Genomic DNA, 72,089 nt, shown 5'->3' on the forward strand with positions numbered 1-72,089 from the left:
TGTCAGGAACAGAGGGGTCATCTGTGATATGCAAAACATCTTTTATTGCCATAATCATATAATGAACACTTTTGGTCACCTTAGGGTGTAACCTTGCCTCATCATAGTCGACACTGGAGTCAGAATCCGTGTCAGTATCAGTGTCTACTATTTGTGATAAGGGACGCTTTTGAGACCCTGACGGGCCCTGTGACTCAGTCAAATCCGCGGATTGACTCCCTGTTGTTTCTTTGGACTCAGCTTTGTCCATTCTCTTATGCAATAAGGTCACATTAGCATTTAAAATATTCCACATATCATACCAATCATGAGTCGGCGTTGCCGACGGAGACACCACAATCATCTGCTCCACCTCCTCCTTGGATGAGCCTTCCGCTTCAGACATGCCGACACACGCGTACCGACACCCGTACACACACACCGGGATATATCTACAAGGGGACAGTTCCCCAACAACACCCTTTGGAGAGACAGAGAGAGAGTATGCCAGCACACACCCAGCGCCAACTGACACTGGAAACAATTCCCAGATATAGCGCTTTTATATATATTCAATCGTCAGTAGCGGATCTTGCCACGGGCAAGCAGGACTTTTGCCCGGGGCGCCGCCTTCCGGAGGGCGCTGGCGCCATCCGGAGGGCGCCGCATCGTGGCAAGATCCGCCACTGCTGCCCGCTGTGTCCCCCGTCCGCCTCCGCTGCCCGCTGCCATCCTCGTCCGCCTCCTGTGAAGGGAACTAGACGCTATGCGTCTAGTTTCCCTTCGTGGAGAGTAACTTTGCTGAGCGGTGCGCGATGACGTCATCGCGCACCGCACAGCATTCAAGCGGCGCTAGCAATGTACAGGGGGCGTAACTGACCACGCCCCCTGTATTAGGCCACACCCCTTTTCCTGCCCGGGGCGCAGAGTGCCCTTGAACCGGCCCTGTCAATCGTGTAATACACTCACTGTGCCAAAATGTGCCCCCCCCCCCCTCTTTTTCAGCCCTGTATCACCGTTCTGCAGGGGAGAGTCCGGGGAGACAGCTTCTCTTCAGTACACTGTGGAGAAAATGGCGCTGGTTAGTGCTGTGCGACCAAGCTCCGCCCCCTCTAATGGCGGGCTTCGGTCCCGCTCAAAGTCACAGTTAATGGCGGGGAATTAACACATCCACTGACTCCGCAGCCCCTATGTGTCACAATATGCCAAAATAGAAGTATATATTGCTGCCCAGGGCGCCCTGCACCCATCAGTGCCTGACATGTGTGTAACGTGTGGGAGCAATGGCGCGCAGCGTTACCGCTGCGCGCTTACCTCAGTGAAGATCTGAAGTCTTCTGCCGCCTTAGAAGTCTTCTTTCTTCTTCTACTCACCCGGCTTCTATCTTCCTGCTCTTTGAGAAGGACGGCGGCGCGGCTCCGGGACGAACAGCGAGGATGAGGCCTGTGGTCCGACCCTCTGGAGCTAATGGTGTCCAGTAGCCTAAGAAGCAGAGCCTATCACCTAAGTAGGTCTGCTTCTCTCCCCTCAGTCCCACGATGCAGGGAGCCTGTTGCCAGCAGTGCTCCCTGAAAATAAAAAACCTAACAAAATTCTTTTATCAGAGGAACTCAGGAGAGCTCCCCTGCAGTGCATCCAGTCTCCTCTGGGCACAGAATCTAACTGAGGTCTGGAGGAGGGGCATAGAGGGAGGAGCCAGTGCACACCCATTCTAAAAGTTCTTTAGAGTGCCCATATCTCCTGCGGAGCCCGTCTTTACCCCATGGTCCTTACGGAGTCCCCAGCATCCTCTAGGACGAAAGAGAAAACAATTATAATCGGTCAGAGAGAATGTTTTTATAGACCAAGTCTGTCTGATTAGTACAGTCTATCCTGATGTGACCTTCACTAGGTCTGGTCATTTCCAATGTTTTCTGTCTAGTACAATACAGCGACTTCAATAGAACCCACTGACATTAATACGTATCATTGTAGCTGCAGAATAGACTGCAATCCGCTGTATACTGAATGTGCTTGCATTTTTTTTTCCTTTTGAAGGATTTTCTATAGAGATGTTCAACTGGGATTTTATTGGCCAATCAAACAATTACTAAGTAAAAATGCTGACTCAAGCACATTTAGAGTATAGAGAGCAACACAACAAACCCAGAAAATATATATATATATAGATGCTGTATGTTCTCTTCCAAATAATAAACTATTCAAGATTGCTAATATATGCAAATCCTGGCTTTGTGCTTGTACGTTTATATAGAAGCAGACCGCCCCTCAGATACACTGTGGTCAGTCTATGAAATCAATCCAAAATGGGGAAGGTAGGTGTAAGAACTCAATTTTTCAGTACCACAACTAAGTTTTAATAAGCAAGATGATGTAATCATATCAGACACAGTACACTATACACATGAAATATTCTGTCAGCCATTGGAGGACAATTTATTCTTATACAACGCTATACAATTTACGTCACATTTTATTTTCTTTAGCAAGAGGGAAAAAGTATTTATTTTAAGAAGTATGCAAATTTAAATTCATTTAATTTAGCTTTAAACAATCAAGTAGTACTTAAAGGTGTAGGATTTGGTGCACATCAAACTTTCTCTCTACGTAATTGTGTTTCTAAAAATACATTTCATTCACCATACCATATTTAGCACCGCTTTGTGGGAAACACTTCTGAGATCAGAGATCAGCAATTTCTTCTACATTCTTTTTAATTACTGTGAGATATTTTGGAAAAAGATCATAGATAATTCTGTCTGTAAACATAGCACTAATCTGTAGTTCTAGATCATTAAATTCATATTTGTTTTGATGCTGTAACTAAATGATGTTGTTAGGTAATATTCTACACCATAAAGTAGCCAGTCATAGCATTCATTAAAAAAATAAAAATTGCATTATTTGTGTAAATTAAAATATGCTTTTCCTGATAATATTTTTTTGTAGTGGAAGCAGAAGTTTTAGCCATAGGTCAATTTCTTAGTTTGTATAGACATGCCTTAGAGCAGCAAAGTCAGGCTAGAAGTGTAAATTGCTGGAAACTTATCTGCAGAGCGAAACACTCAGATAAGGAAAAATGATAAATACTGCAGTTATGCTACATATATTATTCATTCAGATTTCAGTGCAAAGACTTTGAGATTGACATTGAATAAAAAAATGAATACTATCTAGAAAAATTAAGGAAGGATAAATCTCCCCGTGCAGTACTAAATAATAAAATACTGTAGTAAGAATTAATTAACAGAGTTCTGACAAGTGATGCCTTACAGCAGTGATATAAACCCTCTGCCCACTCCCATTTAGCAATATGGGGGTCCACTATTGAGCCGGTTGACCACTGCCATTCATTGGACAAACTCTGTTGTGGACATAAGAAATGTGTAATGTAGGAACCAACGCGTTTCTGTGGTTTACCACCTATCAGGTGCAACATTCCCACTGTGGTTGATTGGAATGTTGTCAAATGGCATAGTGCCTATGGTGTTCCCAATGTGCTACTATATATGAGATATGAGAAGGAAAAGGTGGTTAGACAACCCCTGGTACTTTTATTCTACTATGTAGTCCACTGTTTTTTACAGTGTTATGTGTAGTATCGTTGTTATTATTATTAGTTATAGTAGTAGTAGTAGTAGTAGTAGTAGTAGTAGTAGTAGTATATAGAATATATAGAATATAAGAGTTATTACAATTATAAATAACTTCTCTTAACAGATCATCTTTTACGAGGACAAAAACTTTCAGGGCCGCTCATACGAGTGCAACTGTGACTCTGCCGACTTGCACTCCTTCTTCAGCCGCTGCAATTCCATCCGCGTGGAGAACGGAAATTGGATGATCTATGAGCACCCCAACTACAAGGGGCACCAGTACTTCCTGAAGAAAGGGGAATACCCTGACTTCCAGCAGTGGCTGGGTTTCAATGACTCCATCAGGTCTTGCCGTTTGACCCCACAAGTAGGATCTCTTTCTGCTATATCAGTCATAACAAAGCATGTGAATCCGAGTATTGCATAGCTTAAAACATGGAGCTTAAAACATAGACCGTACACTAAATAGGTGGCGATGGCTAAGCATATACTTACAGTATGTATCACACAACAAATAAAAGTAAAGAAAAAAGAAACAAAACTATATATGTTGGTCTGGACATAATTGTATCCACATTTGCAGTGTAGCCTATGCAGCCTAACAGCAGTAACTGAAACAGTATATTTAATATATAATCATGAACATACATGAATAATGCACAAGTTATTCTGTCTTCTAGCACCGTGGCACCTTCAGAATCAGGGTTTATGAGAAGGAAAATTTTGGAGGCCATATGATGGAATTCACAGAGGATTGTCCACACGTCTACGAGCAGTTCCGTTATAATGACATTCATTCCTGCAGCATCCCTGAAGGCCAATGGATATTTTATGAAGAGCTCAACTACAGAGGGCGCCAATACTACCTGAAACCTGGCGAGTACAGGAGATATTCCGATTGGGGTGCAAGCAGCCCCAGAGTGGGCTCCTTCAGAAGAGTTTTGGATTTATTTTGATGCCTTCAACTTAAAGCTGAAAAAGTATTACAGCTGCAATGAATAAAATCATCAGTGTCATTGAAATGGTGTTTGCTTAGTTTTCCTTTAATCAGTAAGCTCCAGAATAAAGAGAGATTGTTAGTTAACGTAATTAACAACAGTATTTAAAGTTTTATAAAACCAAATGACTACTTGTGAAGATATCTGTTATCTCTCTCAGGGGCAGATGTACTAAACCTTTGAGAGTAATTACGTGGAGAGAGAAAAAAAGGGATCTATTTACTAAGTCATGTATGGAGATAATATAGAGGTCGGAGATACAGTAAAGTACCAGCTAGTCAGCTAGTCAGCTCCTAACTGTTATTTTTCAAACCCAGCCTGTGACATGGCAGTTAGGAGCTGATTGGCTGCTACTTTGTCTCCATCCACTTAATCTTCATCCAAAGCTTAGTAAATAGACCCCAAAGTACCAACTAATCAGCTCCTAACTGTCATTTTTCAAACACAGCCTGCAACATGACAGGAGCTGGTTGGCTAGTACTATCTCTATCTACTTTATCACTCTCCTTAGTACATCTCCCCCTATAATCTGCTAAGTGAAATTTCGGTGATGATCGTCACTGACCCTCACTGCTCTTTTTCAACAATTGTTCTTCATGTTTTGTAAAATATGTACAAAATCAGACAATATGCCATGGGACAAATTACTACCAAGCTTGTTCCTCCAGTTTCAAAGCATGAGGGTGTGTGTGTAGGGGGGGGGGGGGGGGGGGAGAGGGGAGATATAATAGCCAAGTTGATTTTGCCATGCCAAAAACAGGAGAACACTCACAAAATCTCTAACTTTCTGATTCTCACACCCTATAACATTCCCCCCATTATATTTCTAAATAAGGTAAGTTTCATTAACATATCCTTTAACTCATATTTATAATCATGTCTATTTCGCAAAGTCTAAAAAGGTTAACTGTAGATTAACTTGAATTTTGCTATAGTGCAACTCGTCAGTCTGATGTGCATGTGGAGAGATCTGATGTCATTTGTGGGAGATCTGATGGCATGTGGGGGAGATCTGATGGCATGTGGGGGAGATCTGATGTGCATGTGGGAAGGTCTGATGGCATGTGTGGGAGATCTGATGGCATATGTGGGAGATCTGATGGCATGTGTGGGAGTTCTGATGGCATGTATGTATGATCTGATGGCATGTGTGGAAGATTTGATGGCATATGTGTGAGACATGATGGAATGTGTGAGAGATCTGATGTCATTTGTGGGAATTTTGCTATAGTCAACTCATCAGTCTGATGTGCATGTGGGGAGATCTGATGTCATTTGTGGGAGATCTGATGGCATGTGTGGGAGTTCTGATGGCATGTATGTACGATCTGATGGCATGTGTGGAAGATTTGATGGCATATGTGAGAATTTTGCTATAGTGCAACTCATCAGTCTGATGTGCATGTGGGGAGATCTGATGTCATTTGTGGGAGATCTGATGGCATGTGGGGGAGATCTGATGTGCATGTGGGAAGGTCTGATGTCATTTGTAGGAGATCTAATGGCATGCGTTGGGGAGATCTCATGTGCATGTGGGAAGGTCTGATGGCATGTGTGGGAGATCTGATGGCATATGTGGGAGATCTGATGGCATGTGTGGGAGTTCTGATGGCATGTATGTACGATCTGATGGCATGTGTGGAAGATTTGATGGCATATGTGTGAGATATGATGTAATGTGTGAGAGATCTGATGGCATGTGTGGGAGATCTGATGGCATTTGTGGGAGATCTGATGGCATGTGTGGGGGATCTCATGTGCATGTGGGAAGGTCTGATGGCATATGGGGGAGATCTGATGACATGTGGGTGAGATCTGATGGCATATGTGGGAGATCTGATGGCATGTGTGGCAGTTCTGATGGCATGTATGTACGATCTGATGGCATGTATGTACGATCTGATGGCAAGTGTGGAAGATTTGATGGCATATGAGTGAGACATGATGGCATGTGTGAGAGATCTGATGGCATGTGAGGGAGATCTGATGACATGTGTGGGAGATCTGATGGCATGCATGGGGGATCTGATGTGCATGTGGGAAGGTCTGATGGCATATGAGGGAGATCTGATGACATGTGGGTGAGATCTGATGGCATATGTGGGAGATCTGATGGCATATAGGGGAGATCTAATGACTTGTGGGAGAGTTCAGATGTGCCTGTTTGGAGCTCTGATGTGCATGTACTGTATGTGGGAGAGGTCTGATGTACATGTATGGAGATCTTATGACATGTGTGGAAGGCCTGATGTGCATTTGAGGAGATCTTCTGAGCAGAGAGACTGTTTATTACCAAAGTAAAAACTTTAGTTTTATTAGATTATTTCAAATACTGATAAGCAAAATAAAATACACATATTGGTGCAGAAAGGAAATGAAACTTGAATGAAAGAGTTGGGTACTGTACTTTCATTTCTGTACAATCCATCCATGTTCTCTAAATAATGACACACACATAACTAATCCTCCTCGTTCTATCACCCTGGTGACCACTGTATAAAAATGAGAGCATATACATGGTGTGCATTATAGAAAGCTTCAAGTGACTGCCATACAATATAAAGAGCATTCTGAGGACTGCCATATATTACAGACAGTATTCAAGTGAGAGTGTTCCACTGGCCAACAAACTATACAAACAGCCTACTAGTGACTGCCATACAATACAGAGAATACAAGTGACTACCATACAACACAGAGAGCATCTTAGTGATTGCCATACAATAGAAAGAGCATTCTAGGGCCCACTATACAGTAAAGTGAGTGGAATGTGCAACCTTAGTTTCATACATAACATTGGTGCCCCTCATTTTTATAATTAATATTTGTGCCCCTTGTTTATATAATTAATATATGTGGCCATTTTGATAATTATTATATCTTTTTTTCATTTTCTATAAATATAAGTGCCATCTTTATTTTTCAAGATGTATATGTGTCCTCTAATTTGTATAAATAAAATCTGTTTCCCCTTATTTAAAAAAAATTATGTATGTGCCCCCTATTATTTCTAGTAATGAAATATAACATTATTGCCTTTTTTATTATTTTTTAAAATCTATGCACAGTCATAATATCAATATAGTGGTTATCATTTGTGCGCTTACAACTGGGGAGATCAGGGGACACGTGAGGCAGTTTGCTAGGCATGTGAAGGGAATGTGAGAAGTCTGATGGCCACGTGAAGGGCTCTGATTGTCATTTAAAGGGCATGTGAGGAGTTCCGGAGGCATTCAGGAAATTCTAATAGAATGTGAAGTATGTCTAATATGTATGGGTTGGGTGCACTTATAAGCTCATTTGGCCTTAAATACCGCCTCTATACTGATGATACACAACTATACTTCTCCTCTCCTGACCTCTATCCCTCTATCCTCTCTCGGGTATCCAGCTGCCTCTCTACCGTCTCCTCCTGGATGTCTGAATGCTCCCTAAAGCTCAACATGGACAAACTCATCATCTTTCAACCATACAGAGTCTCCCCCTACACCCAATATCTCTATCACTGTTGACAACACCATAATCTTCCTCGTTCCCCAACTCTGCTGCTTGGCCGTCACTCTTGACTCCTCCCTCTCCTATGCCCCCCCACATAAAATCTCTGGCTCAATCCCATTGGTTCCAGCTATGCAACGTCGCTTGCATCAGGCACATCACTCGCATCAGGTTGTTCCTCTCCCAGAGTGCGACTCAACATATTATCCACTCACTGGTCATCTCACAGCTCAACTATTGCAACTTTCTCCTCACTGGCCACCCACACTCCTATATTGCTCCACTTTGATCTGTTCTCAACTTCTCAGCTAGATTTTTGTTCCTCCCCCACCGCTCCATATCTGCCACTCCCCTTTGACAAAACCTGCACTGACTCCCATTCCCTACAGCAGTCGTTCTCAAACTTGGTCCTCATGACCCCACACAGTTCAAGTTTTCCCGTACACCCGGCAGGTGCACTGTGAGTCACCAACTATCACATTTTAAAAATCAACAGGTGTCCTGGAAAACATGAACTGTGGCAGGTCCTGAGAACTGGATTTGAGAAACTCTGCAATACAAAATCCTTTTCAAACTCATCCCCTTCACATACAAGGCCCTCTCTAACTCCACTTTCTACATCTCCAGTCAGCCAATGACCGTCACTTCGTCTCCTTTACCCTGGTCACTGCGTCCCATGTGTGAATCCAAAAATATTGCCGCACTGCCCCCCTTCACTGGAACAAGCTCCCTTGCTCTATTAGTCTCTCCCTGACCTTGCAAAGCTTCAAACGGGCTCTGAAAACCCACCTGTTCATCAAAGTGTACCCTTCCACATAACCTAGTCTCAAGGCCACTCTCCCAACCTCCTTCCTTGGCCATCTCTGCCTCACTTACTTCTTGCCATCAGGCCACCTTCTGCTTGCTTGTGCCTCGTGTCACCTGTCCCCTAGATTGTAAGTTCCTTGGAGCAGGGCCCTCTTTCCTCTTGTTCTCACAGCCTTCTTCTCTTGCATTCAGTTACAGCTCTCTCCTACTTAGTGACCGTCTATGCCCACATATCCTCTCGCTTGTAACCGTTCATCTCTTCCAACAGCTATTTGCCCCCAGTAGTATGCCGATTACTCCTTTGCTTCCTTACATATCAGCTGTATTGTGTACCAAGAATTGTGGTGCTAATTGTTACCTGTGCTCTGTTTTAGTTTTTTAGTTACTGTGATGTTAAGTTCTGTGTACCCTGTATTGATCTAATGTGTGCCATATGTACAGCATTGTGAGACACTTGTGGCACCTTATAAATAAAAAATAATAATAATAATAATAATAATAATAATATGGTGAGGTCTGATGAGCATATAAGAGGCACAGGAGTGGGTCTGATGGCAGATGTCTGATTTGCCTCTGGGGTAGATCTGATGTGTCTGTGGGTAGGTCTGATGACATGTGTGGAAGGTCTCTCGGCATGTGATGGAGTACTGACGTGCATGTATGCAGGTCTATTGCACATGTGGAGAGGTCTGCTGGGCATTTGTCAATGTTTGATGGCATGTGGGAAAGTCCTAATGGCATATGGGGGCATTCTCACATGCTTGTAAGGAGGGTCTAATGGCATGTGGTGAAGGTCTGATGGTATGTGGCGAGGGTCTGAAGTCATCTGTAGATGTCTGATGGCACGTGGGGAAGGTCTGATGGTATGTGGGGAACGTCTGATATGCATGTGGGGAGGATCTGATGACATGTGGGGGGGTCTGATATGCATGTGGGGAAGGTCTGATCGCATGTAGGGAAAGTCTGATGGCATGTGGGGAAGGTCTGATGGCATGTGGGGTAGGTCTGATGGCATGTGGGGAAGGTCTGATATGCATGTTCAGAAGTCTGGTATACATGGGGAGAAGTCTAATGGAAATGTATGAGGTTTTATATGCAAGTAAAGAGCTTTGATGGGCATGTAAATGGACCAAAGTAGGCCTTGGAGCATGGGAGGTCTAATAGGCATGTGAAGGACATACAGGATGTCTGATGGCATGAAAGGAAGTCTGATAGACTGTGGGGTAGGTCTAATATGTGCAGTATGGTGAGGTCTGATGAGCATATATGATGTGCCTGTGGGCTTGGGTGTAGAAAGGACTGTTCCAGTGGAGCGCAAGCTCCAGGTGCCAAATCCTTCAGAGGGCACTGGAGGGTTCTGGAGCTGCTGGGAGGGTTAGTAGAGGAGCAGCGAGTACCAGAGCTGCTAGGAATGTGAGTAGCAGAGCGGCGGGTGACGGGTCCCGGAGCTGCTAGGAGGGTTAGTAGAGGAGCAGCGAGTACCGGAGCTGCTAGGAATGTGAGTAGCGGAGCGGCGGGTGACGGGTCCCGGAGCTGCTAGGAGGGTTAGTAGAGGAGCAGCGAGTACCGGAGCTGCTAGGAATGTGAGTAGCAGAGCGGCGGGTGACGGGTCCCAGAGCTGCTAGGAGTGTGAGACACACACACTGTCACTCTCTCCTGGCTACCTAGCATAATGTGTATATGGGGCCACCTGGCATAATGTGTACATAAGGGCTACCTGGCATTATCTGTATTTGGGGCTACCTGATATAATATGTATATGGGACTAACTGGCATAATGTGTAAATGGGGCTACTTTGTGTAATGTGTATATGGGGCTACCTGGCGTAATGTGTATTAAGGGCTATGTGGCGTAATGTGTATAAGGGGCTACCTGGCATACTGTGTATAATAGGCTACCTGGTGTATTATGTATAATGGGCTACCTAGCATAATGTGTATATGGGGCCACCTGGCATAATGTGTACATAAGGGCTACCTGGCATCATCTGTATATGGGGCTACCTGATATAATGTGTATATGGGACTAACTGGCATAATGTGTAAATGGGGCTACTTTGTGTAATGTATATATGGGGCTACCTGGCGTAATGTGTATTAAGGGCTATGTAGCGTAATGTGTATAATGGGCTACCTGGCATACTGTGTATAATAGGCTACCTGGTGTATTATGTATAATGGGCTACCTGGCCTAATGTGTAAAAAGGGTTACCGAGCCTAATGTGTATAAGGGTGTAATGTTTGTAAGGGGCTCTGCCATGCCATACTACAGGTTGCAGCTCCAAGGAAGGTTATGAAGCTGGGGTTTGAGAAAGGTGAGGACTGAGGAAGGTAATGGGGCTGAGGATAGTGAGGGGGCTTTGGCTGAGGAAGATGAGGGGCTAGGAGCTGAAGATGGTGATGGATCTGGGGGCAGAGGAAGGTTATGGGGCTGTGGTTGAGGATAGTGATGGGGATGTGTCTGTTTATATATGGGGGGGCGTGACATGAGGTTGCTCCAGGTACCATGGATCCACGCTACGCCTCTGCCTGTGGGGAGATCTGATAGCATGTGTGGGAGTATTGTTGGCATGTGGGGGAGTTCTGATGTGCATGTGTGGAAGTCTAATGCACATGTGAAGAGTTCTGACGGACATGTGTCTGATGACATGTAGGGAGGACTTATGGCATGTGGAGAAGGTCTGATGGCATGTGAGGAAGTTCTGATATGCCTGTGGGGAAGGTCTGATGTTCATGTGCAGAAGTCTGGCACACAAGTGGTGAGGTCTGTTGGGCACGTTAGAGGCATGAGTAAACGTAGAAACATAGAATGTGACGGCAGATAAGAACCACTTGGCCCATCTAGTCTGCCCCTTTTTTTATCCTTTAGGCAATCTCAACCCTTTTTGAATCTTAATTCTTTGTAAGGATATTCATATGCCTGTCCCAAGCATGTTTAAATTGCTCTACAGTCTTAGCCTCTACCACCTCTGATGGGAGGCTATTCCACTTATCCACTACCTTTTCTGTGAAGTAATTTTTCCTTAAATTTTCCATAGTATCACCACAGAGGTTTGGCTAACCATTACAGAATACATGTTCTGTGTCCCTTGGTAAATATATAATAAACAAAATTCTTTTGAAGAACTGTATATTGTATCATATGTATAATGCATAATTCAAGTGCAATAGGGGCCTAATTCAGATCTGATCGCAGCAGCAAATTTGTTAGCAAATGGCAAAACCATGGGGGTCATTCCGAGTTGATCGCTAGCTGCATTCGTTCGCTGTGCAGCGATCAGGCAAAAAAATCGGCACTTCTGCGCATGCGTATGTGGCGCAATGCCCACGCGCGTCATACTATTACAATAAATTATGTAGTTTCACACAAGGTCTAGCAAAGCATTTCAGTCGCACTGCTGGCCGCAGAGTGATTGACATGAAGTGGGCGTTTCTGGGTGTCAACTGACCGTTTTCAGGGAGTGTTTGAAAAAACGCAGGCGTGCCAGGAAAAACGCAGGCGTGGCTGGGCGAACGCAGGGCGTGTTTGTGATGTCAGAACAGGAACTGAACAGTCTGAAGTGATCACAAGCGCTGAGTAGGTCTAGAGCTACTCTGAAACTGCACAAACCAGCGAAGCTGGACTGCACTAACCAGCGAAACGCATTGAGCTTATTGCCTATTTTGACATCCAATTCCCACTTGTGACATCCGATTGACACTCCAGCACCACCATTTTGGACATTCATACTGCAGTACTTACCCATCTGGACCTTCCTCTGGCATGCTAAGGAGGAAATTGGTTCCAGTTATTTAATTGGTGGACATTATCTGCACCGAGGACCACTGGTAAATACTTCATACCTGCAATTATCGGTTATATGCAAGACAGCCGATTAGTGATGGACATACCCAGTGACATTAACTTTCCAAGAGTGTCTTAAGTCACTTATGTGGTTTTTTCAGTCAATATCCAGCATTCAGGCATATTGTGGCATATTCCAATTTTTATTTCTTTTTTAATATGTTTTAAAATGCTAAATAAATGTGTTATATCTTTTTATGAAGTCTTTCGGATTAGTGATTAATATATTTGTGCATGATCAGCCAGCGCTAGTACACCCACTTGTTCTATTGAACAACTCGGAATGACCACCCATGTGCACTACAGAGGGGGGTTAGATGTAACATGTGCAGAGAGAGCTAGATTTGGGTGGGTTATATTGTTTCTGTGCAGGGTAAATACTGGTTGCTTTATTTTTACACTGCAACTTAGATTTCAGTTTAAACACACACCACCCAAATCTAACTCTCTCTGCACATATTACATCTGCCCCACCTGCAGTGCACATGGTTTTGCTAATTAGCTAACAAATTTGCTGATGCAATCAGATCTGAATTAGACCCTAGGATAGTTAAATGAAACCTGTTCCCTAGAGGAGGCGGAGGGCTCACAGGTAGTGGGGCCCACCGGGGGTTTCCCCTGGTCCAATGTGAGGCAGTTCGACCTTGCAGAAGGGTATACCCCACTTTTTATCACTTATTTTCAAATTATAAGTCCAAAAAACATAATTGTGTATCAAACATGACTTGAATAGGTAGAAACTATTGTTCACACTTTCCCTGCCCACATTTGGGGGCAAGAGGGGGCGTTCCAACAGCATTAGAACATAGTTGGTGGGGCACGGTCCCGACAATGCCTGCCCAGACCATTGCGGGAAAGGCTGCGGGCCCGCGGCAGCTGTGTGATGTCACATGCAGCCGCTGCGACCCGGGACACGGTGAGAAGCAGCGTGCCAGCGTGCAGTAGCTGCGCTGGCAGGGAGCTACTCAGCGGGTGCAAAAGTATTGCTGCTGTTCAATGCTTTTGCACCCTTGTGGGAGGGTAGAGCCAGACATGCGGGGCGGACTAGCCCTGTGCTGGGCGTCCCCCCACATGTCTGAGAAACTGATCGTAGATGTGCTAAATTTAGCACATCTACGATCAGATATGAATTAGGCCCATAGACTGCTCACCTGTGTGGCCTGGATGAGCAGTCTTGTGTCTCAGAACGAGGGGTGGAGGAGGTAGTCTGATAGCCGGCGATAAGAAGAAACCTCATTAAACCTCCAAGTTTACGTCCTCCAGTCGCCTATAGACCTTGGGTCCTGCTGCCAGTCCACTCACAGATCCTGACAATTGCTTTGTGAACCAGACTTTACATGAAACAACTGTAATTCTCTTTACTTTGAATAATCTTTTTTATTATTGAGATAAGAAAAGAAATAGATAACAGGTGATATGTATCAAGCCTTGCGGGAATGTCCTCAGGCATCCAAAGCATAATCTGTGATAAGTGGCGTGGCGGAGCAACAATAACACATGGGATCAGGGACTTACGGCAAGATCGCAGGTCCAATTTCGGGCAATCAAAAATGGCCTCTAATTGGATGCCTAGGGTCCCGATCTTTGGGATTTATGAATTGGGAGGTATGCTATATGTACTTCTCTCTCTATTTGGGTACGCACAAGTTTGCCAAGCTCCACTGGTTAAAAGAAGAGGAGGAAAGAGTGATCTGTAATTTGCATCTAAACTGAACACATACCGAGGAGAGAACAGCTTCAGCACTCTGCGATAGGAGTAACCCTGTTTGATCCTATTGCATACCCTCCAACTGTACCTTTTTAATAGGTACAGTACCTTTTTTTCATGGTCTGTACCGATTTTTGGCTCTTCAAACTTCCATTGAAAGTATAGGAAAATGGGCGTGGCCACGCCCCCTTTACCCGCGGCCACACCCCTTTTTGGGTTTGTACCGATTTTTCAGTGTAAAATGTTGGAGGGTATGCTATTGACTGTCATACTGGTTTGGGACCATGCCAGTGGGAAGGTCATTTTCTCTATATTTTGTTGTCTTTGTAAATTCTAAGGATCACCTTTTGATTTATTTTCCAGTTGGCTGCTCCTCAGAATCAGAATCAGCTTTATTGGCCAGGTATACTTGCGTATACTGGGAATTTGTCTTCGGTTTGCAATACAACAGCCAAGTAGGTAACAGATAAGCAGTTGGGGGGGCAAGTAAAGTCATACAGATAGGTATACCGTAGTGACACAAGTGAGTTACATGTACGTCTAGTCAGTCAATGTTCAGGAGTTCAGCTGGCGGACCACTTGGAGAAAGAAACTTTTGAGGCTTCTGGTGGACCTGGCGGGGACGCCCCTGTAACGCCTGCCTGAAGGAAGCAAGTTACACATGCTGTGGCCGGGGTGTAGCTGGTCCTTTACTATCTTCGTTGCCCGCTTTTTATCTCTGGATAGATACAGGTCCTGGACTGAGGGAAGGTCGGCCCCGATGATCTTCTCTGCGGTTCTGACAACCATGTCGACGCCCATAACGTTGACACCTCAATGTCGACATCAGAATGTTGACGTGGTTCAAACTGTTAACAGACACCAGGCTGACAGCCTCAAATTGTTGACAGGTTCACAATTTTGATGTTTGAAGTGTCACCATGCGAAATATCGACATCCTGAAGTTGCAGACGGTTAAGGTTATGCGCCACCAGGAAGGTAAGGCTACAGGGCAAGGCAACAGTCAAACTACAGGGGGAGGTTACGATTAAGCTGCCGGTGGTGGGGGGGGGGGGGGGGGGGCTGTGTTAGGTACTAGGCGGAATGTTAGGTATATAAGGAGAAATACTCACCGGAACACAGGAGCATCACAGCTCCACACCAGAGGTTATTGTCACAGCACTGTCAGGATACGGAAGAAGATGCCGGAGTCGCAGCTGCCCCCCCTTCCCCCTCCCGGGAGAGGGTAAGAAGCCACTAGACCACCAGGTATAGTTTGTCTACAGTTCATCATGTCGACAAATCATCCGGATAGACGTGATGAACATTATCATGGTCACTGTCAACATACTGCGCGTGCCGACATAATGCATGTTGACATTTCGACCCTGTGACCATTCTCATGTTGACCTGACTATCAACATGATAACTGTCGACAAGTAATTTGACACCCCTATAAACAAAATCATTTTATCACAAGTTACATTTAGTTGTTTGTTACGTAGTTGTTGTTTTATATTGCGCTTCAGATTAGCTGCAACGATTGCTCTCACAGCGTAGTTTCATCTATCATTTAACGCAACAAAGATTCTGTCTCTCACACAGTATTTTTCCTATGAATAGTCACTATATAAATGCATGGAGGGTAAATTGGTGCGTACTGTACATTGTATACACGATGTGCTGAGCGTTAGATGGGCAATGGAAAAAACATGCTATGTACACAAAAAACACAACAATGGCCGTTTTACTGAAATAACAATGTGCAGCACAAGTGAATGTTTTGTCTTTTGTCAGCGAAAATACTTTATTACAGTTTACATTTGCCGAACCCAGCAGCGGAGAAGCTATATATATCCAGCTGCAGAGTATATGGGCAGAACACAGACTCTACAGCTCTGATCTACCCGTCCTGAGCCAAAATGGGAAAGGTAAAGGAGAAGAGTGTTATGCTTATACTAGGGGGGAAATGTATCAAGCCGTGGTGTGAGATAGCTTGGAGAGGTTGCACAGTGCAGTCAGCTAGCTTCTAACTATCATTTATTTAGCATAGTTTATAAAATGACAGGAGCCGATTGGTTTCTAATTAAGTTTAGGACATATTTGTACATAATTACTTTATTTCTTAATAAGTCTTTTTCTGCTACAGTACTTTTCTCCTCCATTGTATTACTTCTCCTGCTATGGTACTTTTCTCCTCCATTGTATTACTTCACCTGCTACAGTACTTTTCTCCTTCATTGTGTTACTTCTCCTGCTTCAGTACTTCTCCTTCATTGTGTTACTCTTCCTGCTACAATAGTTTTCCCTTTATTGTATTACTTCTACTGCTACAGTACTTTTCTCCTTCATTGTATTACTTCTCCTGCTACAATAGTTTTCCCTTCATTGTATTACTTCTCCTGCTACAGTACTTTTCTCCTTCATTGTATTACTTCTCCTGCTACAATAGTTTTCCCTTCATTGTATTACTTCTCCTGCTACAGTACTTTTCTCCTTCATTGTATTACTTCTCCTGCTACAGTGCTTTTCTCCTTCATTGTGTTACTTCACCTGCTACAGTACTTTTCTCCTTCATTGTATTACTTCTCCTGCTACAGTACTTTTCTCCTTCATTGTGTTTCTTTTCCTGCTACAATAGTTTTCCCTTCATTGTATTAATTCTCCTTCTACAATAATTTTCTCCATGATTTTGTTACTTCTCCTGCTACAGTACTTTTCTCCTTCATTGTATTACTTCACCCGCTAGAGTACTTTTCTCCTTCATTGTATTACATCACCTGCTACAGTACTTTTCTCCTTCATTGTGTTACTTGACCTGTTACAGTACTTTTCTCCTTTATTGTATTACTTCTCCTGCTACAGTACTTTTCTCCATTGTGTTACTTCACCTGCTACAGTACTTTTCTCCTTCATTGTGTTACTTCTCCTGCTACAGTACCTTTCTCCTTCATTGTGTTACTTCACCTACTGCAGTACTTTTCTCCTTCATTGTGTTACTTCACCTGCTACAGTACTTTTCTCCTTCATTGTGTGACTTCTCCTGCTACAGTACTTTTCTCCTTCATTGTGTTACTTTACCTGCTACAGTACTTTTTGCCTTCATTGTGTTACTTCTCCTTCTACAGTACTTTTCTTTCATTATGTTACTTTTCCTGCTACAGTACTTTTCCCCTTCATTGTGTTACTTTTCCTGCTACAGAACTTTTCTCCTTCATTGTGTGACTTCTCCTGCTACAGTACTTTTCTCCTTCATTGTGTTACTTTACCTGCTACAGTACTTTTTGCCTTCATTGTGTTACTTCTCCTTCTACAGTACTTTTCTTTCATTGTGTTACTTTTCCTGCTACAGTACTTTTCCCCTTCATTGTGTTACTTTTCCTGCTACAGAACTTTTCTCCTTCATTGTGTTACTTCTCCTGCTATAGTACTTTTTTCCTTCAGTGTTACTTCTCCTGCTACAGTACTTTTCTCCTTCATTGTGTTACTTCTCCTGCTACAGTACTTTTCCCCTTCATTGTGTTACTTTTCCTGCTACAGAACTGTTCCTCTTCATTGTGTTACTTCTCCTGCTACAGAACTTTTCTCCTTCATTGTAATACTTCACCTGCTACAGTACTTTTCTCCTTCATTGTGTTACTTCTCCTGCTACAGTACTTTTCCCTTTCTTTGTGTTAGTTCACAATGAAGGGGAAAAGTACTGTAGCAGGAGAATAGAAGTACAGTACTTTTCCCCTTCATTGTGTTACTTCACCTGCTACAGTACTTTTCTTCTTCATTGTTTTACTTCTCCTGCTACAGTACTATTCGCCTTCATTGTGTTACTTTACCTGCTACAGTACTTTTCTCCTTCATTGTGTTACTTCTACTGCTACAGTACTTTTCTCTACATTGTATTACTTCTCCTGCTATAGTACTTTTCTCCATCATTGTATTACTTCACCTGCTACAGTACTTTTCTCCTCCATTGTGTTAGGTCTCCTGCTACAGTACTTTTCCCCTTCATTGTGTTACTTCACCTGCTACAGTACTTTTCTCCTTCATTGTGTTACTTATCCTGCTACAATAATTTTCTCCTTTATTGTGTTACGTCTCCTGCTACAGTACTTTTTTCCTTCATTGTGTTACTTCTCCTGCTATAGTACTTTTCCCCTTCATTGTGTTACTTCACAATCAAGGGAAAAAGTACGGTAGCAGGAGAAGTAATAGAAGTACAATACTTTTCTCCTTCATTGTGTTACTTCTCCTGCTACAGTACTATTCTCCTTCCTTGTTACTTTACCTGCTTCAGTACTTTTCTCCTTCATTATGTCACTTCTCCTGCTTCAGTACTTTTCTCCTTCATTGTTCTACTTCTCCTGCTACAGTACTTTTCTCCTTCATTGTGTTACTTCTCCTGCTACAGTACTTTCTCCTTTATTGTGTTACTTCTCCTGCTACAGTACTATTCACCTTCATTGTGTTACTTTACCTGACACAGTACTTTTCCCCTTCATTGTGTTACTTCTACTGCTACAGTACTTTTCTCTTCATTGTGTTACTTCTGCTATAGTACTTTTCTCCATCTCTGATCTACCCGTCCTGAGCCAAAATGGGAAAGGTAAAGGAGAAGAGTGTTATGCTTATACTAGGGGGGAAATGTATCAAGCCGTGGAGTGAGATAGCTTGGAGAGGTTGCACAGTGCAGTCAGCTAGCTTCTAACTATCATTTATTTAGCATAGTTTATAAAATGACAGGAGCCGATTGGTTTCTAATTAAGTTTAGGACATATTTGTACATAATTACTTTATTTCTTAATAAGTCTTTTCCTGCTACAGTACTTTTCTCCTCCATTGTATTACTTCTCCTGCTATGGTACTTTTCTCCTCCATTGTATTACTTCACCTGCTACAGTACTTTTCTCCTTCATTGTGTTACTTCTCCTGCTTCAGTACTTCTCCTTCATTGTGTTACTCTTCCTGCTACAATAGTTTTCCCTTTATTGTATTACTTCTACTGCTACAGTACTTTTCTCCTTCATTGTATTACTTCTCCTGCTACAATAGTTTTCCCTTCATTGTATTACTTCTCCTGCTACAGTACTTTTCTCCTTCATTGTATTACTTCTCCTGCTACAATAGTTTTCCCTTCATTGTATTATTTCTCCTGCTACAGTACTATTCTCCTTCATTGTATTACTTCTCCTGCTACAGTACTTTTCTCCTTCATTATGTCATTTCTCCTACTTCAGTACTTTTCTCCTTCATTGTTCTACTTCTCCTGCTACAGTACTTTTCTCCTTCATTGTGTTACTTCTCCTGCTACAGTACTTTCTCCTTTATTATGTTACTTCTCCTGCTACAGTACTATTCGCCTTCATTGTGTTACTTTACCTGCTACAGTACTTTCCCCTTCATTGTGTTACTTCTACTGCTACAGTACTTTTCTCTTCATTGTGTTACTTCTGCTATAGTACTTTTCTCCATCATTGTATTACTTCACCTGCTACAGTACTTTTCTCCTTCATTGTGTTACGTCTCCTGCTACAGTACTTTTCCCCTTCATTGTGTTACTTCACCTGCTACAGTACTTTTCTCCTTCATTGTGTTACTTCACCTGCTACAGTACTTTTCTCCTTCATTGTGTTACTTCTCCTGCTACAATAATTTTCTCCTTTATTGTGTTACATCTCCGGCTACAGTACTTTTCTCCTTCATTGTGTTACTTCTCCTGCTACAGTACTTTTCCCCTTCATTGTGTTACTTCACAATCAAGGGGAAAAGTACGGTAGCAGGAGAAGTAATAGAAGTACAATACTTTTCTCCTTCATTGTGTTACTTCTCCTGCTACAGTACTATTCTCCTTCATTGTTACTTTACCTGCTTCAGTACTTTTCTCCTTCATTATGTCACTTCTCCTGCTTCAGTACTTTTCTCCTTCATTGTTCTACTTCTCCTGCTACAGTACTTTTCTCCTTCATTGTGTTACTTCTCCTGCTACAGTACTTTCTCCTTTATTGTGTTACTTCTCCTGCTACAGTACTATTTGCCTTCATTGTGTTACTTTACCTGCTACAGTACTTTTCCCCTTCATTGTGTTACTTCTACTGCTACAGTACTTTTCTCTTCATTGTATTACTTCTCCTGCTATAGTACTTTTCTCCATCATTGTATTACTTCACCTGCTACAGTACTTTTCTCCTTCATTGTGTTACGTCTCCTGCTACAGTACTTTTCCCCTTCATTGTGTTACTTCACCTGCTACAGTGCTTTTCTCCTTCATTGTGTTACTTCACCTGCTACAGTACTTTTCTCCTTCATTGTGTTACTTCTCCTGCTACAATAATTTTCTCCTTTATTGTGTTACATCTCCTGCTACAGTACTTTTCTCCTTCATTGTGTTACTTCTCCTGCTACAGTACTTTTCCCCTTCATTGTGTTACTTCACAATCAAGGGAAAAAGTACGGTAGCAGGAGAAGTAATAGAAGTACAATACTTTTCTCCTTCATTGTGTTACTTCTCCTGCTACAGTACTATTCTCCTTCATTGTTACTTTACCTGCTTCAGTACTTTTCTCCTTCATTATGTCACTTCTCCTGCTTCAGTACTTTTCTCCTTCATTGTTCTACTTCTCCTGCTACAGTACTTTTCTCCTTCATTGTGTTACTTCTCCTGCTACAGTACTTTCTCCTTTATTGTGTTACTTCTCCTGCTACAATACTTTCTCCTTCATTGTGTTACTTTCTCTGCTATGGTACTTTTCTCCTTCATTTGGGCTTTTCTCCTTACGTTTGCCTCTTACTTCACTCTTACTAGGTACTCAGGATTACTTTTTTTGTTGAAACGGAATTGGTATAAAATTGCAGATTAAGCATGATGATGCATGTCGACGGTCACTGGTATCGGACCTGCCTTGGATTGTCTACATCTTCGTCAACTTGAATCCCTTTCCCCCAACTTCTTTATTTTTAAATTCATGGCGCTGCTTTTCTGTCGATTTTGCATCTTAGCTTACAGTGAACTGCAGTATTAGTGCTTTGTAGTTATCAATTGTAAGTACAGATGGAGCCATCTTTATCTTGGCCTTTAATAGGATTACCTGAGCCGGGGCAGTCAGACTTAATCCCCTGCTGTAATGACTTTATCTCCTGATGTATTGTTCTCTCTGTATTGTATTGCAGCTGAGAACAATAGATGACAGGCTTATGCTAATAAACCTTGGTGCACCATGGCACCGCATGTAAGCCAAGATAAACATGGCTCCATCTGTATGATAACTTTATCTTCAGAATATAATGAACCAACTCTTTATTCAACCTTGTTATATTTCAGATCATCTTCTACGAGGACAAAAACTTCCAGGGCCGCTCCTACGAGTGCAGCTCTGACTGTTCCGACCTGCACTCGTACTTCAGCCGCTGCAACTCCATCCGTGTGGAGAATGGAAACTGGATGCTGTACGAATTCCCCAATTACAAGGGGCACCAGTACTTCCTGAGGAGGGGGGAGTACCCCGACTTCCAGCAATGGATGGGTTTTAATGACTCCATCCGATCTTGTCGTTTAACCCCTCAAGTGAGTTATCGTACTTGGAGTATATAACGTATTACTATTATAATTAATATTATTAAAATGATCATTTGAATGTGATGAACAGAAATAAGAGCTGCAGGTATCTATAAAATAAGGTTTTTTTATAATGGAGCTATTTGGAATTCTGTAGATATTCTGCAAAATACTTCTATATATTTCTGACACAGGATACGTACAGAGTTCTAGAGCTGTTAATAAACTTATCATTGTAAGTAATCACAACAAAATATAGTAGATGTGCTGAAAGGGAAAATATGAAATACAGACGGGACGGCGCAAAGTTTACAGTTTGATCTTTTTACTCATAGTTGCAATTTGTCTTCTAAATATTATCTGCAACTAAATTCATGTAATAAATTGTTATTGTTGACACTAAATCTGTCTGTAACACAGTGATATCATATACAGTATACAGCGTTTCTGTAATACAACACAACTGCACTAACTTATTTTATCTGTGACCATATGCGCAGCTAATAATCAGGGGTGCCGATAGCTTCGCCACGCCCCGGTAATGAGAGCGGACATGGCCAATGAGGGGAGGCGTGGTCAGATCACTCCAGTCAAGATATTAAAAAATATAATTTACATGCAGCCATGAAGGGGGTGGGGGTGGAGATGTCACCGGCGGGGGCGAGATTGCTTCCTTTCATCATCAGTGAGAGAGGACTGGCCATCGCTGCAGCTGCCTCTCTCCCCAGCACATGCCAGCGGGTATAGTAGGGTATGCCGGCGGCCAGCATACCAGCACCAGAATCCCAACCGCTGGCATACCGACAGCTGGACAAGTGCAAATGAGCCCCTTGCGGGCTCACTGCATTTGTCACGCTGCCAGCACGGTGGCGCGCTACGCGCAACCCTGCTATCTATTCTCCATCCAGGGGGGTCGTGGACCCCCAAGAGGGAGAAAAGGTGTCGGTATACCGGCTGTCAGGATTCCGGGGCCGGTATACTGTGCAGCGGGATCCCAACAGCCGGCAAACTGAGACCACACAATGCCAGCATGTGTTGTGTGCTGGGCTGGGAGATAGAATTTTGCAGCAGCAGTCAGTCCTCTCTCTTCACCCAATGTGCGTCTGTCAGCAACAGGGAAGGGGGAGGGCAGCGGAACCCGGGACCCCTCCAGGCCCCTCCATTGGACCCGGGGCCCATGTAAGGAGTACCCCCCCCTCCTAACAACCAAGTCATCCTGTGAAATGATTGATTCCTATTTCCATGTAGCTATGGTTTGTACAGTAGACATGACTTTTCCATCTCCTGACTTGTATACCTATAATCCTGGTCATCAGGCTTTTTTAATGGTTTCTTGTTGTGTACTTCTCAGCACCGAGGGTCCTATAAGCTGAGAATCTACGAGAGAGAGGATTTCAGAGGGCAGATGATGGAGTTCACTGAGGATTGCCCAATTGTGCATCAGCAATTCCATTACCATGACATCCACTCCTGCAATGTCCTTGAGGGATTCTGGATCTTCTATGAAGAGCCCAACTTCAGGGGACGTCAGTACTACCTGAGGCCAGGAGAGTACCGGCGATACGCCGACTGGGGAGCCATGAATAGCCGCGTTGGCTCTTTTAGGAGAGCCACAGATTTATACTGATAATGACCACGCTGCAAAACTTCGCTTCTGTTTATGGAACATATTAAAATATTTTATTTTTGCCTTACACATTCGGAGATCAAATAAAAAGAAAATAATTATAAAACATTTACAGTGTTTGATGTTTATTGGATTAAGAATTTATGGGGTTTCTACTCTGCAATGAGTTTAACTGATTGGCTAGCGGATATCATTTTGCAACCTACAGTAAATTGATGACTTTGCTTGTTGGGCATCTTCTTTACTTTTCAGTAATCCAACTGGTCCAGTAGAGTTTCCCATTACAATTGGACCTAAATATCTGCAATTCTGTATGCATTGGATGCAAATGTTTATTTAGAACAGATCTATGTAGTACCCAAGGGTGAAATAACTGACCAGCTAGGACTGACAACCTAGAGAGGAGTTTGTTGCTCACCAAGCAATCACTGGCTGGAGCAGTGAAGTAGGAGGATGGAGACCTGGAATCATTATGTGGATGCAATATCTGGGTCAATATTTAAAAATGTCTGATACTGGAGATGTTAATTCAGGTTTATCATTACTGCAGTAGAATTCATCCACTAGCAACAACATTAATGATTACCCAATAGAAAATAAGGGAGAGAAGGAGAAGGTTAGACAGGTGCTGTAGTATGTCAGTTGCTCCCAAGCTGGGTCTACAAGGTACCCAAACAATTCATGATTCAAGGATATCATGCCCGCTGCATGAGGTGTATAAACATGGAGACGACTGACAACAGAGAGAGCTGGATGGGAAGGTCAGGACAGGTCAGGATCAGGTGCGGCATCAGTGGCAAGAAACAGGAATGGAGCACAGGGACGGCAGGAACCAGGAACAGGACACACAGGTAGAACACTGGGAAGCACTAAAGGGGTAATTCAGACCTGATCGTTAGCAAGCGATATTTGTACTGCTGCGATCAGATAGTCGCCACCTATAGGGGAGTGTATTTTAGCTGTGTAAGTGTGCGATCGCATGCGTAGCAGAGCGGTACAAACAGATCTTGTGCAGTCTCTGCACAGCCCAGGACTTACTCAGCCGCTGCGATCACTTCAGCCTGTCTGGGACCGGAATTGACGTCAGACACCCGCCCTGCAAACGCTTGGGCACGCCTGCGTTTTCCAACCACCACTCCCAGAAAACGGTCAGTTGCCACCCACAAACGCCCTCTTACTGTCAAGTTCCTTGCGATCGCCCGTGCAAATGGATCCTTCGCACAAACCCATCGCTGAGCGGCGATCCGCTTTGTACCCGTGCAACGCGCCTGCGCATTGCGACGCATACGCATGCGCAGTTTGGACCTGATCACCCACTGTGCAAAAATGCACAGCAGCGATCTGGTCTGAATTACCCCCTAAGTCTGAATGATGGAGTAAGGAAATAGAGGCTACATTCTGGCCTGTTCAGTGCTCAGAGGCGACCTTTCATATGGGTGAGATTTAAAACTCGCACCAATTGTGACGTCACTTTAAATCTTGCACAGAAGCCTGCGTACATTCCTATGGGAGCCAACGCTGCCTGGGCTATCTGCTAGGGGGAAGAGCTGCAGGAGGAGATCTTCAGTAGCGGCAAATAGGGATTATACGCCCACTGCCCCGTAGCGTGAGTCGGAGACCAGTGCTGCCAGTACTGGCACGTGAGCACCAGTGTCTGGCGAGCTGTTTCCTAAGCCGCACTCTACCTGTAGTAGTGCAGAACTATGCCTACCTCTCACAGAACAGACAGGATCGGTATGAAATACCTCCAATCAAAATCCCGACGGTCGAAATCCCGACAGCAATTGACCGATGGTCAAAATCCCGACAAGGTCAAAATCCCGAAATGGATAAAATACCGACATTTAAAATACCGACAAGGTCAAAATACCGACATGTAAAATGCAGACATGTCAAAATACCAAGATGCATTTTTCGTTGTTTTTTTGTGTGGATGTTGACATAGGTCGACATGGACACCATATAAGTGTACCACGCCCCCTCGCTGCGCTCAACATGGTTCGGGCACGGTGCCTCGCTGCGCTCGGCACACTATTATATTCCCCCTCCAGGTCCACTGGGATGGTAAAGTATGAACAAGTCGGTTTCAATGAAAAAAATCATGAAAAACTCATGTCGGTATTTTGACCTGTCGGCATTTCCCATGTATTTTGACCTTGTCGGTATTTAAAAAATCGGCATTTTGTCCATGTCGGGATTTTGACCGTCGGTCAATTGCTGTCGGGATTTCGACCGTCGGGATTTTGATTGGAGGTAAATTGACTGCATCCCGATCAGACATTATAGCTATAATAAATCTGAGCTGTCAAACCAGTAGGTAGTTTTAAACAGTTTGGTAAAATAGCAGCGTCAGTATGCATAAACTCTTCAGCGACCTAGTTACCTACCTGTAGGTGGTAACTCCTCTGCAGTTTTTTGCCTGCAGGATTCAGGCAAAGTTCCGCTGTTCCTGGGGAGAAAGAGCCGCTCCTCTTCAGCGATCTCCTCTCCTATGAGAGTTCTCCGCCTGTGTCTGTGAAGTTGCCACGCATGCGCGCCATTTCCGATCATGGCTCGGCAGCCACTGTATAGACGGAGACAGAGCTATCTTCATCTCCTTTCTGGGTACTCAGAAACCCCCCCTGCAGGCGCTACTGCATCTGATGTGGACATAAATAATTAATCAAGTTAATCAAGTGAATATATAAATATACAGGACTATACACAATTCTGGCGTTCTGCAAACGGCCACTGTAAGTAGAAAGGCATTAGCGCTTGTCTCTGGTTCTCTGCTTACGGTCATTTACTTGTTACATTCTCCACAAAGATTAAAATGAATAATGTAGATAATCATTACACTGCTCAGTATTCAGAAATCTAAAACCATAACACAATATATCCGTCAATGTCAATAGCTCAGCACAATGGTTAAATCAAAATGACTGAGGTGCTAATTATATCACCTGTGGCCAAGCATGGATACAGTGCATCCGGAAAGTATTCACAGCGCTTCACTTTTTCAGCATTTAGTTATGTTACAGCCTTTTTCCAAAATGGAGTAAATTCATTTTTTCCTCGAAATTCTACACACAATGGGGGTCATTCCGAGTTGATCGCATATAGCAACTTTTTGCTGCTCGTGCGATCAACTAGATGCCGCCTATGGGGGAGTGTATTTTAGCATAGCAGGGCTGTGATCGCTTGTGCAGCCCTGCTATGCAATAAAGGTTTTGTGCAGAACAAGACAAGCCCTGCACCTACTTACCCAGTGCGACGGATCCAGCGATGAAGGTCCCGGCTGTGACAGCAGACATCTGCCCTCCAAACGCCTGTGTTCGCCTTACCACGCCTAGCAAACGGTGAGTAGACGCCCCGATCCTCCTTCCCGCTGTCAATCTTCTTGCGATCGGGCCTTCGATCGATTCCTTCGGTCCTGGCGTGTGCAATGCAGGCAGCACGCAGCCGCAGTTCTGACCCGTTTGCATCACAGCGAAGAACTGCTGCGTGCGAACGGGTCGGAATGACCCCCAGTACCCCATAATGACAATGTGAAAAAAGTTTTTTTGAGATTTTTGCTAATTTATTAAAAATAAAAAACTAAGGTACCTCAGTAACATTCATTTCCATTCAGTTTTGACTACCTCACCGGAGTTTTCACCAATACTGGCCAAAGGCTGCAGCGACCAGTTGGTTACTAAGCGACAGAGCAGCGGCACAAACACACGGCAGTTTATAGCACATCTACAGCACATCTTTTTTTTAAAGTGACAACTTCTCACTGCTACTCTCACAGCACTTAACCACGTAACTGGCGATTTTCCCCCCCCGAAAACCGTCCCAAAAATGTTGGCTGGTTCTATGACATAATTTGGTGAAAAAACTTTTTTAAACTTGTCCACAAAGTTTTTATTAGAATAAAAGAAAAGAAAAAACATTTTTAAAATTATTTAAAAAAAAAAAAGCTTTTCAAACATCGGAACATCGGTCACCATCAAAACATTGTGACCTTTGTGACCATCAATCCCGATGACGGTAATTGGGGAGGAGAGATGTAAGAGGGGAGATCACGCTGGGCTGCCCTGTCACTGCTGGCCACAGTGATCGGGACAAGGGGGTTCCAGAGCCGCAACTGTGGGTTTTTTTTTAATGCTGGCAAGCGGAGTGACGCTGGACCGCCTGCCCGATCTCTGCTAGCTGCAGTGATCGGAACAGGAGGAAGAGGCAGGAGGAAGGGTAGAGCTGCGTATGGACCAATCACTGCACACAGTGATCAGGACAGAGGGGGGGAGGGTTTCCGCCGGGTGGGGGAAATACTGCAGGGCTGCCCGATCACTGTATTCAGCAGTGATCAGGATACACTGGGGGCAGAGCCGCGGCAGTCGCAGGAGGGGACCCTTCTGATTGGTCGCATCAGATGCGACCATGCCAGGCAAGTGGTTAAATATTATTTAGAAGTTAAATATTATTAACGCGGTGACACTCCTTGGCCCAAATCACACATGATTTATTTTTTTTTATATTTTTTTTTTAAATGTAACTTCACACTGCAATTCACAGCACTTATATTAGTGATGCAGTGGTACGGCACAGCTAGAGAGGAGGAGGTCTGTGTGCAGGGGTGTCTGGTCCCCTCCTCTCTAGCCGGCAGTGCTGTGGACTTTGTACACCAGGGTCACTGTGGGATCCTAGCGCTGTCCCATAGTGTAGTGCCCATGTGCAGGTCTCCAGGAAAATGGCATGGTGGCCATTTTCCCAGTGATTTCCTTACTACACATGTGCGAAATGCAAGGAAAATGGCGCCTGGTGATTTTTGCAGTGCCGCTGCTGCCGACGCGGGACTCCAGAGGGAAAGTATTGAAAAAAAATGGGGGCCCACATGCACCGCACATACTGCATCCATTACAAATATGCCAGTGCAGCCTGGCCCTAAAGTTAAACACACACAAGTTTTACAAATAAATAAAAATTCTGTTTGTAAACAATTGACAACAACCTAACACAGCGCTTGTAACGTGGTGGCTTGGCCTGGCTCTAAAAACACACAATTATTATTATTTTTTTTATATCCTTTAACAGATTTTCTTGGGAAAAGGACTTGAGATTTTATTTGTTTTACTCACTGCTGCAAATCACTGCGGTTATATGTGTGCACCAATAATGGCTTAATGCTGCGCTGCAGAGAGTGACAAAAAAAACCCACCAGTGTGCCCCAAGGGTTAATGCTTGGCTGCACTGTTGGCAGTTACAGCACCAGTAAAGGGTTAACACTGCCCTGTATTAGGATCTCTGGGCTGCACTGCGGTCAGTGACAAAATAAAGAACACCAATGTGCGACAAGGGTTAACACTGCCTTGTATTAGGAGCTCTGGGCTGCACTGCGGGCAGTCACAAAATAAAGAACCCCAATGTGGGACAAGGGTTAATGCTGCACCTGTATTAGGAGCTCTGGGCTGCACTGTAGGTAGTGACAAAAAAAGGTTAAGTTATGGCACCAGTGTGACACACTTAGCCAAAAATACTTGTCCAGTATTAATAACACTAGGGACATGGGTGCTCATCAAACAGTGTCCTCGTTTAAGTCCTCAATAAAGCTTCCTTCCCTCTGGCGGCCCTGTGTGAAATGGTGCCTGAATCCAAAGCACGTGAGATCCGATGTCGGGAAGATGACGTTTTGCTTTGTTTTTTAATCCGAGCCTGGCGGGATAATTCAAGGACTCGGATTCCTTGGAATTCCTCAGATCCTGGAAGTTCGGTAGGCACGATCACATCTACTAGGTATTGTTCAATATGTAACTAAAAATATAAAAAATCTATACTGTGGGGCTGATTCAATTGTTTTGGGGGTTACCACATGTATTGGGTGCCCACAGGGGCTATTCAATTGTTGCCCCTGCTGGGCACACATGCCCACTATGCATGCCCATTAGTACCGGGTTTAGCCATGCAAAGTGACAAAACCCAACAAAAGTACAGGTTAGGGTGCACAAACCACGAAGATTGCGTACATTTCAGCTTGGCCACCGCACCATTTTCCCTGTGATTTTACAGCACTCCCAACAAGGGGATCCAGAAGAGGTAAGTATAGAAGAAATGGGTAGAGCATGTGCAGTTTGGGCCCTTCTGGACTCCAGGGGCCCATATGTATCGCACACACTGCACCCTTTAAATATATGCCATTGCACAGTGGAATGTGTCGATAGATAAGTCCTACTGTGACACTAATCCCCCCCCACCCCACTCCCAGATCCCCTCTTTGCACTTTTGATACTGGTGCACGCTGTACAGTATTCTGTAGTGATACCAGTGGTCATAGACCACTGCATGACTGCTGGGTAGGCCTGGCGACAGGGGGTACAAAGGGTACCCCCTTCCCCCCAGGCCCTGAGGTACAGAGAGGCTCCCAGGTACAGAAAAAAAATAATTTTAGAATGAATTTGGCACACCGTGATGACCCCTTAGAGCTTACTTGCTCCCATGCCCTGCTTAGAAGAACGGTGTCTCCATAACAGAATACAGACAAAGTCAATGTTTTGGGAAAATGAATTTTTGTCTCTAGGAAGGGGAGCACATCCCTGAAATATCAACTTAATTAAATCCACTTTTACATAGGGATGAGCGGGTTCGGTTCTCAGAGAACCGAACCGTACCGAACTTCACCATACGAGTCCGGATACGAGCCAGGCTCGGGTTTTCCCGCCTGACTCGGAAACCCGAACGAGGCAAAACGTCATCATCCCGCTGTCGGATTCTCGCGGGATTTGGATTCCATATAAGGAGCCACGCGTCGCCGCCATTTTCACTTCAGTCTCGGAGAGTGTAGTGAGAGGACGTGTCTCCGTCCTCAGTGTCTGTGTGGGGGCGGGAAAGTGGGGTGGCGAGTCTACTTACTGCTGTCTTGTGCTGCTCAGTCCAGTCCAGTGTAGTCAGTGTCTTATGCTGCATCAGTCCAGCCAGTCACAGTGTTGGTGTCCTCTGCTGCTATATGTCCCCAGTGCTGCTGGCTGCTATATAAGTCTCTTGCAGTTTTGCTATGTTTATGACTAGACAGGGGGCGATCGGGCACCAGTCAGATTGATACAGTATTGATATGAGAGAACCAAAGATTGGACAATTAGACGCTCCAAAATAGGAAAAAGAAAAAAACACCTGTTTTTTACTTAGGTAGATGGCGTTGTCCTAGTTGGTGGTGCGCCCAGAGCCAGGGAGTACAAGTACTGGGAGAGGGAGGGAAAGAAGGCTCTTGTGTGGGCGCACTCTTTAGAAAGGAAAGAAAATTTCTATGACATATGAAAAGAAATACTTAAAACATAACTTTTATTGTTAAAACATTAATAACAAAGTTACCCATGTAGCTGATCCATATAGAAAAAATTTATAATAATAAAGTTTTTAAAATGTTCTGGTCTTTTTAATCACAATGTGTGATTGGAATGGTTGTAGACATTTGATCGTCTTACCCCCAATTCCCCTGACCAGTACAGAATATCTGTATTGATGGGACCAAGGAGTGGTCGTGAAAATTATTTGATAAGTGCGTCCCAATAGGGCTACTTAGATTCAAAAATAAAGTCTATTAAAGTGATATTATGGCTAAGATATATTGACGATATATTCATTATCTGGGACGGAGAGAGGGACCTTCTGATGGATTTCATAAAAATTCTCAATACTAATGATCTCAACATCACATTGACATACACCATCAGTACAGAAAAAGTTCCATTCCTGGACCAGAACATTTACAAATCTACAACAGGCTTTCTCGAAACCGAGCTATTTCGTAAAGAGACTGCAACTAACAGTCTCCTTTTCCAGACCAGCTCACACTTCCCTCCCACGGTTGAAAACATCCCTAAAGGGGAGTACCTAAGGCTGAGGCGCAATTGCTCAGAGGAGCATGCCTTTAAAATCAAGAGCAGAGAACTCACTAATCGCCTCCTAACCAGGGGCTACAGTAGACGCTCACTTAAACGCGCATACTCAGCCACAGCAATGGTAAAGAGAGAAAGCCTGATCTTCAAGAAGAAGAAAGAGGTCCCGAAACAGGACGAGGTTATCAGATTCATAGGAACCTTCTGCCCTGAGTGGAGTATGCTCAAGAATGCGATAACAAAACATCTTTCCATACTACAGTTGGATCCGGATTTAACTCCTTTTTTGAAATCACCTTACAGATGAGCTGGCGTAGATCCAAGAACATCAAAGATCAGCTAGTTCGGAGCCACCTAGTAACATCTACACCTAAGAAACCCACCGTCATAGGCTCTTTTCCCTGTGGCAAATGTAAATCATGCCCGCAGATATCTAAAACCAATACCGTTATGGACAGGTATGGCCAAACAGTGAAGCTACAACATTTCTTCAACTGTGATACTCAAGCGGTCATCTACTGCATAACCTGCGGATGCAATCTTAAATATGTTGGCATGACTACACGAAAACTCAAAGAAAGAATTCTGGAACATTTGGGCAATATACGTAATGCTGCGAAAGACCTTGCCCGTATGAAACAACTCACTACTGTTGCCAGGCATTTTCACTATCACCACAAGGGATCCATCAAGGAACTAAAAGCCTTTGGCTTAGATCGTGTCCATTTGGGCATACGAGGTGGGGACATTACCAAGGAACTCTACAAGAAAGAAAGTGAATGGATTTTTCATCTTAACAGCCTCAGGCCTTTGTCCTGAATGAAAACATCAATTATGCAGTGTTCCTGTGAAGAATCCTCCCAGTATCAGAACCAATTCAAACTCTCATCATTTTTCCATAACTGGCCTTTCTTCTCCTGCCACTCTTTCCTTTTCACTCTCACCTTCCCTTCCTTTTCCCCACCTTTTTTTCCCCATCTCTCCCCTTCCCCTCCCCTTCCCCCCCCCTTCTCTCCCCTTCCCCCCCCCCCCATTTTTTTCCCTTCCATTCCTTTCCCCCCTCCCCCCCCCTTCCCCCCCCATCCCCCCCCATTCCCCCCCTTCTCAATCATCACCACTGACCCTTTCCCTGAGCAGTTCATCCTCCATAACCTAATCCACATTCCTTTTTATCCACATATCCCGTTCTGAACAACACTGTCATAACGATCTCCAAAAAAAAAACCCTCTTTTTCATTCTTTCCTTTATTCTCTCACTTGCTCAATCCCATTCATCTGACCCCTTCCCTGGTTAGTCCACTCTCCACAACCGGATTGACACTTTTCTAATTTGCACATTCCCTTCAAACCAACATGGTCACAACGTTCTCCAAACAACTTTTTCATTTTTCACCCGCCCATCCCCTTACCCACACCACACTCACAGGCACTCATTCACTGATCATTCCCACCAGCATGCACCCCCGTTTCCCATTACAACAACCTCTTTCTCCCCTTTCACATTTTTTTCATTTTTTCATTCATTCCTTTTCACCTCCTCTCACTGGCACACACTTGCCCCCCTCACCTTTCAGTGCGTGCCAGCCTTTCCCTCCCCTCCCCTCACTTCTCATCACTTTTTCACTATAATCACTTTAATCCTCAGCTTCAATTATCCTCAATGTTTACTAGCATTATTTATCTACCCTATTTATTTCCCATATCACTTCCCATTGCATTACCATTCTTTTCATTACATATCTGCTAATTTGCTTAAATCCTTGATCCAATTAAATCCCATGCTAATTTAATTCTCAGTTACCCCTCTCTCTACTTAGGGCTCCTACCCATCATAATGCTCCCCTAATTCTGTTTCCTATTTATTTTTCAAATAGCCTTCCCTTCTCTGTGCTGCCGTTTTGCCACTATCTAAGATGGCGCCCAGGGTTTACTTGCTCTTATATTATGCAACTGCCGTCCACAAAGACGGCGCCCGGGATCTCGCGACATTTCAGGGCCACCCGACCACACGTGTACGCACGGCCAGCCAGCGACATGGCGTCTCAACTCAAGATTACATAATCTCCGCCCCCTATTTCACGTCACGCCCCGTCACCATCGCAACTGATTGACGCTTCTCAGCGGCGGCTGCTATCTCTGGCCCAGCGTTTAAGAAATCGTCCAGCCATTGGTCAGTATTCATTTATTAGCTGCTACGAAACCTCATGCTGCACTCACCCTCCTAAACCCGGAAGTGAACAAGCCCGTCAGGGCGAAACGCGTTTTCCACACGGGGGGGGGGGAACCACACATGGAGTGAATCTCTAGCTCCTGCACTCGCATCTGACGATGCCCCGACCTGTCTACTCTGATGATTTTTTTCTATCTTGGTGACAGTAAGCCTACTGCTGTTCTGTTTACAATTTATACAGACAGCAACTTGCTATGTGTACTCATTAATATGCACTCACTAATATGCCTTATTTGATTATATAATTGAGTAGACCTGTGTAGTACACATCCAGCCTCCTGTTATAAGCTCTATTTCTTAACAGCAAATATATTTAACATTTTTCTCCCATTCTTTCTCTTATCTTCTCTATCTCTTTTGTTTTGCTAGTTTACACCTGCTAGTGATTTTACACTGGTATGCTGAGTTTTTTTACCAGCAGAGGCCAGTATACTGTTATCAGATTTTTTCCACTTACTGTGATCCTCAGTGTGTTTTCTGTCATTAATAATACAATTATTTTTCCGGCACAGCCTGTGGGATTCACCACACTTGACTTGGTTAAATTCAACTGTACTTCCACACTCAGCTCAGGATGTATTATGCTTATTAATTAATTTTCTCTAATTGATGCTGAAAATACCTTGTTTACATTGTTTGCCCAGTCTGGGTAACATAGTATGGATTTAAACTTTGAAAAGTGATACTTTCCTTTTCCCCAAGTGTCAATACCAGCATTTATCGTTTCGGGGTGAATTTCCCGTATGACAGATATCATTTCCATCTTACCTTAATGGTAATTCCTCACTGACCATTTAACCCAAATCACAGTTTTTATACCTCTCGCTCACGCTTTACTATTTTTTCGTGGACTCTCATCCACGATTCACGGAGCACAATACCACGGATGTGGGATTTGATGAGCTGTGTCTAACGCGGAAAGCAGATCCACCTATTTTTACTTTACTTATTTATCTTTTTTCTTGATTAACTGTCCTCATTCCCTCTATCCCTCCATCTCCCTTTTTCTTATTTTCATATATAGGTGCACTCTCATTGGTATACTTGCATATAAATTCTCTACTATCATACCTCGCTGCCAATGCCCGATCTCGTCCGATCTTGGAAGCCAAACAGTGTTGGGCCTGGTCAGTACCATCTACCTAGGTAAAAAACAGGTGTTTTTTTCTTTTTCCTATTTTGGAGCGTCTAATTGTCCAATCTTTGGTTCTCTCATATCAATACTGTATCAATCTGACTGGTGCCCGATCGCCCCCTGTCTAGTCATAAGTATTAGCCTATACTGTTGTAACAACAGTCTCTGATCGTTTGGCACGGTTTTTTGTTTAATTAATTTTTATACTGATTAAATCAATATCCGTCCTTTCTTTACCCAGTGATCCTTTTTAGCAGCTAAGCACAATCATTAGTTTGTTTAACTTTTGTTATTGAGGAGCAACTCGAGATACCTAACAAACTTATCAGCAATATTTGGCTTAGGATCTATATCAGAATCCATTATGACCACATTTTCACTGAAGACTGAGTTACTGAGACGCCAGAATTTGGATAATTTTGGGGACCCGTTCTCTGAGACCTATGAACAACCTACTTCTAATCTAGACTGGCGGACCACCTTCTCCAGGCTACAGAAAAGCCTGCAGAAGAGGACACGCCTATCGTGGGATGTCACGACCTTAGAAAACTATATTAAGCATAAGATTGTACTTCGGGGCCTGAGGCCCAAAATATTTCCATCCTTTCCCCTTGCAACTGATAATTTGAAAACCGAATGGGAAGCAGTTTTGCTCAAATGCTCTCATGAATTATTGCACCTGTTGGTTAAACACGACACTCTACTCATAGACCAGGTCGAGAAAGAGATTGATGAACTTGGCAAAACACTGGAAACGTGGGAAAAAGATCTATCCTTTCAAACAGCCTTCGAAAAACACAAGAAAGAAATTGTCCTTTATGAACAAGCGATAGTTGATCAAAAACGCAGTAAATTCATCAGGGACAAACACGATTTCTCACGTGGCAACGTTTTCAGGTGGAATCCGACACCTCTCAATAAGAACAGAAAACGAAGGGAAGATCCCACCTTCTCCAAATTCGAATCTTCCAATAGTGGAGACTCGTCCAGTGAAACTTTAGAAAGCACCACATACAATCGTGAAGAGGCAGAAGACTTTTCCCCACGTTTTTTAGATCAAGGACAGAGGCCAAGAGGACGCATCAGAACTCCAGGAAAACAAGGAGAGGGGGAAAGAAGAGGCGACGGACGCAATCAAGATTGGGACATACCGAGGACTGCCCGATATCCAGTCCGACAGAGGAAGACATTGCGGTAAACCCGGCCAATCCTGCCAAACTGCAGGTCATTAATTTATCCACAAGGTCTCTCTCCCCTGACCATATGGAGGTACTCGCCAAGGGACTTTCCTTCTCCCCAGTAAGATCCTTTAACAGATTTTCTTGGGAAAAGGACTTGAGATTATTCGGGAGGAAGCTCCTCCTGAAAAAATTCTTTGCAAAACAAGAATTAAGACTCTCTGAGAATCCTGCAGATCAGGACTTGTCTGCGGAAGAGCTCAATGCCATTCAGGAACTAGAACAGCTTCGTATGGGATCCAATATGGATGAAGTATCTACCCAGAGACCCAAGTGCAGACCCAAATCTTCTTTTTTCCCTCCCGATAACAACAGCCCAGAGATCGGGTTTTTTTTAATAGAGTGTCGAAAGAATTTGATGACATCTATGTACAAACCAAAAGCGGCCTTCACCAATTTCCCAGTAACCTCAAATTTAAGGAGAGAAAAGCCCTTCAGGAATTAGGAACATGGCATGACATCATTATAAAACCTTCAGACAAAGGTGGCAACATCGTTCTTTGGCCCCAAGAAATTTACATCACTGAGGCTCACAGACAGCTACATAATTCAGCATGTTACAAAAAACTCCTCAGTAATCCCACCACCAGATTCCAGAATGCTTACAATAAGTTAATACAGGAAACTGAAGCCCAATGCACAATTACAAAGCAGGAATCACAATATCTTACGGTCCAGAGTCCGAAGACACCCACATTCTATCTTCTGCCTAAGATACATAAAAATGCCCTCAACCCACCAGGAAGACCTATTATGTCTGGCAACGGCGGACTTTTGGAACAACCAAGTAGGTTTTTGGACCTGCACCTTCGGGATTTTGTTCTCTCTTCACCCTCTTATCTACAAGATACATCTGATTTACTACGGAAGATCCACGATATACATTTTGAAACCAACTTTCTCCTGGTGACTCTAGATGTAGAAGCACTCTACACCAGTATTAATCATCATCAAGGCCTTGCAGCTGTCCAATACTATCTGGATCAAGGGGGCGAGAAAGATTTTTCAAACTTCCTTCTAAGATTACTAGATTTTGTCCTCTCCAAGAATTACTTTGTCTTTCAGGACCAATTTTTCTTACAAGTAAGGGGTACAGCAATGGGCGCAGCCTGCACACCTACGTATGCGAATCTGTTTTTGGGATGGTGGGAGCACTTTTATGTCTTTAACACCATCAATGAGAAATACACCGTTCACGTGATATTATGGCTAAGATATATTGACGATATATTCATTATCTGGGACGAAGAGAGGGACCTTCTGATGGATTTCATAAAAATTCTCAATACTAATGATCTCAACATCACATTGACATACACCATCAGTACGTAAAAAGTTCCATTCCTGGACCTGAACATTTACAAATCTACAACAGGCTTTCTCGAAACCGAGCTATTTCGTAAAGAGACTGCAACTAACAGTCTCCTTTTCCAGACCAGCTCACACTGTTGAAAACATCCCTAAAGCGGAGTACCTAAGGCTGAGGCGCAATTGCTCAGAGGAGCATGCCTTTAAAATCAAGAGCAGAGAACTCACTAATCGCCTCCTAACCAGGGGCTACAGTAGACGCTCACTTAAACGCGCATACTCAGCCACAGCAATGGTAAAGAGAGAAAGCCTGATCTTTAAGAAGAAGAAAGAGGTCCCGAAACAGGACGAGATTATCAGATTCATATGAACCTTCTACCCTGAGTGGAGGATGCTCAAGAATGCGATAACAAAACATCTTTCCATACTACAGTTGGATCCGGATTTATCTCCTTTTTTGAAATCACCTTACAGATGAGCTGGCGTAGATCCAAGAACATCAAAGATCAGCTAGTTCGGAGCCACCTAGTAACATCTACACCTAAGAAACCCACCGTCATAGGCTCTTTTCCCTGTGGCAAATGTAAATCATGCCCTCAGATATCTAAAACCAATACCGTTATGGACAGGTATGGCCAAACAGTGAAGCTACAACATTTCTTCAACTGTGATACTCAAGTGGTCATCTACTGCATAACCTGCGGATGCAATCTTAAATATGTTGGCATGACTACACGAAAACTCAAAGAAAGAATTCTGGAACATTTGGGCAATATACGTAATGCAGCGAAAGACCTTGCCCGTATGAAACAACTCACTACTGTTGCCAGGCATTTTCACTATCACCACAAGGGATCCATCAAGGAACTAAAAGCCTTTGGCTTAGATCGTGTCCATTTGGGCATACGAGGTGGGGACATTACCAAGGAACTCTACAAGAAAGAAAGTGAATGGATTTTTCGTCTTAACAGCCTCAGGCCTTTTGGCCTGAATGAAAACATCAATTATGCAGTGTTCCTGTGAAGAATCCTCCTAGTATCAGAACCAATTCCAACTCTCATCATTTTTCCATAACTGGACTTTCTTCTCCTGCCACTCTTTCCTTTTCACTCTCACCTTCCCTTCCTTTTCCCCACCTTTTTTTCCCCATCTCTCCCCTTCCCCTCCCCTTTCCCCCCCCTTCTCTCCCCTTTTTTACCCCCCCACAATAATCCCCCCCATTTCTTTTCCCTTCCATTCTTTTTTCCCCCTCCCCCCCCCCCTTCTCAATTATCACCACTGACCCTTTCCCTGAGCAGTTCATCCTCCATAACCTAATCCACATTCCTTTTTATCCACATATCCCGTTCTGAACAACACTGTCATAACGATCTCCAAAAAAAAAACCCTCTTTTTCATTCTTTCCTTTATTCTCTCACTTGCTCAATCCCATTCATCTGACCCCTTCCCTGGTTAGTCCACTCTCCACAACCGGATTGACACTTTTCTAATTTGCACATTCCCTTCAAACCAACATGGTCACAACGTTCTCCAAACAACTTTTTCATTTTTCACCCGCCCATCCCCTTACCCACACCACACTCACAGGCACTCATTCACTGATCATTCCCACCAGCATGCACCCCCTTTTCCCATTACAACAACCTCTTTCTCCCCTTTCACATTTTTTTTTCATTTTTTCATTCATTCCTTTTCACCTCCTCTCACTGGCACACACTTGCCCCCCTCACCTTTCAGTGCGTGCCAGCCTTTCCCTCCCCTCCCCTCACTTCTCATCACTTTTTCACTATAATCACTTTAATCCTCAGCTTCAATTATCCTCAATGTTTATTAGCATTATTTATCTACCCTATTTATTTCCCATATCACTTCCCATTGCATTACCATTCTTTTCATTACATATCTGCTAATTTGCTTAAATCCTTGATCCAATTAAATCCCATGCTAATTTAATTCTCAGTTACCCCTCTCTCTACTTAGGGCTCCTACCCATCATAATGCTCCCCTAATTCTGTTTCCTATTTATTTTTCAAATAGCCTTCCCTTCTCTGTGCTGCCGTTTTGCCATTATCTAAGATGGCGCCCAGGGTTTACTTGCTCTTATATTATGCAACTGCCGTCCACAAAGACGGCGCCCGGGATCTCGCGACATTTCAGGGCCACCCGACCACACGTGTACGCACGGCCAGCCAGCGACATGGCGTCTCAAGATTACATAATCTCCGCCCCCTATTTCACGTCACGCCCCGTCACCATCGCAACTGATTGACGCTTCTCAGCGGCGGCTGCTATCTCTGGCCCAGCGTTTAAGAAATCGTCCAGCCATTGGTCAGTATTCATTTATTAGCTGCTACGAAACCTCATGCTGCACTCACCCTCCTAAACCCGGAAGTGAACAAGCCCGTCAGGGCGAAACGCGTTTTCCACACGGGGGGGGGGACCACACATGGAGTGAATCTCTAGCTCCTGCACTCGCATCTGACGATGCCCCGACCTGTCTACTCTGATGATTTTTTTCTATCTTGGTGACAGTAAGCCTACTGCTGTTCTGTTTACAATTTATACAGACAGCAACTTGCTATGTGTACTCATTAATATGCACTCACTAATATGCCTTATTTGATTATATAATTGAGTAGACCTGTGTAGTACACATCCAGCCTCCTGTTATAAGCTCTATTTCTTAACAGCAAATATATTTAACATTTTTCTCCCATTCTTTCTCTTATCTTCTCTATCTCTTTTGTTTTGCTAGTTTACACCTGCTAGTGATTTTACACTGGTATGCTGAGTTTTTTTACCAGCAGAGGCCAGTATACTGTTATCAGATTTTTTCCACTTACTGTGATCCTCAGTGTGTTTTCTGTCATTAATAATACAATTATTTTTCCGGCACAGCCTGTGGGATTCACCACACTTGACTTGGTTAAATTCAACTGTACTTCCACACTCAGCTCAGGATGTATTATGCTTATTAATTAATTTTCTCTAATTGATGCTGAAAATACCTTGTTTACATCGTTTGCCCAGTCTGGGTAACATAGTATGGATTTAAACTTTGAAAAGTGATACTTTCCTTTTCCCCAAGTGTCAATACCAGCATTTATCGTTTCGGGGTGAATTTCCCGTATGACAGATATCATTTCCATCTTACCTTAATGGTAATTCCTCACTGACCATTTAACCCAAATCACAGTTTTTATACCTCTCGCTCACGCTTTACTATTTTTTCGTGGACTCTCATCCGCGATTCACGGAGCACAATACCACGGATGTGGGATTTGATGAGCTGTGTCTAACGCGGAAAGCAGATCCACCTATTTTTACTTTACTTATTTATCTTTTTTCTTGATTAACTGTCCTCATTCCCTCTATCCCTCCATCTCCCTTTTTCTTATTTTCATATATAGGTGCACTCTCATTGGTATACTTGCATATAAATTCTCTACTATCATACCACGCTGCCAATGCCCGATCTCGTCCGATCTTGGAAGCCAAACAGCGTTGGGCCTGGTCAGTACCATCTACCTAGGTAAAAAACAGGTGTTTTTTTCTTTTTCCTATTTTGGAGCGTCTAATTGTCCAATCTTTGGTTCTCTCATATCAATACTGTATCAATCTGACTGATGCCCGATCGCCCCCTGTCTAGTCATAAGTATTAGCCTATACTGTTGTAACAACAGTCTCTGATCATTTGGCACGGTTTTTTGTTTAATTAATTTTTATACTGATTAAATCAATATCCGTCCTTTCTTTACCCAGTGATCCTTTTTAGCAGCTAAGCACAATCATTAGTTTGTTTAACTTTTGTTATTGAGGAGCAACTCGAGATACCTAACAAACTTATCAGCATTATTTGGCTTAGGATCTATATCAGAATCCATTATGACCACATTTTCACTGAAGACTGAGTTACTGAGACGCCAGAATTTGGATAATTTTGGGGACCCGTTCTCTGAGACCTATGAACAACCTACTTCTAATCTAGACTGGCGGACCACCTTCTCCAGGCTACAGAAAAGCCTGCAGAAGAGGACACGCCTATCGTGGGATGTCACGACCTTAGAAAACTATATTAAGCATAAGATTGTACCTCGGGGCCTGAGGCCCAAAATATTTCCATCCTTTCCCCTTGCAACTGATAATTTGAAAACCGAATGGGAAGCAGTTTTGCTCAAATGCTCTCATGAATTATTGCACCTGTTGGTTAAACACGACACTCTACTCATAGACCAGGTCGAGAAAGAGATTGATGAACTTGGCAAAACACTGGAAACGTGGGAAAAAGATCTATCCTTTCAAACAGCCTTCGAAAAACACAAGAAAGAAATTGTCCTTTATGAACAAGCGATAGTTGATCAAAAACGCAGTAAATTCATCAGGGACAAACACGATTTCTCACGTGGCAACGTTTTCAGGTGGAATCCGACACCTCTCAATAAGAACAGAAAACGAAGGGAAGATCCCACCTTCTCCGAATTCGAATCTTCCAATAGTGGAGACTCGTCCAGTGAAACTTTCGAAAGCACCACATACAATCGTGAAGAGGCAGAAGACTTTTCCCCACGTTTTTTAGATCAAGGACAGAGGCCAAGAGGACGCATCAGAACTCCAGGAAAACAAGGAGAGGGGGAAAGAAGAGGCGACGGACGCAATCAAGATTGGGACATACCGAGGACTGCCCGATATCCAGTCCGACAGAGGAAGACATTGCGGTAAACCCGGCCAATCCCGCCAAACTGCAGGTCATTAATTTATCCACAAGGTCTCTCTCCCCTGACCATATGGAGGTACTCGCCAAGGGACTTTCCTTCTCCCCAGTAAGATCCTTTAACAGATTTTCTTGGGAAAAGGACTTGAGATTATTCGGGAGGAAGCTCCTCCTGAAAAAATTCTTTGCAAAACAAGAATTAAGACTCTCTGAGAATCCTGCAGATCAGGACTTGTCTGCGGAAGAGCTCAATGCCATTCAGGAACTAGAACAGCTTCGTATGGGATCCAATATGGATGAAGTATCTACCCAGAGACCCAAGTGCAGACCCAAATCTTCTTTTTTCCCTCCCGATAACAACAGCCCAGAGATCGGGTTTTTTTTTAATAGAGTGTCGAAAGAATTTGATGACATCTACGTACAAACCAAAAGCGGCCTTCACCAATTTCCCAGTAACCTCAAATTTAAGGAGAGAAAAGCCCTTCAGGAATTAGGAACATGGCATGACATCATTATAAAACCTTCAGACAAAGGTGGCAACATCGTTCTTTGGCCCCAAGAAATTTACATCACTGAGGCTCACAGACAGCTACATAATTCAGCATGTTACAAAAAACTCTAAGTTAATACAGGAAACTGAAGCCCAATGCACAATTACAAAGCAGGAATCACAATATCTTACGGTCCAGAGTCCGAAGACACCCACATTCTATCTTCTGCCTAAGATACATAAAAATGCCCTCAACCCACCAGGAAGACCTATTATGTCTGGCAACGGCGGACTTTTGGAACAACCAAGTAGGTTTTTGGACCTGCACCTTCGGGATTTTGTTCTCTCTTTACCCTCTTATCTACAAGATACATCTGATTTACTACGGAAGATCCACAATATACATTTTGAAACCAACTTTCTCCTGGTGACTCTAGATGTAGAAGCACTCTACACCAGTATTAATCATCATCAAGGCCTTGCAGCTGTCCAATACTATCTGGATCAAGGGGGCGAGAAAGATTTTTCAAACTTCCTTCTAAGATTACTAGATTTTGTCCTCTCCAAGAATTACTTTGTCTTTCAGGACCAATTTTTCTTACAAGTAAGGGGTACAGCAATGGGCGCAGCCTGCGCACCTACGTATGCGAATCTGTTTTTGGGATGGTGGGAGCACTTTTATGTCTTTAACACCATCAATGAGAAATACACCGTTCACGTGATATTATGGCTAAGATATATTGACGATATATTCATTATCTGGGACGAAGAGAGGGACCTTCTGATGGATTTCATAAAAATTCTCAATACTAATGATCTCAACATCACATTGACATACACCATCAGTACGGAAAAAGTTCCATTCCTGGACCTGAACATTTACAAATCTACAACAGGCTTTCTCGAAACCGAGCTATTTCGTAAAGAGACTGCAACTAACAGTCTCCTTTTCCAGACCAGCTCACACTGTTGAAAACATCCCTAAAGCGGAGTACCTAAGGCTGAGGCGCAATTGCTCAGAGGAGCATGCCTTTAAAATCAAGAGCAGAGAACTCACTAATCGCCTCCTAACCAGGGGCTACAGTAGACGCTCACTTAAACGCGCATACTCAGCCACAGCAATGGTAAAGAGAGAAAGCCTGATCTTCAAGAAGAAGAAAGAGGTCCCGAAACAGGACGAGGTTATCAGATTCATAGGAACCTTCTACCCTGAGTGGAGGATGCTCAAGAATGCGATAACAAAACATCTTTCCATACTACAGTTGGATCCGGATTTATCTCCTTTTTTGAAATCACCCTTACAGATGAGCTGGCGTAGATCCAAGAACATCAAAGATCAGCTAGTTCGGAGCCACCTAGTAACATCTACACCTAAGAAACCCACCGTCATAGGCTCTTTTCCCTGTGGCAAATGTAAATCATGCCCTCAGATATCTAAAACCAATACCGTTATGGACAGGTATGGCCAAACAGTGAAGCTACAACATTTCTTCAACTGTGATACTCAAGTGGTCATCTACTGCATAACCTGCGGATGCAATCTTAAATATGTTGGCATGACTACACGAAAACTCAAAGAAAGAATTCTGGAACATTTGGGCAATATACGTAATGCTGCGAAAGACCTTGCCCATATGAAACAACTCACTACTGTTGCCAGGCATTTTCACTATCACCACAAGGGATCCATCAAGGAACTAAAAGCCTTTGGCTTAGATCGTGTCCATTTGGGCATACGAGGTGGGGACATTACCAAGGAACTCTACAAGAAAGAAAGTGAATGGATTTTTCGTCTTAACAGCCTCAGGCCTTTTGGCCTGAATGAAAACATCAATTATGCAGTGTTCCTGTGAAGAATCCTCCTAGTATCAGAACCAATTCCAACTCTCATCATTTTTCCATAACTGGACTTTCTTCTCCTGCCACTCTTTCCTTTTCACTCTCACCTTCCCTTCCTTTTCCCCACCTTTTTTCCCCATCTCTCCCCTTCCCCTCCCCTTTCCCCCCCTTCTCTCCCCTTTTTTACCCCCCCACAATAATCCCCCCCATTTCTTTTCCCTTCCATTCTTTTTTCCCCCTTCCCCCCCCTTCTCAATTATCACCACTGACCCTTTCCCTGAGCAGTTCATCCTCCATAACCTAATCCACATTCCTTTTTATCCACATATCCCGTTCTGAACAACACTGTCATAACGATCTCCAAAAAAAAAAACCCTCTTTTTCATTCTTTCCTTTTATTCTCTCACTTGCTCAATCCCATTCATCTGACCCCTTCCCTGGTTAGTCCACTCTCCACAACCGGATTGACACTTTTCTAATTTGCACATTCCCTTCAAACCAACATGGTCACAACGTTCTCCAAACAACTTTTTCATTTTTCACCCGCCCATCCCCTTACCCACACCACACTCACAGGCACTCATTCACTGATCATTCCCACCAGCATGCACCCCCTTTTCCCATTACAACAACCTCTTTCTCCCCTTTCACATTTTTTTCATTTTTTCATTCATTCCTTTTCACCTCCTCTCACTGGCACACACTTGCCCCCCTCACCTTTCAGTGCGTGCCAGCCTTTCCCTCCCCTCCCCTCACTTCTCATCACTTTTTCACTATAATCACTTTAATCCTCAGCTTCAATTATCCTCAATGTTTATTAGCATTATTTATCTACCCTATTTATTTCCCATATCACTTCCCATTGCATTACCATTCTTTTCATTACATATCTGCTAATTTGCTTAAATCCTTGATCCAATTAAATCCCATGCTAATTTAATTCTCAGTTACCCCTCTCTCTACTTAGGGCTCCTACCCATCATAATGCTCCCCTAATTCTGTTTCCTATTTATTTTTCAAATAGCCTTCCCTTCTCTGTGCTGCCGTTTTGCCATTATCTAAGATGGCGCCCAGGGTTTACTTGCTCTTATATTATGCAACTGCCATCCACAAAGATGGTGCCCGGGATCTCGCGACATTTCAGGGCCACCCGACCACACGTGTACGCACGGCCTGCCAGCGACATGGCGTCTCGAGATTACATAATCTCCGCCCCCTATTTCACGTCACGCCCCGTCACCATCGCAACTGATTGACGCTTCTCAGCGGCGGCTGCTATCTCTGGCCCAGCGTTTAAGAAATCGTCCAGCCATTGGTCAGTATTCATTTATTAGCTGCCACGAAACCTCATGCTGCACTCACCCTCCTAAACCCGGAAGTGAACAAGCCCGTCAGGGCGAAACGCGTTTTCCACACGGGGGGGGGGGGGGGGACCACACATGGAGTGAATCTCTAGCTCCTGCACTCGCATCTGACGATGCCCCGACCTGTCTACTCTGATGATTTTTTTTCTATCTTGGTGACAGTAAGCCTACTGCTGTTCTGTTTACAATTTATACAGACAGCAACTTGCTATGTGTACTCATTAATATGCACTCACTAATATGCCTTATTTGATTATATAATTGAGTAGACCTGTGTAGTACACATCCAGCCTCCTGTTATAAGCTCTATTTCTTAACAGCAAATATATTTAACATTTTTCTCCCATTCTTTCTCTTATCTTCTCTATCTCTTTTGATTTGCTAGTTTACACCTGCTAGTGATTTTACACTGGTATGCTGAGTTTTTTACCAGCAGAGGCCAGTATACTGTTATCAGATTTTTTCCACTTACTGTGATCCTCAGTGTGTTTTCTGTCATTAATAATACAATTATTTTTCCGGCACAGCCTGTGGGATTCACCACACTTGACTTGGTTAAATTCAACTGTACTTCCACACTCAGCTCAGGATGTATTATGCTTATTAATGAATTTTCTCTAATTGATGCTGAAAATACCTTGTTTACATTGTTTGCCCAGTCTGGGTAACATAGTATGGATTTAAACTTTGAAAAGTGATATTTTCCTTTTCCCCAAGTGTCAATACCAGCATTTATCGATTCGGGGTGAATTTCCCGCATGACAGATATAATTTCCATCTTACCTTAATGGTAATTCCTCACTGGCCATTTAACCCAAATCACAGTTTTTATACCTCTCGCTCACGCTTTACTATTTTTTCGTGGACTCTCATCCGCGATTCACGGAGCACAATACCACGGATGTGGGATTTGATGAGCCGTGTCTAACGCTGAAAGCAGATCCACCTATTTTTACTTTACTTATTTATCTTTTTTCTTGATTAACTGTCCTCATTCCCTCTATCCCTCCATCTCCCTTTTTCTTATTTTCATATATAGGTGCACTCTCATTGGTATACTTGCATATAAATTCTCTACTATCATACCACGCTGCCAATGCCCGATCTCGTCCGATCTTGGAAGCCAAACAGCGTTGGGCCGGGTCAGTACCGGGAGAGGAGACCTCCTGCGAATACCCGGTGTTGTAGAGCAGGGACTATTCCCTGTTTTATGTGAGTTGCGACGCCAACAGCAGTATCACCACTAATCCTTACTTCTATTCTTTCCTATTTGAGGCCCACGACCGATCATTGTGGCTTACGTCAGAAAGTCAGGTCCTTTTGAATGCAGAAGACTTTATTTTTGAATCTAAGTAGCCCTATTGGGACGCACTTATCAAATAATTTTCACGACCACTCCTTGGTCCCATCAATACAGATATTCTGTACTGGTCAGGGGAATTGGGGGTAAGACGATCAAATGTCTACAACCATTCCAATCACACATTGTGATTAAAAAGACCAGAACATTTTAAAATCTTTATTATTATACATTTTTTCTATATGGATCAGCTACATGGGTAACTTTGTTATTAATGTTAACAATAAAAGTTATGTTTTAAGTATTTCTTTTCATATGTCATAGAAATTTTCTTTCCTTTCTAAAGAGTTTTTCTATGTTGTCTTGCATCAGACCAGGGGTAGTGTCTTGCGCAGCATCAGTCCAGTGTAGCTGTATAAGTCCCTTTTAGTGGTGCTGTGTTGTCCTGCATTAGACCAGGGGTAGTGTCTTGCGCAGCATCAGTCCAGTGTAGCTGTATAAGTCCCTTTTAGTGGTGCTGTGTTGTCCTGCATTAGACCAGGGGTAGTGTCTTGCGCAGCATCAGTCCAGTGACCAGTCACAGTGGTGGTGTCCTCTGCTGCCATATATCCAGTGTTACTGCCGTATAATTCCTGTGATATTGCCTTATAATTTCCGTGAAGCTGCCGTATAATTCCTATGATATGGCTGTATAATTCTTGTGATATTGATTTATAATTCTCGGAATACTGTCTTATAATTCCTGTGACATTGCAGTATAACTCTCGGAATACTGGCGTATAATTCCTGTGATACTGCCATATAATTCCCGTGATACTGGCGTATAATTCTTGTGATACTGGCGTATAATTTCTGTGATATTGCCGTATAATTCTCAGAATACTGGCGTATAATTCCCGTGATATTGCCGTATAATTCTCGGAATACTGTCGTATAATTCCTGTGACATTGCAATATAATTCTCGGAATACTGGCGTATAATTCCTGTGATATTGCCGTAAAATTCTAGGAATACTGGCGTATAATTCCCGTGATACTGGCGTATAATTCCTGTGACATTGAAGTATAATTCCTGTGATATTGCCATATAATTCTAGGAATACTGTCACATAATTCCCGTGATACTGGCGTATAATTCCTGTAATATTGCCGTATAATTCCCGTGATACTGCCTTATAATTCCAGGTATCCTGCCGTATAATTCAATATAAATCCATATAATTCCGTATAAATCCAGTCCAGTGGTGCTGCCATATAAGTTCAGTGGTGCTGTCCTGTGCTGTATATTATTTACTCCAAATAAAGGGGTTATTCAAATTTAATCCAAATTATTTTTACAGGGTTTGCCCTGTGAGGTGTAGGGGTATGCTCTCTTGTGCCGCATATTGTGTTATATAACTGCAGAAAAATAATAGAGAACAAACATTTGGAGGATAAAATAGGGAAAGATCAAGAACCACTTCCTCCTAGTGCTGAAGCTGCTTCCACTAGCGATGACATAGATGATGAAATGCCATCAACGTCATCTGCCAAGGCCGATGTCCATTGTGGTAGTAGAGGGCATGTAAAATCCAAAAAGCCAAAGTTCAGTAAAAAGACCACAAAAAAAGAAATTTAAATGGTCTGAGGAGAAATGTAAACTTGTCAATATACCATTTACGACAGGGAGTGGCAAGGAACGGCTGAGGCCCTGGCCTATGTTCATGACTAGTGGTTCAGCTTCCCATGATGATGGAAGCCCTCATCCTCCCACTAGAAAAATGTAAAGAGATAAGCTTGAAAGAGCACAGAAAAGAACTGTGCGTTCTGAGATGGTATCTCAAATCCCCAAGGAGAGTACAACTGTGTCGGCGGTTGCGATGCCTGGCCTTCCCAACACTGGACAGGAAGAGGTGGCTTCTTCCACCATTTGCACACCCCCTGCAAGTGCTGGAAAGAGCACCCACAGTTCAGTTCCTGATATTGAAAATGAAGATGTCACTGTTGAAGTACACCAGGATGAGGATATGGGTGTTGCTGGTACTGAGGAGGAAGTTGACGATGAGGATTCTGATGATGTGGTTTGTTTAAGTCAGGCACCGGGGGAAACACCTGTTGTTCATGGGATGAAGAAGCCCATTCTGATGCCTGGGCAAAATACCAAAAAAGTCACCTCTTCGGTGTGGAATTATTTCTCCACAAATCTGGACAACAGGTGTCAAGCCATCTGTTGCCTCTGTCAATCTGTAATAAGTAGAGGTAAGGATGTTAGCCACCTAGGAACATCCTCCCTTATACGTCACCTGCAGCGCATTCATCATAAGTCACTGTCAAGTTGTGAAACTTTGGGTAAGAGCGTAAGCAGTCCACTGACACCTAAATCCCTTCTTCCTCCTGTACCCAAGCTCCTGCAAGCCACACCACCAACTCCCTCAACGTCAACTTCCTCCTCAGTCAGGAACATCAGTAGTCCTGCAGGCCATGTCACTGTCAAGACTGAGGATTCCTCTCCTAACCGGGATTCCTCCGGAGGATCCTTGAGTGGTACGCCTGCTGTTGCTGCCGTTGCTGTTGTTGCTGCTGGGAGTCAATTGTCATCCCAGAGGGGAAGTCGGAAGACCACTTGTACTACTTCAACTCCTGGAAGATGAAATATGACAGCAGTCATCCTTTGCTATGCTGGTGTTAGATGTGCGTCCGGTATCGGCCATTAGTTCAGTGGGACTTAGAAAATTGTTTGAGGTACTGTGTCCCCGGTATCAAATCCCATCTAGGTTCCACTTCTTTAAGCAGGCGATACCGAGAATGTACAGAGACGTCAGAAAAAGTGCCCTTAGTATCCTACAAAATGCAGTTGTACCCACTGTCCACTTAACCACGGACATGTGGACAAGTGGAACAGGGCAGACTAAGGACTATATGACTGTGACAGCCCACTGGGTAGATGTATGGCCTCCCGCAGCAACAACAGCAGTGGCACCAGTAGCAACATCCGCAAATGCCAACTCGTTCCTAGGCAGGCTACGCTATGTATCACCGCTTTCCATAAGAGGCACACCAGTGGTGCACCCAGGGGGGGTCCGAGCACCCAGAAACCCCCTCCACCCAAAAAATATATATCTTTTTTTAATTATTTTTTTTGCTGCATGAGTATTATTAATGGCTGTCTAGCGTCCTCTGCAGCATGCTGTCTTCCTGGTGGCACTTGTAAGTGCTTAATAAAAGTTTACTTTATTTTAATTATAGTACATAATTATCCATGTGCATACATATATACACATGTATATACATATATACATACATATAAACACACACACACATATGATATATATATATATATATATATATATATATATATATGTGTATATACAGTAGATGTGTACTGTATGTATGTATATATATATATATATATATATATATGTATGCATGTTTAATATATATATATATATATATATATATATGTATATACGGTATATATATATGTGTAGATATGTATGTATATATATATATATATATATATATATATAGATATATCCAATATATGATTGCACTCGCATCTTCCAATTGTCCATACGCTGGGGTGTCACCCCGGATACCGAGGCATCCAAATATAGAAAAAGCAAATCAGAGGGGGCACTCACCAGACTTCTTTGTATTTTAACAAATGTTCATTTATTGAAGATAATACTTTACATGATCATCAATTTCTCAATTCCTCAAGCGCTTTCGGCCCGAATCAGGGGCCTTCCTCAGGAGGTACTGTATAAAGATCACCACTTTCACCAATCGTGAACAATGAATCCAGGCATCCAGCAGCAACACTGGTTCTGCCTGACTGGCCCTAAATACCCCAATCACTTAAAAATAGCGCCAAAATCGACTGTGATGTCATTAGAGAGCGACACAAGTGTTCTCAACTATGTAAATACCTAGCCATATGGGGGAAATGAACACAACAAACCAAACTCACCCCCAACACAGGATATAGGCAAATCGGCTCATGTCCGCTCAGTCCGGTGCATCAGAAGATGCCACCATAGCACCTCATGCGCCGCTGGGACTCCGGAGCGATCACTTCCGGTCTGTGGAACGCACAAGTCGCACGACCGGAAGCGCGCGTGTGAAACGCAAACAGGAAGTGAAGTTCCGTTTTATCGGACATCACTGTCTCACAACAGACTTTGGTTATAATATACTCAACAAGAAATAATTAAAGTAATGGCGTGTAAGTGATATAGTGCATCTAACATGCACCCATAGGGTACTAGAGCCAGGCAATGCAGAGTAGAGGATTCCTATTATAAAATCACGTAACAGATCAACATCAACCAGACAACATGCATATTTGTCCAGATCCTCAAGGTACAGCAGAAATACAGACACTACTATCTTTCATTGATTTATACACCCATTGTTGGGCTGCTAGTCCATAATGTCGTGCACCCTCCTGCAATTTAAACTGTATCAAGTGGATCAAAGCAAGCATGCATAATTAAAACCAATGGATTCTTTAGTGTATTCATCAAATATCTGTATATGCACCATACAGTGTCCCTGTTGTAAAAATATTCATTGTATTACTAACACTGTATATACTAATAACACCAAAGAATCATATAAAAAAATATGCAAAAAAGGAAGAAAAAGACAATAAGAGGGCATGCATCGGGCAAAAAAGGTCTAAAAAAGAATCTAACGTAGAAATATATTAAGCGGGTTGGACTCATTCAGACCATTCGGTGTTACGGAGCCAAGTCTGTGTATCCATCTTGCTTCAAGCTTCCTAAGGAGGAGTGAGCGATCTCCCCCTCTCGTTGGGATGGGGACCCAATCTATGATTCTGCATTTTAAAGATGCCACTTGGTGTCCTTCCTTTAGGAAATGTAGAGCCACCGGTTTATCGGTACTGCCTGTTTGAAGCGCTTGGTGTATTGAGCTGCGGTGGTTGGCCATTCGTTCCCTGAATGAACAGGTGGTCATTCCCACATATGGCAGTCCACATGGGCATAGTAGCATATACACAACATGGTCCATCCGACAATGTAACCGGTACCGGATGGTGATTGGTTTTCCACTCAACGGATGTGGAAACTTATCTCCGACCAGCATTGAGCGACATGTCACACACCCCAAGCATTTAACGCAGCCTTTTCTTGTTTTATGTAACCAATTCTTTGCTGAATCCCCAGTTTGTCGGGTAGGGTGCATCAGTAGTTGTTTCAGGTTACGACCACGTCTAAATGCTAACATGGGTGGTTGTTCCAATGCTTTCTTAAATTTTGGATCTGAATTTAAGATAGGCCAGTGCTTCCTTAGTGATGATCTAATAGCTGGCGACTTGGCGTCAAACTGTGTGACATATATCATCCGCTGTTCTTTGGTCGGTTTTACTTCACCCACACGTGATCGTGCTCTTACCAGACATTTACTGATAGTGTCATTACTGTACCCCCTCTGAGAAAAGTGAACCTTCATCTCTTCAATCTGCTCTTCAGCAGTCGTTGGATTCGTATTATTTCTCAAAACTCGCATAAATTGTGAGATTGGAAGGCTTGATCTTAGAGCTGGCGGATGGTTACTTGTGGCGTGCAGAATTGTATTGCGGTCCGTCTCTTTTCTAAATAGTGTAGTCCCTAGTTTGGTTCCATCCCGGAAGATAGTCAAGTCTAAGAAATTAACAGACTTCATATCTGAATGTCCCGTAAAACGCACGGTGGAGTCCAGATTATTCAGATATTCTAACATCTCGTTAAACTCAAATTCAGTACCGTCCCATAGCAAAAACACATCATCTATGAAACGTTTATAATACACAATCTTAGTGCTGTATTTCGGCATGATGTTTACCGTTTCATATTCATGCATAAATATGCCTGCATAAACAGGTGCCACGTTCGAACCCATGGCGGTCCCTGAGCATTGCATATAATACTCTCCTTGATACATGAAGTGATTGTTAGTTAGTATCATCTCTAAGAATGCCAGAATACAATCAATAGGAATGGTACCAAAATCAGTGGATACAAGTAGGTTCCTTACTGCCTCTATACCCAGCCTATGGGGAATGATCGTATACAGTGACGATACGTCTAGTGTTACAAGTAACACATTCTCTTTAATGTCCCCAAGGTCCATAATTCTATCCAAAAAATCACCAGTATCTTTCAGATAGCTTGGTATGAAGGGTATCAATTCTTGAAGGAAACCATCCAAGAATATGGCTAACGGTTGTAAAAGTGACCCCCTAGCAGAGATGATAGGTCTGCCAGGGGGGTTAACCAGAGACTTATGGACCTTGGGAAGCGTATAAAGCATCGGGCAGATAGGAAAATCTACCTTTAAGTATGTCGCCATCTGTTCCGTCAACCATCCCATGTTGACCGATCTATCAATTAATGTGTCAACCTTTCTTTTTACCAGAGGCATGGGATTATGCGTGCATTTGGAATAAACATCAGGGTTTGCCAATTGCCGCCTGACCTCAGCATCATAGCTATCAAGATTCTGGATCACCACGGCACCGCCTTTATCAGCGGGCCGAATGATGATTTTATCATTGTTTCTCAAGGATCTTAAAGCTGTACGTTGGTCAGGTGTCAAATTTGGGAAACCCCCAGAGGTATCATTTCTAAAATCATACTCGGTCATCCTTAAAAAGGTCCGTATACTTGGATTCGATGAGGGGGGGTCAAACAGACTGGGTTTTTTAAGTATTTTGGGGTCAGTTAAATCCACACCCTCTTTCATAGTTCTGTCCCCAAAGAACTCGCGCAAGCGCAGCTTGCGCCCAAATTTATAATGGTCAACCGCTAAATTGAAATCGTCGTGTCTGGAGGTGGGTACAAAAGAGAGACCTAATGACAAAAGTGAAGACTCCCCTTTTGTCAGAACGTGATCAGATAGATTGAAAATACTATTCAATCCTTTTTTCTCCTCGCTCTTCTTTTTAAAGCTGCCTCTTCTTGGGTGGGGTCTTCTTGGTCTACTGGGTCTCTTGAGGGGGGTGGACGTGTGCCTCTGCCTAAAAAACCACTCGGTGGACGAGTCCCTCTGGCTTCAGAATCTGAAGCTGACTGTGATGTCGAGGAGTCACTGTTCTGTTGGAATCTATTATGATAGGGTCTATTCTGTCTAAAACGTCTGGTCACCCCTGTACCACCTGTTAGCCACCTGTAGACTTGATGGGAAGTATAGTCTTGGGTGACAGTTTGTAACTTTTTCCTTTTAAAAGTCACCAACTGATCCTTGAACGTGTCTAGTTGTAATTGCAACTTGTCACACCAAGTTTCCGTTTTGTCTGCCTTCAAGGTTTGTAGATATTTTTTCTCAAAAATCTCAATTTCCTCCCTGATTTTGACCAATTCTATCCCCACTTCTTCAATGACCAAGAGGATTAAGTCGAGTGAGCATTTGTTTAGAACACCACACCATTTACTGCAAAAGGCTGCATTAGTTCTACCGATGGTGGGGGTGTTGCTCACTCGAAATCCACGTGGAATACGTTTAGTTCGGTGGTATTCGGATAAGAATTGGCCGTGGAGTGTTAATTCCACCTCTCTGCGTTTTAAACGTAATACCTTATGAAAGAGATCAATTGGTTTTTCTGCTGGAAGGCTCGTAAACTCAAAATGATGAAAATATACTTTCTCAGCATCATCATCAGTTAGTGATACTAACTGATTTTCTGCCGCAAATAACAATCCCTCATCAAAACCCACCGTACCAGACTGGGACATTTCATATAGCAGTCATTCAAATCCACATCTGCAAGAATAGATGCTGTTCAGTGTATCATGACAACACAAGCTGCTACCACAAAAAGTTAATAAATAGCAATGGGACGGTACTGGCCCTATCCTGCCCGATGCAGACAAACCTCTAAATGCCAAAAAGAAATTTTAAAATTTTAGGTATTCAAAAAAGGAATACAAAAAAGAGAATCAACTGCAAAAAACCAGCAGTAGCTATGTTGGATGTCCACAGACTCTAAATTATCCAGGATGTATATTCAAATGTAATGACGGATGGGTGACTAATCAAGAGACGGTCCTTCTTCAGGAAAGACGTTCCCTTAAATATATCCAATATATGATTGCACTCGCATCTTCCAATTGTCCATACGCTGGGGTGTCACCCCGGATACCGAGGCATCCAAATATAGAAAAAGCAAATCAGAGGGGGCACTCACCAGACTTCTTTGTATTTTAACAAATGTTCATTTATTGAAGATAATACTTTACATGATCATCAATTTCTCAATTCCTCAAGCGCTTTCGGCCCGAATCAGGGGCCTTCCTCAGGAGGTACTGTATAAAGATCACCACTTTCACCAATCGTGAACAATGAATCCAGGCATCCAGCAGCAACACTGGTTCTGCCTGACTGGCCCTAAATACCCCAATCACTTAAAAATAGCGCCAAAATCGACTGTGATGTCATTAGAGAGCGACACAAGTGTTCTCAACTATGTAAATACCTAGCCATATGGGGGAAATGAACACAACAAACCAAACTCACCCCCAACACAGGATATAGGCAAATCGGCTCATGTCCGCTCAGTCCGGTGCATCAGAAGATGCCACCATAGCACCTCATGCGCCGCTGGGACTCCGGAGCGATCACTTCCGGTCTGTGGAACGCACAAGTCGCACGACCGGAAGCGCGCGTGTGAAACGCAAACAGGAAGTGAAGTTCCGTTTTATCGGACATCACTGTCTCACAACAGACTTTGGTTATAATATACTCAACAAGAAATAATTAAAGTAATGGCGTGTAAGTGATATAGTGCATCTAACATGCACCCATAGGGTACTAGAGCCAGGCAATGCAGAGTAGAGGATTCCTATTATAAAATCACGTAACAGATCAACATCAACCAGACAACATGCATATTTGTCCAGATCCTCAAGGTACAGCAGAAATACAGACACTACTATCTTTCATTGATTTATACACCCATTGTTGGGCTGCTAGTCCATAATGTCGTGCACCCTCCTGCAATTTAAACTGTATCAAGTGGATCAAAGCAAGCATGCATAATTAAAACCAATGGATTCTTTAGTGTATTCATCAAATATCTGTATATGCACCATACAGTGTCCCTGTTGTAAAAATATTCATTGTATTACTAACACTGTATATACTAATAACACCAAAGAATCATATAAAAAAAATATGCAAAAAAGGAAGAAAAAGACAATAAGAGGGCATGCATCGGGCAAAAAAGGTCTAAAAAAGAATCTAACGTAGAAATATATTAAGCGGGTTGGACTCATTCAGACCATTCGGTGTTACGGAGCCAAGTCTGTGTATCCATCTTGCTTCAAGCTTCCTAAGGAGGAGTGAGCGATCTCCCCCTCTCGTTGGGATGGGGACCCAATCTATGATTCTGCATTTTAAAGATGCCACTTGGTGTCCTTCCTTTAGGAAATGTAGAGCCACCGGTTTATCGGTACTGCCTGTTTGAAGCGCTTGGTGTATTGAGCTGCGGTGGTTGGCCATTCGTTCCCTGAATGAACAGGTGGTCATTCCCACATATGGCAGTCCACATGGGCATAGTAGCATATACACAACATGGTCCATCCGACAATGTAACCGGTACCGGATGGTGATTGGTTTTCCACTCAACGGATGTGGAAACTTATCTCCGACCAGCATTGAGCGACATGTCACACACCCCAAGCATTTAACGCAGCCTTTTCTTGTTTTATGTAACCAATTCTTTGCTGAATCCCCAGTTTGTCGGGTAGGGTGCATCAGTAGTTGTTTCAGGTTACGACCACGTCTAAATGCTAACATGGGTGGTTGTTCCAATGCTTTCTTAAGAGAAGGACCGTCTCTTGATTAGTCACCCATCCGTCATTACATTTGAATATACATCCTGGATAATTTAGAGTCTGTGGACATCCAACATAGCTACTGCTGGTTTTTTGCAGTTGATTCTCTTTTTTGTATTCCTTTTTTGAATACCTAAAATTTTAAAATTTCTTTTTGGCATTTAGAGGTTTGTCTGCATCGGGCAGGATAGGGCCAGTACCGTCCCATTGCTATTTATTAACTTTTTGTGGTAGCAGCTTGTGTTGTCATGATACACTGAACAGCATCTATTCTTGCAGATGTGGATTTGAATGACTGCTATATGAAATGTCCCAGTCTGGTACGGTGGGTTTTGATGAGGGATTGTTATTTGCGGCAGAAAATCAGTTAGTATCACTAACTGATGATGATGCTGAGAAAGTATATTTTCATCATTTTGAGTTTACGAGCCTTCCAGCAGAAAAACCAATTGATCTCTTTCATAAGGTATTACGTTTAAAACGCAGAGAGGTGGAATTAACACTCCACGGCCAATTCTTATCCGAATACCACCGAACTAAACGTATTCCACGTGGATTTCGAGTGAGCAACACCCCCACCATCGGTAGAACTAATGCAGCCTTTTGCAGTAAATGGTGTGGTGTTCTAAACAAATGCTCACTCGACTTAATCCTCTTGGTCATTGAAGAAGTGGGGATAGAATTGGTCAAAATCAGGGAGGAAATTGAGATTTTTGAGAAAAAATATCTACAAACCTTGAAGGCAGACAAAACGGAAACTTGGTGTGACAAGTTGCAATTACAACTAGACACGTTCAAGGATCAGTTGGTGACTTTTAAAAGGAAAAAGTTACAAACTGTCACCCAAGACTATACTTCCCATCAAGTCTACAGGTGGCTAACAGGTGGTACAGGGGTGACCAGACGTTTTAGACAGAATAGACCCTATCATAATAGATTCCAACAGAACAGTGACTCCTCGACATCACAGTCAGCTTCAGATTCTGAAGCCAGAGGGACTCGTCCACCGAGTGGTTTTTTAGGCAGAGGCACACGTCCACCCCCCTCAAGAGACCCAGTAGACCAAGAAGACCCCACCCAAGAAGAGGCAGCTTTAAAAAGAAGAGCGAGGAGAAAAAAGGATTGAATAGTATTTTCAATCTATCTGATCACGTTCTGACAAAAGGGGAGTCTTCACTTTTGTCATTAGGTCTCTCTTTTGTACCCACCTCCAGACACGACGATTTCAATTTAGCGGTTGACCATTATAAATTTGGGCGCAAGCTGCGCTTGCGCGAGTCCTTTGGGGACAGAACTATGAAAGAGGGTGTGGATTTAACTGACCCCAAAATACTTAAAAAACCCAGTCTGTTTGACCCCCCCTCATCGAATCCAAGTATACGGACCTTTTTAAGGATGACCGAGTATGATTTTAGAAATGATACCTCTGGGGGTTTCCCAAATTTGACACCTGACCAACGTACAGCTTTAAGATCCTTGAGAAACAATGATAAAATCATCATTCGGCCCGCTGATAAAGGCGGTGCCGTGGTGATCCAGAATCTTGATAGCTATGATGCTGAGGTCAGGCGGCAATTGGCAAACCCTGATGTTTATTCCAAATGCACGCATAATCCCATGCCTCTGGTAAAAAGAAAGGTTGACACATTAATTGATAGATCGGTCAACATGGGATGGTTGACGGAACAGATGGCGACATACTTAAAGGTAGATTTTCCTATCTGCCCGATGCTTTATACGCTTCCCAAGGTCCATAAGTCTCTGGTTAACCCCCCTGGCAGACCTATCATCTCTGCTAGGGGGTCACTTTTACAACCGTTAGCCATATTCTTGGATGGTTTCCTTCAAGAATTGATACCCTTCATACCAAGCTATCTGAAAGATACTGGTGATTTTTTGGATAGAATTATGGACCTTGGGGACATTAAAGAGAATGTGTTACTTGTAACACTAGACGTATCGTCACTGTATACGATCATTCCCCATAGGCTGGGTATAGAGGCAGTAAGGAACCTACTTGTATCCACTGATTTTGGTACCATTCCTATTGATTGTATTCTGGCATTCTTAGAGATGATACTAACTAACAATCACTTCATGTATCAAGGAGAGTATTATATGCAATGCTCAGGGACCGCCATGGGTTCGAACGTGGCACCTGTTTATGCAGGCATATTTATGCATGAATATGAAACGGTAAACATCATGCCGAAATACAGCACTAAGATTGTGTATTATAAACGTTTCATAGATGATGTGTTTTTGCTATGGGACGGTACTGAATTTGAGTTTAACGAGATGTTAGAATATCTGAATAATCTGGACTCCACCGTGCGTTTTACGGGACATTCAGATATGAAGTCTGTTAATTTCTTAGACTTGACTATCTTCCGGGATGGAACCAAACTAGGGACTACACTATTTAGAAAAGAGACGGACCGCAATACAATTCTGCACGCCACAAGTAACCATCCGCCAGCTCTAAGATCAAGCCTTCCAATCTCACAATTTATGCGAGTTTTGAGAAATAATACGAATCCAACGACTGCTGAAGAGCAGATTGAAGAGATGAAGGTTCGCTTTTCTCAGAGGGGGTACAGTAATGACACTATCAGTAAATGTCTGGTAAGAGCACGATCACGTGTGGGTGAAGTAAAACCGACCAAAGAACAGCGGATGATATATGTCACACAGTTTGACGCCAAGTCGCCAGCTATTAGATCATCACTAAGGAAGCACTGGCCTATCTTAAATTCAGATCCAAAATTTAAGAAAGCATTGGAACAACCACCCATGTTAGCATTTAGACGTGGTCGTAACCTGAAACAACTACTGATGCACCCTACCCGACAAACTGGGGATTCAGCAAAGAATTGGTTACATAAAACAAGAAAAGGCTGCGTTAAATGCTTGGGGTGTGTGACATGTCGCTCAATGCTGGTCGGAGATAAGTTTCCACATCCGTTGAGTGGAAAACCAATCACCATCCGGTACCGGTTACATTGTCGGATGGACCATGTTGTGTATATGCTACTATGCCCATGTGGACTGCCATATGTGGGAATGACCACCTGTTCATTCAGGGAACGAATGGCCAACCACCGCAGCTCAATACACCAAGCGCTTCAAACAGGCAGTACCGATAAACCGGTGGCTCTACATTTCCTAAAGGAAGGACACCAAGTGGCATCTTTAAAATGCAGAATCATAGATTGGGTCCCCATCCCAACGAGAGGGGGAGATCGCTCACTCCTCCTTAGGAAGCTTGAAGCAAGATGGATACACAGACTTGGCTCCGTAACACCGAATGGTCTGAATGAGTCCAACCCGCTTAATATATTTCTACGTTAGATTCTTTTTTAGACCTTTTTTGCCCGATGCATGCCCTCTTATTGTCTTTTTCTTCCTTTTTTGCATATTTTTTTATATGATTCTTTGGTGTTATTAGTATATACAGTGTTAGTAATACAATGAATATTTTTACAACAGGGACACTGTATGGTGCATATACAGATATTTGATGAATACACTAAAGAATCCATTGGTTTTAATTATGCATGCTTGCTTTGATCCACTTGATACAGTTTAAATTGCAGGAGGGTGCACGACATTATGGACTAGCAGCCCAACAATGGGTGTATAAATCAATGAAAGATAGTAGTGTCTGTATTTCTGCTGTACCTTGAGGATCTGGACAAATATGCATGTTGTCTGGTTGATGTTGATCTGTTACGTGATTTTATAATAGGAATCCTCTACTCTGCATTGCCTGGCTCTAGTACCCTATGGGTGCATGTTAGATGCACTATATCACTTACACGCCATTACTTTAATTATTTCTTGTTGAGTATATTATAACCAAAGTCTGTTGTGAGACAGTGATGTCCGATAAAACGGAACTTCACTTCCTGTTTGCGTTTCACACGCGCGCTTCCGGTCGTGCGACTTGTGCGTTCCACAGACCGGAAGTGATCGCTCCGGAGTCCCAGCGGCGCATGAGGTGCTATGGTGGCATCTTCTGATGCACCGGACTGAGCGGACATGAGCCGATTTGCCTATATCCTGTGTTGGGGGTGAGTTTGGTTTGTTGTGTTCATTTCCCCCATATGGCTAGGTATTTACATAGTTGAGAACACTTGTGTCGCTCTCTAATGACATCACAGTCGATTTTGGCGCTATTTTTAAGTGATTGGGGTATTTAGGGCCAGTCAGGCAGAACCAGTGTTGCTGCTGGATGCCTGGATTCATTGTTCACGATTGGTGAAAGTGGTGATCTTTATACAGTACCTCCTGAGGAAGGCCCCTGATTCGGGCCGAAAGCGCTTGAGGAATTGAGAAATTGATGATCATGTAAAGTATTATCTTCAATAAATGAACATTTGTTAAAATACAAAGAAGTCTGGTGAGTGCCCCCTCTGATTTGCTTTTTCTATATATAGATATAGATATATATAGATATATATATGGAGGTGGATCGGCACTCCCACTGATGGCCACAGTAAGCACTGGTGCCCTCTTAAAACAAATACTTACAAATACGGAAAGGAGGAAGCGGCACTCTGCGTCTTTAAACAGGCAAAAAGTGTATTCAACAACACATCTACAGGTCCTGTAGTTGTGTTGTTGAATACACTTTTTGCCTGCTTCCTCCTTTCCGTATTTGTGTATATATACACACACACACACACACACACACACACACAAACACACACTAGTTTTACGGACCCAGCATATACTGGGTCACCTCAGTCCCCACTCCCGTGATTGGCTCCACCCAGTTCTGGAAATCCCCCATGCAAATCCTGCGTTTGCCACTGCACACAGCTGACAACCTCTTACGGAAACATCATTGCAGAATGGCTTACCCCAATTAGACTCTCCTGGGTATTTGTGATATCGGACAACGCCACCAATATTGTGCGTGCATTACATCTGGGCAAATTCCAGCACCTCCCATGTTTTGCACATACAATTAATTTGGTGGTGCAGAATTTTTGTAAAAAGGACAGGGGCATGCAGGAGATACTGTTGGTGGCCCGACAAATTGTGGGCCATTTTTGGCATTGAGCCACCTTGTGCAGAAGACTGGAGCGCCACTTAATCCCCTGCTGTATTGTTCTCTGTATTGTATTGCAGCTGAGAACAATAGATGAAGGGTTTATGCTAAGTCATGTTGTGACTAGGCACAGAAAACTAGTCAAGATAGCGGTGGACCCATCTGTATGTTGTATCTCTCTTTCCGGCAGACACAAGTGTGCAGAAGTGCAAAGACCTGCTGGTGAGTAAATTGTCAACTCAAGCGGAACGTGACCTGTCAACAGCTCCTCCTTCAAATTCTCCCGCCACTGGGGCTGCAGGGAAAAGGATAAGAATTCCGAGCCCACCCACTGGCGGTGATGCAGGGCAGTCAGGAGCGAGTGCCGACATCGGGTCCGGACTGAAGGACCTGCCAACGATTACTCACATGTCTACTGTCACTGTTAGGCGCCGGGGTCCGCTCGTCTGCGCGGCCCGGCGCCTAGCAACAAGGGACGCCGTGCGCGTACAGCCGCCGGCTCCCTAGCAACGCTAGACGCCGGGCGCGCTGAGCCGCACAGACCCTAGCAATGGGGACGCCACTGGCGGACCGCGTTCCCCGTTGCTGGGTCCTGTTTAATTAATAGGTGCACCTGATCTCTGGCCGTGCAGCAAGGCAGCTGCATGGCATTCATTCTAATCAGCTCTGTCAGCAGCTGATTGGAGGACTCCTGTTTAAATACACTCTCAGGGCTTCTCACAGACGCCGGTAATAGCTTCCTGCATGCTGTCTTTGGTTGCTGAGAGTCTGTTTCCAGTCTTGCTGTATCCGGTCGTTCCAGTCCTCTAAAGTCCTGTACTCGGGAGTTATCATCTCGTCCCTGGAGTCCTGACCGATCACCGTTTAACATCCAGTGGTGTTCGTGAGTCGCGGCTCTGCCGTGTGTAGCGGCTCGGCCGCTTTACCCTTTATTATTTGTGTTTGGAGCATTTTGCGGAGGGTTCCGCTTCCACAGGTCCACTCTGGTATCCGGCGGTGCCGGGTAGGAGTATTGGACAAGTGGATTTTGGTTGTCCTTTTCCCTGGCGGTTTTTCCGCACATACTTTAGGTTTTTTAGTTAGCTCGTAGCCCCTGGCCTGTTGTTAGCTAGAGGTCCTCTTGTTATCATCCTGCCTCGGATTTCCCTTTGTCTCTCATTAAGACCGGGGGGCATCGGAGTTGGGCAGACATAATCCGCCCTTCATACGCGGCTGCCAAGGGCTCAAGAAACCATAGTCTCGCAAGGGATTTCCGATAGCACGGGTGAGACAACAGAGTTAGGGCGCCAGGGGCTATTATTCTTTCCTGCTCCCGTTCCCAGCATTCCATTCCAGTGCTCCGGTCATTGTCATAAGATCTCCTCTGGCCAGGAGTGCTGGAATCATAACATTATTACCGGCCATACCAAAACTTAAAATTAAACAGGGTTTAATTTTTTCTTATTCAGTTTTGTGAGAGTTTATCGGCCTCATGAATCCTACAGGTTTAGGGCCAAATCCTGGTCAGCTCTTAGTCAGCCAGATTCAAGAACTTACTCAGATGGTTCAGGATCTTTCTCTTCGGGTGAAGTCGCAGGAAGATCTTTTGCGAGCTTCCCCGAAGGTACTGTAGTTCCTGAACCAAAGATGCATTTGCCTGACCATTTTTCTGGTGATAGGAAAGAGTTTTTTAATTTTAAAGAATCCTGTAAAGTTTATTTTCGTTTAAGACCGATTTCCTCGGGTACTGAATCTCGGGTCGGGATTATTATTTCTTTGCTCCAGGGGGATCCTCAGACCTGGGCATTTGGTTTAAAAGCAGAGGATCCGGCATTGTTGTCAGTGGACGCTTTTTTTGGGTCTTTAGGGCTCTTGTATGATGACCCTGATAGAGAGGCGTCCGCTGAAAGTCAGTTGCGCGCTCTCAGACAGGGTAGAAATCCTGCGGAGGTTTATTGTACGGAGTTTCGCCGTTGGTCGAACGACTGTGGCTGGAATGACCCAGCCCTGCGCAGTCAGTTTCGCCTCGGCTTATCAGAGTCTATAAAAGACAGTCTCCTTCAGTACCCCGCTCCTGAGACTCTCGATAAGCTCATGGAGCTTTCTATTAAAATAGATCGTCGTCTCAGAGAGCGGAGGGCTGAAAAAGGAGCACCTGTAAGGTCAAGTCCGTGTGTATATTCCATTCCTGAGGACGTAGAGGAGCCCATGCAGATGGGTCTCTCCTGGCTGTCTCCTGAAGAAAGAGCCAGAAGGCAAAATTCTGGTCTTTGCCTGTACTGTGGGGGTAAGGGACATTTTTCTCGTAATTGTCCGAACAAGTCGGGAAACGCTTTGACCAGGTGAATTGTGAGGGGGTTCACCTAGGTCTGCAGCTTATCTCCTCGAATAACTCCCTTTTAGTCCCAGTTAAAGTTTCCTTTGGCAGCCTCAGTTCTTCGGTATCGGCTTTTGTTGACAGTGGAGCTGCAGGAAACTTTATGGATTTAACTTGGGCTAAGGCCTTAGGCATTCCTCAGTTACCTTTGGGTAGGTGTGTCACCATGCATGGCTTAGATGGGAGTCCACTGTCCAATGGGGTTATTTCTCTACGTACACCCCGTATTACTTACAGTAGGAGCTCTACATTCTGAAAAAATCGAGTTCTTCTTTACTCATTGCCCAGCAGTTCCAGTAGTTCTGGGTCACCCTTGGCTGGCCTTTCATAATCCCACCATTGATTGGCGGTCGGGGGAGATTTCACAATGGGGTACCTTTTGTGATAGGGAATGTATTACGTTTCCAGTCAGAGTAGCAGCTGCCATTCCTGAACTCATTCCTGTGGAATACCAGGAGTTTGCTGATGTGTTCTCCAAAGGCAATGCGGACATTCTGCCTCCTCATCGGCCGTATGATTGTGCTATTGAGCTTATTCCTGGTGCCGCATTACCAAAGGGAAGATTATATGCTTTATCCGGGCCAGAAACTGCGGCCATGAATGATTATGTTAAGGAGAGCCTAGGGAAAGTATTTATTAGACCATCAAAATCTCCTTTAAGTGCAGGTTTCTTCTTTGTGGAGAAAAAGGATGGCTCGCTTAGACCTTGCATTGACTTTAGAGCCCTGAATAAGATCTCAGTTAAAAATACTTATCCTTTGCCGCTGATATCTGTACTCTTTGATCAGCTACGTTCGGCTGTGATTTTTTCTAAAATTGACCTTAGAGGAGCGTACAACCTCATCCGAATCAAATCTGGAGATGAGTGGAAGACGGCCTTCAGTACTCAGTCAGGTCACTACGAGTACCTGGTGATGCCGTTCGGCTTGTCCAATGCTCCAGCAGTTTTTCAAGACCTCATTAATGATGTGCTCCGTGACTTCCTAGGGAAATTCGTGGTCGTTTACTTAGACGACATCCTGATTTATTCTGAATCAATGGAACAACATGTTACCCAGGTGCGTCTGGTTCTTCAGAAGTTACGTGAGAATCATTTATATGCCAAGCTGGAGAAGTGTGAGTTTCATGTCACGGAGGTATCTTTTTTAGGGTACATTATTTCCCCTCAGGGATTTTCCATGGAACCAAAGAAGCTCCAGGCCATCCTTAGTTGGGCGCAACCCACCAATTTAAAAGCAATTCAGCGCTTTTTAGGGTTTGCAAATTATTATAGGAGGTTCATTCATTCTTTTTCTGACCTGGTTGCTCCCATTGTAGCTCTGACAAAGAAAGGAGCGGATCCTACCAACTGGTCGCGTGAAGCAGAGTTGTCCTTTCGGGCCTTGAAACAAGCCTTTGTCTCGGCTCCAGTCCTCAGACATCCCAATCCGGAATTGCCCTTTGTTGTGGAGGTTGATGCCTCGGAGGTTGGAGTGGGGGCTATCCTTTCTCAAAAGGATCCGGAGTCTCTGGAGTTACATCCTTGTGCCTTTATGTCCAGGAAATTCTCCTCCGCTGAATCCAACTATGACGTTGGTAATCAGGAGTTACTGGCGATAAAGTGGGCTTTCGAGGAGTGGAGGCATTGGCTGGAGGGAGCAAAACATACCATTTCAGTATTGACTGACCATAAAAACCTGCAATACATCGAATCAGCTAAGCGGCTTAATGCCCGGCAGGCACGTTGGGCTTTATTTTTTACTCGTTTCAAATTCATAATCACTTTCAGGCCTGGTTCCAGGAATACCAAGGCTGATGCCCTGTCACGCAGTTTTCTTCCGGTTCACAATAACAGTCCTGTTACTCCCATACTTCCATCTTCGGTCATTTGGGCAGGCCTCACACAAGATTTATTTACCCAGTTAAAACAGCTTCAACACCAAGCTCCTGGAAATACTCCTGCTGGTCGTCTTTACGTCCCTGAGTTTTTGAGAGCTACTGTTTTGACTGAATTCCATGATAACAAAGTTTCCGGGCATCCGGGAATCTCTAAGACTTTGGAGTTAGTCTCCCGCTCAGTATGGTGGCCTGGTCTTTCTAAAGACGTTAAGGAGTTTGTTTTTTCATGTCAGGTTTGTGCACAGCATAAGGTTCCCCGTTCCTTGCCTATCGGGCAACTTATGCCCTTAAATGTCCCTCTCAGGCCATGGTCTCATATTTCCATGGATTTTGTGGTAGACCTTCCCCTTTCAGCCGGATTCCGAGTCATATGGGTGGTAGTGGACCGTTTTAGCAAGATGGCTCATTTCATTGCTCTTCCCCGACTGCCATCTGCCCAAGGGTTGGCAGTTTTGTTTCTCCGCCATGTTTTCAGACTTCATGGGTTGCCTACTGATATTGTTTCTGATCGGGGTCCACAATTCATCGCACAATTCTGGAAGTGTTTTTGTGCTTCATTAAAGATGAAATTGTCGTTAACATCCGGTTACCACCCACAATCCAACGGGCAAACCGAGCGAGTTAACCAATCATTGAAACAGTATTTGCGTTTGTATTCAGCCAAACTCCAGAATGATTGGTCCGAGTTTCTTCCGTTGGCGGAGTTTGCTTACAATAATTCCTGTCATTCCTCCACTAAAGTGTCTCCATTCTTTTCAGTTTTTGGTTTTCACCCCAGAGCTAATTCTTTTTTTCATCATTCCTCAGTCTCCCCGCTAACCTTAACCTCCCATCTCAGAGCCATTTGGAAAAAAGTGCACCTTGCTCTCAGAAAAGCGGCCTTTCGAGAGAAGAAATTTTCTGACAGGCTCCGACGTCCTTGCACTTTTAAGGTGGGAGATAGGGTATGGTTGTCGACTCGTAACATCAGGCTTCGACAATCCTCGGCTAGATTGGGACCCAAATTTATTGGGCCATTTCTTATTATTAAAAGAGTCAACCCAGTTGCCTTCCGGTTACGTTTACCAAGATCTCTTAGGATTGGAAATACGTTTCATTGCTCCCTGTTGAAACTATACGTTTCTTCCAGTAGATTTCCAAGGAGGATCTCTCAGGGTAGATCTCCGGTGGATGTACAGGGACAACAGGAGTTCTTGGTGGAGAAGGTTCTCGATTCCAAATTGTCCCGGGGCCGGCTTTATTTTCTGGTGCACTGGAGAGGCTATGGTCCGGAGGAAAGGTCTTGGGTCTTGGATAAGGATCTTCATGCCCCGAGGCTCAAGAGGGCATTTTTTCGGGAATTTCCTCGGAAACCTGGCTTTAGGGGTTCCTTGACCCCTCCTCAAGGGGGGGGGGGTACTGTTAGGCGCCGGGGTCCGCTCGTCTGCGCGGCCCGGCGCCTAGCAACTAGGGACGCCGTGCGCGTACAGCCACCAGCTCCCTAGCAACGCTAGACGCCGGGCGCGCTGAGCCGCACGGACCCTAGCAACGGGGACGCCACTGGCGGACCGCGTTCCCCGTTGCTGGGTCCTGTTTAATTAATAGGTGCACCTGATCTCTGGCCGTGCAGCAAGGCAGCTGCATGGCATTCATTCTAATCAGCTCTGTCAGCAGCTGATTGGAGGACTCCTGTTTAAATACACTCTCAGGGCTTCTCACAGACGCTGGTAATAGCTTCCTGCATGCTGTCTTTGGTTGCTGAGAGTCTGTTTCCAGTCTTGCTGTATCCGGTCGTTCCAGTCCTCTAAAGTCCTGTACTCGGGAGTTATCATCTCGTCCCTGGAGTCCTGACCGATCACCGTTTAACATCCAGTGGTGTTCGTGAGTAGCGGCTCTGCCGTGTGTAGCGGCTCGGCCGCTTTACCCTTTATTATTTGTGTTTGGAGCATTTTGCGGAGGGTTCCGCTTCCACAGGTCCACTCTAGTATCCGGCGGTGCCGGGTAGGAGTATTGGACAAGTGGATTTTGGTTGTCCTTTTCCCTGGCGGTTTTTCCGCACATACTTTAGGTTTTTTAGTTAGCTCGTAGCCCCTGGCCTGTTGTTAGCTAGAGGTCCTCTTGTTATCATCCTGCCTCGGATTTCCCTTTGTCTCTCATTAAGACCGGGGGGCATCGGAGTTGGGCAGACATAATCCGCCCTTCATACGCGGCTGCCAAGGGCTCAAGAAACCATAGTCTCGCAAGGGATTTCCGATAGCACGGGTGAGACAACAGAGTTAGGGCGCCAGGGGCTATTATTCTTTCCTGCTCCCGTTCCCAGCATTCCATTCCAGTGCTCCGGTCATTGTCATAAGATCTCCTCTGGCCAGGAGTGCTGGAATCATAACAGTCACTGCATATGATTCTGTCACCATTGAAAGAATGGTGGGGGATTATATGAGTGACAGCATCCAAGTAGGCATGTCAGACAGTCCGTACGTATACTGGCAGGGAAGAGGCAATTTGGAGGCCCTTGCCCAAACTGGCTTTATTTTACCTAAGTTGCCCCCCCCCCCCCCCCCCCTCCAGTGTGTTCTCCGAAAGAGTGTTTAGTGCAACCGGTAACCTTGTCAGCGATTGGCGTAGGAGGTTACTTCCACAAAATGTGGAAAAGATGAAGTTCATCAAAATTAATTCTAAATTCCTCCGGGAAGACCTTTACCAGCAATTGCCTCCAGAAAGTACACAGGGACCTGAGATGGTGGATTCCAGTGGAGACGAATTAATAATCTGTGAGGAGGGGGATGTACACAGTGAAAGGGGTGAGGAATCGGAGGATGAACAGGAAGTGGACATCTTGCCTCTGTAGAGCCAGTTTGTGCAAGGAGAGATTGATTGCTTCTTTTTTGGTGGGGGCCCAAACCAACCAGTCATTTCAGCCACAGTCATGTGGCAGACCCTGTCGCTGAAATGATGGGTCTGTTAAAGTGTGCATGTCCTGTTTATACAACATAAGGGTGGGTTAGGGCCCAAGGACAATTCCATCTTGCAACTTTTTTCTTCTTGTCATCATGTGCTGTTTGGGGACTATTTTTTTTAAAGTGCCATCCTGTCTGACACTTCCGTATAGTGGTACTGCTATTTAATTCCAGTGATTTGGCCAATTTATTCCAGTGATTTGGACGTATAATTCCCGTGATTTTGCCAATTAATTCCAGTGATTTGGACGTATAATTATTAATTACAGTGATTTTGCCAATTAATTCCAGTGATTTGGACGTATAATTACAGTGATTTTGCAGTATAATTCCAGTGATTTGGACATATAATTATTAATTACAGTGATTTTGCCAATTAATTCCAGGGATTTGGATGTATAATTCCAGCGTTTTTGCCAATTAATTTCAGTGATTTGGACATATAATTCCAGTGATTTGGACGTATAATTCCAGTTGGAATTGTTTGTGTCACTTGGCTTAGTCAATCAGCTACCTCGGTGCACCTTTTTCTATTTTGCATCATGTGCTGTTTGAGGTCTTTTTTTGATATCTGCCCTCCTGTCTGCCACTGCAGTGCCACTCCTAGATGGGACAATTGTTAGTGTCGCTTGGCTTAGTCATACAGCTACCTCATTGCACCTCTTCTACATCTTTGCATGAGGTGCTGTTTGGGGCCTAGTTTTTGAAAAGTGCCATAATGTCTGACACTGCAGTGCCACTCCTAGATGGGCCTGGTGTTTGTACCACACACTTGTGTCACTTAGCTTAGTCATACAGCTACCTCATTGCACCTCCTTTTCTTCTTTGCATCATGTGCTGTTTGGGGACTAGTTTTAGAATAGTGCCATCTTGTCTGCAACTGCAATGCCACTCCTAGATTGGGCAGGTGTTTGTGCCGCACACTTGTGTCACTTAGCTTAGTCATACAGCCACCTCGGTGCAACTTTTAGGCCTAAAAACAATATTGTGAGGTGTGAGGTGTTCAGAATAGACTGTAAATGAGTGGAAATGATTGTTATTTGAGGTTAATATCATAGGAGCAAAATTACCCCCAAATTCTGTTATTTTAGCCGTTTTTATGTTGTTTCAAAAATCATCCAGATCTAAAACCAAAACCAAAACACGAAAGGGCGGTTTTGGCAAAACCAAGCCAAAACCAAAACACGAAAGTGGAATTAGAACCAAAACACAAAGTGCCAGCCGCACATATCTACTTTTACACCATTTACCAGCCGCCTTCATCTGTTTTTATATACAGCATATATATATATATATATATATATATATATCCAAACACACACACACACACACACACACAGTGGGGCAAAAATATATTTGGACAGCAACCGATTGTGCAAGTTGACCCACTTAAAAAGTAGTGATGAGCGGGTTCGGTTTCTCGGAAACCGAACCCCCTCGAACTTCAGCCTTTTTACACGGGTCCGAGCCGTACTCGGATTCTCCCGTGTGGCTCGGGTAAACCGAGCGCGCCCGAACGTCATCATCCCGCTGTCGGATTCTCGCGAGATTCGGATTCTATATAAGCAGCCGCGCGTCGCCGCCATTTTCACACGTGCATTGAGATTGATAGTGAGAGGACGTGGCTGGCGTCCTCTCCGTTTATATAGTTATAGTTAGTTGATCTGATTGCTACTGCTTAGCTTATTGTGGGGAGGATTGGGGAGCAGCTGTTAGGAGGAGTACAGTGCAGAGTTTTGCTAGTTTTTTTTAATCCGTTCTCTGCCTGAAAAAAACGCTCCATACCATATCTGTGCTCAGCCTCAGTGTGCTGCATGATATATCTGACTGTGCTGAGTGCTCACACTGCTTAATTGTGGGGGAGACTGGGGAGCAGCTATAGCAGGAGTACAGTGCACAGTTTTGCTGACAGTGACCACCAGTATACGTTTGTCTGCCTGAAAAACACTCCTGTGGTGTCTCTTTTTCTTTATACTATAAGTATAAACGCAGTCTGCTGACAGTGTCCACCAGGTCCATTATACTGTACATAGCAGTACGGTAGGCCACTGCTGTACCTACCTCTGTGTCGTCACTCGTCATCATACATAAAGTATACTATCCATCCATCTACATTGTATACCTGTGGTGTCTTTTTTTCTTTATACTATAAACGCAGTCTGCTGACAGTGTCCACCAGGTCCATTATACTGTATATAGCAGTACGGTAGGCCACTGCTGTACCTACCTCTGTGTCTTCAGTCACTCGTCGTCATACATAAAGTATACTATCCATCCATCTACATTGTATACCTGTGGTGTCTTTTTTTCTTTATACTATAAATGCAGTCTGCTGACAGTGTCCACCAGGTCCATTATACTGTATATAGCAGTACGGTAGGCCACTGCTGTACCTACCTCTGTGTCATCACTCGTCGTCATACATAAAGTATACTATCAATCCATCTACATTGTATACCTGTGGTGTCTTTTTTTCTTTATACTATAAACACAGTCTGCTGACAGTGTCCACCAGGTCCATTATACTGTATATAGCAGTACGGTAGGCCACTGCTGTACCTACCTCTGTGTCTTCAGTCACTCGTCGTTATACATAAAGTATACTATCCATCCATCTACATTGTATACCTGTGGTGTCTTTTTTTCTTTATACTATAAACGCAGTCTGCTGACAGTGTCCACCAGGTCCATTATACTGTATATAGCAGTATGGTAGGCCACTGCTGTACCTACCTCTGTGTCGTCACTCGTCGTCATACATAAAGTATACTATCCATCCATCCATCTACATTGTATACCTGTGGTGTCTTTTTTTCTTTATACTATAAACGCAGTCTGCTGACAGTGTCCACCAGGTCCATTATACTGTATATAGCAGTACGGTAGGCCACTGCTGTACCTACCTCTGTGTCGTCACTCGTCGTCATACATAAAGTATACTATCCATCCATCTACATTGTATACCTGTGGTCTTTTTTTCTTTATACTATAAACGCAGTCTGCT

The 72,089-nt window shown here is 43.7% G+C and overlaps 2 protein-coding genes and 1 pseudogene across 5 annotated transcripts; all 3 read left to right on the forward strand.

Moving 5' to 3' along the window:
- The first annotated feature begins 2,285 nt into the window (after window positions 1–2,285).
- LOC134943279 (gamma-crystallin 1-like) lies at window positions 2,286–4,531 on the forward strand. Of its 2 annotated transcripts, none has more exons than XM_063932219.1 (3): window positions 2,286–2,294; window positions 3,700–3,966; window positions 4,256–4,531. In XM_063932219.1, the coding sequence occupies exons 1-3, from the start codon at window positions 2,286–2,288 to the stop codon at window positions 4,529–4,531; spliced, it is 552 nt and encodes a 183-aa protein (XP_063788289.1). The 2 variants fall into 2 exon arrangements, with proteins under 2 accessions (XP_063788289.1, XP_063788290.1); XM_063932220.1 differs by having other exon boundaries at window positions 3,700–3,942.
- A 14,466-nt stretch (window positions 4,532–18,997) lies between these two features.
- On the forward strand, window positions 18,998–23,579 carry LOC134943281 (gamma-crystallin 1-like). Of its 3 annotated transcripts, none has more exons than XM_063932221.1 (3): window positions 18,998–19,006; window positions 21,719–21,971; window positions 23,311–23,579. In XM_063932221.1, the coding sequence occupies exons 1-3, from the start codon at window positions 18,998–19,000 to the stop codon at window positions 23,577–23,579; spliced, it is 531 nt and encodes a 176-aa protein (XP_063788291.1). The 3 variants fall into 3 exon arrangements, with proteins under 3 accessions (XP_063788291.1, XP_063788293.1, XP_063788292.1); XM_063932223.1 differs by having other exon boundaries at window positions 21,719–21,965; XM_063932222.1 differs by having other exon boundaries at window positions 21,719–21,961; window positions 23,304–23,579.
- Window positions 23,580–46,816: 23,237 nt separating this feature from the next.
- LOC134947038 (5S ribosomal RNA) lies at window positions 46,817–46,935 on the forward strand (annotated as a pseudogene).
- The last annotated feature ends 25,154 nt before the right edge of the window (window positions 46,936–72,089 follow it).

The sequence above is a fragment of the Pseudophryne corroboree genome, chromosome 7, assembly GCF_028390025.1.
Source record: "Pseudophryne corroboree isolate aPseCor3 chromosome 7, aPseCor3.hap2, whole genome shotgun sequence".
Classification (NCBI taxonomy): Eukaryota; Metazoa; Chordata; class Amphibia; order Anura; family Myobatrachidae; genus Pseudophryne; species Pseudophryne corroboree.

Coding starts and splice junctions, on each gene's coding strand:
- LOC134943279 (XM_063932219.1), top strand. Junction 3,967..4,255: donor GATCTCTTTCTGCTATATCA/GTCATAACAAAG, acceptor TCTGTCTTCTAG/CACCGTGGCACCTTCAGAAT.
- LOC134943281 (XM_063932221.1), top strand. Junction 21,972..23,310: donor AACCCCTCAAGTGAGTTATC/GTACTTGGAGTA, acceptor CTCAGCACCGAG/GGTCCTATAAGCTGAGAATC.